Below are 69752 nucleotides of genomic sequence, written 5' to 3' on the forward strand. Positions count from 1 at the left end.
AACTCTATCCAAGTCTCCCACGTAGGTGCAGAAGCCCAAACACTTGGGCCAGCTTTCACTACTTTCCCAGGTGCTTTAGCAGGGAACTGGAATGGAAGCAGAGCAGCCAGAACTCAAACTGGTGTTCCTTCGTGATACTGACATCTTAGGTGGCAGCTTAACCTGCTGTGCCACAACACTGGCTCCAAAAGGTTATTACTCTCATCATATTACTGAGAAGACTTTAAAAAACAAAGACTCCACATTTAAAAATGTTATGTTTTTCCTTAAAGCCACCAGAGAGTTACAGATGCAAAGAAAGCTGAAAGAACCATGGGCTAGTGATGAGCCAGCATTTCCTCAGTAGGTAGAGAACAGCAAGTGGCCTCGCATGACTAGTGGCATTTTCAAGTTTGCAGACTGCAGGCGGAGAAGCCAAAAAAGCCTAAGGAAGTTCTGGAATGAGGAGAAGCCAGCCAAGTTTTAACAGCTGTGTGTGGGTTGACGTGGTGGGTCAGGATCTAGAATAGCCTCAAACACAGTATCAGTTTCCCCATCAGGCTTTGTTTGGCTAAGTGGTCTTAGGGAAAACTGCAAACTGGGCTAGAAAGCAGAGGGAGGTCCTGTAGACTGATGGGCCTGGGTCCTAAGCCTGGGTGGCAGAATGAGCTTAAATCCATAAGCAGGGCAATTTGAAAAGGCAGTGAATTGAAATGCTGTAAAACTGCAACCCAGAAAGAAATCAAAGTGTTAAATGAGTGGAGAGGTACATCATGCACATGGGTTGGAATACTCAGTTATGCATGGGTTGCAGCCTGTCCTGCCACACGCCAGACATGTGTGCATTATTAGTAGAGAGCAACAAGGTCTTCATGTAAAGCACGTTGACAGATGATCTCATAAAAAATTCAGGAAAACTGGGAAAAGAACTTCATTTTACAAAAGATGTTTCGGGGGCCAGTGCTGTGGCGTAGAGGCATCCCATGTGGGTGCTGGTTCTGTTCCAGGCTGCTCCTCTTCCAATTCAGCTCTCTGCTGTGGCCTGGGAAAGCAGCAGAAGATGGCCCAAGGACCCATGTGGGAGACCTGGAGGAAGCTCCTGGCTCCTGGTTTTGGATCGGCCCAGCTCTGGCCGTTGCAGCCATTTGGGGAGTGAACCAACGGAAGGAAGACCTTTTTCTCTGTCTCACCCTCTCACTGTCTGTAACTCTACCTCTCAAATAAATAAAATCTTTTTAAAAAATCTTAAACTCACTGTAACTCTACCTCTCAAATAATCTTTAAAAAAATGCTTCAAAGTCTTCCTAAAACTTAGACAGTAGAGCGTAACAGTTATTTTGTATCTAATTCATACATTTTGTGTAATTGAATATTACTACCATAGAGTTTATTAATCAAAATTGTATAGCATGTGACTCTTGCTTTTCAGGGTGCTCGGTTTTTTTTATTCTTTTGTTGCATGTACCGTATCTTCAGGGGCAACCAGTTAGATACTCAGTATGGTTTTACTGTGCCTTACACATATAGAAACTCTATACAGAATGTCCTTGCTGGGTGGGGTAACCGAGTCTTTATTGCACTGTTAGGTGATGGTACACAGAGCATGTCCCAGGGCACTCACTCCTATGCTTAATTACCCAACCAGAGAGATCTAGAGTATTTATGTTGTACTGTAATGGGGGGGTGGGTCCTGTCTGGACAATTAAGTGTTTGATTTGTTTTCTGAAATGATGGGAACCTATTTTTCTAAACAACATGCTAAATAAACTTTATACATTAAAAAATACTCAGTTGTGATGTCTACTTTCCTCCAATGTGAGCTGATGGCTGCTTGAGTGCAGCATCTTTGACCTTTCTAAGCTGGGCCTCTCCTTGCTCTTGTCCACCACCGAGGCCCAGGCCCCACACAAAGTGGGTGGTTTCCAGCCCCACACTGAATATGACTGCTCCTCGCTTCATAACAGCATGTGGTTACTTTATGCCTAGCCTCAAAGAGAGCTCTGGGACTGTGTTGCCTTTTGTTATTTAAAGAAATGAAAAGACTTCCTATTGATTAAATTGTGTGTTGAACTGTCTCCAACATTTTTCTTACCCTGTCATCAGGAAGATTAATCTAAGAAAGTTTCAGTCCTGTAGGTTAAAATCTCCAGTTTCCTAAATTCAAATTTCTGAAAATGCTAAAGGCTCCTAGACTATTAGAGAACACATAGGACATTTATTATGTGCTCTTGGCTTTAAACTAATCTGAAGGAGGACCATTATTATCCCTCACAGATATTAAACAGAAAAAAAAAAAAAAAAACTCTTCTCAGAACATGGTAGGAATTGGGAGTAGAAGCAGAGAATCTGATCTGAACTTGGATAGATTTTTTTTATTTTATTTTTTTGCCAGGCAGAGTTAGACAGTGAGAGAGAGAGAGAGTTATAGACAGACAGAAAGGTCTTCCTTCCATTGGTTCATTCCCCAAATGGCTGCCATGGCTGGCGCGCTGCGCTGATCCGAAGCCAGGAGCCGGGTACTTCCTCCTGGTCTCCCATGCGGGTGCAGGGACCCAAGCACTTGGGCCATCCTTTGCTGCCCTCCTGGGCCACAGTAGAGAGCTGTGGTGGGAAGAGGAGCAACCGGGACTAGAACCCTGGGTACCAGCGCACAGGAGGAGGATTAGCCAAGAGAGCTACAGCGCCAGCCATAGATTTTTCACATCATGTGTTCACAAGAAGTCTGATTGTTATTCAGCGCACTCTTTGGGTGCGAGGTTTCAGGCCTGGTTTCCTTCTGTGCCCTCCCCGCAGAGTCAACTAGGGAAATTTGTGTGGACCAGCTCCGCGGATTAGAGCGAACATGGTGTCTGGGCTTCCACATGCAAAGACGTACTTCTCAATCATCTTGTTGCATGGTAAGACCTGCTAAAATGTCTGATTTTGTGTGTTCCTATATTATAATATCCTAGTCAAATAAACCACATGTGGCTGGAACGAATTTGACAGCTTCTGAAAGAGATTAAAAGGTCAATCAATTGATCAATTTGAGGATTTAAAAAAGAAGATTGTAAATTCAGGATTTACAATAGCTTTGCCAGTAATTCAGCTACAGTATACAAAAATAGGGAAGAATGAGTCTTTAATGGCCATTTTTTTCTTAGGGATTGCCACCTGGACGTGATCAAAGGCACTTACTCTTTTGTAATCCGACCTAACTGTAGGATAGTTTCTATATAGGATAACGTGGGGCAGATGTTTGGCAAAGCAGTTGAGACACCTGTAACTCATATGGGGTGCCTGGTTTTGAGTGTCAGCTCTGCTCCTGATTCTAGTTTCCTGCTAATCTGTATCTGGGGAGGCAGCAGGCAATGACTCAAGTAGCTGAGTCCCTGCCTCCCACACGGGAGACCAGGATGGAGTTCCCACATCAGGGGAGCGAACCAGTGAATGGGATCTTTTGATCTCTCTTTCTCTCTCTGCCTTTCAAATAAATAATTTTAAATGAATAATGCATCTTCATTTCAAGAAGCCAAGATCTAGATCGTTTAATAATTAGTCTTAGCTTGTCTAATTCTAATGCCTGAGAAAGCCTGAATGGAGACTTATCAAATTTAGTGAGAGCTGCTGCTTCTGCTTCCAAGTCTGATTACACACAAGCTAGATGGTGCCACTAGGGTCTTCAGATTAATACGGTTTGTGACTCTTGGGACCATAGCCATTTCCGGTTAAAATAAGGTCGACGTTCTGCTTTAAACTTCACCCACGAGATCTTTCCCCTGTAACAAGCTGCGGATCACAGACATGCCGGCAGTAGCCTTGACTGGCCCGGGACGGAAGCTCATGTAAGGATAACGAGGAATGGCAGAACATGACATCCCTCCAATGCCATTTTGGCACAAGGATTCCTTGGAGCCAAAGGCACTTGAAAAATCGCAGACTCAAGGAGGGCTGCGTCAAATCCAGCCCCCTACGCCGGCGGCGCGGATCTGTCGGCTCCCAGAGCCCTGCCCCGACACAGCTGAGCTCCTCAGAAGATGCCTGGGGCTCCCTGCGGATCTGGCCTTTCCCGCCTCCCCACCCCCGGTGCAGATCTGGGTACTCCCCTGTACCTGCGCCTCCCCAGCGCGCGCCAAGCAGTCCGGCGCCCCGGCAGGCTGTCTCAGGCCAATCCCGGGGGCGCGGCTGGGAGCAGCCCCTCGCCAGGGCCCCGCCCCTCCACAAACCCTTTGTGATCCCATAGCCCGGGGCCCTCAACACAAGCAGGTGCACACTTTGAGGGAGGGGACTAGCATCGTCTCCTTCGCAACCAGAGTCCCTAGCCCAGCCGCCGAGGCCCCCTAGCCTGGGGAACTCCTGCCTGCTTGGGGGCCGGGGCGCCCTCCCTGTGTGCCTTTAACCCACGGCGGGGTGACTGCAGGGCCTCCACAGAACCAGCGGTCACAGCCGGTCCAGGGAGGCCTCCGAGGCCTCCTCGAAGCCTGGCTGGGGATGGCGCAGCCGCAGCTCCCCGCCTTCGCTCCGCCCCCTCTGGCTCCCCCGAGGCCCGCGAGGGGCGGGGCGCGCGCGGTCGTCATGGCAGCGCCGCCGACGCGGGGGCTGCCAAGGTGAGAGCAGCATGGCGAGCAACCCGGAGGACGTCGCCCCCGGCCCGGCCGGGTCCGCCAATGTCACCCCCACTGCGGACTCTTCAGCTTTGGCCCCGTCGGGCGAAGAGGGTAAGAAGTAGGGTGCCCCTGGGCGCCAGGCCGAGTCCTTGGAGCGGGCTGCGGGCCGGAGGCGGCGCTGTGGAGAGAGCCTCAGCTGTGCCCAGGTTTTGGGGCAGCCCCAAGCGCGGGCTGGGAGGGGGCCCTGGGGCGGGGTGCAGCGCCGGCCATCCTGGTAATCGAAGGAAGGTGTGTCTGTGGCTTTGCTGTCAAGGTCTCGGGGAGGGGGACGCTTCTCTCGGCCCCTTTGCAGGGTAGCCCCTGAGAGCAGGCCCCAGGTGAGCGAGAGAGCTCCGAGAGCGTCCCGCCCTGGCTCCGCTCGACCACTCTGTTTTAAATATCTTTGCGACCGAGAAATCACTGACAAATTAAGCGTAGCCTGAATGTCGGCCCCAGCAGCTGCTCCCCCGCACTCCAACCGCCCCGTTCCAGTTTTGGATGCTTGCTTGGAAGTCTGTGTGTGTTGAGCAGGGCGGGCCTTGGCACGAGGGTTGGGATGCCCCTGTCCCACCTCGGAATGCCTGACTTCAGTTCCAGCTTCCCTCTGAGGGGAAGGATCACCTGGAGGGCAGCAGGTGATGCCTCAAGGAGATGCCTCAATGAGGGCCACCCACGCGGAGGGTCCGGATCAGGCTCCTGGCTTCAGCTTCTCCCAGTCCCAGCTTTTTCGGGCATTTGGGAGTGAACCAGCAGATGGAAGCTCTGTCTCGATGCCTTTCAAATAAGCAAAATAATTTTTAAAAAATAAATGAAGGTGTGTGTTTGTAGGTATGAAACTGTGCTCAGGGCCTTACTTAATCCTTAGTGCACCCGGGAGATGGACATTGCTGTGCCCTGCCTTTCATATATGCAGAAATTTAAGTATTTTACTCCAAGTTACACACTGCAGATTCCTTGGATAGAGCATCCAAGTGTGACTGTCAGCCCTTGGATTTCCCAGAAATTAGCTGTTCTCAGATGGAATAGTTTGGAGGGAACTATCTCCAAAATGAGCCCCTCCCCTTTTAAAAATATTTATTTATTTGGAAGAGTTATACAGAGAGAGAAGGAGAGGCAGAGAGAGAGAGAGAGAGGGAGAGGGCTTCCATCGGTTGGTTCACTCCCCAGATGCCCGCAGTAATGCCCAGAGCTGTGCCGATCCGAAGCCAGGAGCTTCTTCCCGGTCCCCCACGTGGGTGCAGGGGCCCAAGGGACCTGGGCCATCTTCTACTGCTTTCCCAGGCCACAGCAGAGAGCTGGATTGGAAGAGGAGCAGCCAGGACTAGAACTGGCGCCTATATGGAATGCTGGCGCCGCAGGCAAAGGATTTTAACCTACTGTGCCACAACGCTGCCCCCAAAATGAGCCCCTCTTCTTTAGATTTTTAAACACACTGCCAGAAGTGTGACTGAAAAAATTTGGCTTAGCTTCTTGACAGTTTCCTGCCTAGCTGTGTTATTCTCTACTTTTTTGCTTTACAATTTTAAAATGCCTTATTGTTTAAGTGCATGAGCAGGAAGCTGGAGTCAGGAGCTGGATCCCAGCACTGAACCCAGGCACTCTGACGTGGGGCATGGCCATCTCAACCTTTAAGCTAAATTCACACTTCCCGAAACTTGAATACTTAAACTCAATAGCTAGCAAAGCAAGAATATTCTCATAACTTTCTCTACCATATTTCCCTTGCAATCTGTTCCTTTATTTATAAGTCACAAAAATGAGTTGTATGTCAGGGGTGTGTGTGGCCAGCATGGAACCTCCGTGTGTGCGATTCTCAGTCCTTCCCTTCTTTGTATCAGGGAAGGCAGTTAGCCAGAAGGGGCCCAGTGGGAGCTCAGCTGCAGCTTCTGCTTGAGATCTGCTGTGCTTGCTGTGTTTCCTGGCCAGGATGCCAAGGCAGCATTTTCTAGACTGCATTCCAAGTGAGCCATGGTTGCCTCAGTCTGGGAAAGGCAAGGTTCATGTCACTCCTTCACTCCAACCTCAACTATCTGAAGAGCCTGCATATGGGCGTATTTTAAATATCCTGAGATGTGTGGGAGGTAGGGCTCTGCCTAGCTTTGTTTAATTAACACTTCTCAAATTGAAAATAAAACTCATTCTATTTGGAACATCTCTTATCTTTAGAATATTAATTTCTTACACAACCCTTTTTGGGAAATACTGTTCTATTGTATTTGTTAGATACACAAAAATTTCCTTAAGTAGGTAAAGGCTTTCATTATGTACATCCATCCACATGTCAGGTAATATGCTGGCATTGTAAGCTTTCAGAGACTAAGCACATGGGAAAACTGCATTTTGTTGTTATTTTTTTTTTTTTTTGACAGGTAGAGTTACAGACAGTGAGAGAGAGAGACAGAGAGAAAGGTCTTCCTTCCATTGGTTCACTCCCCAAATGGCTGCCATGGCCAGCGCTGTGCTGATCTGAAGCCAGGAGCCAGGTGCTTCTCCTGGTCTCCCATGTGGGTGCAGGGCCCAAGCACTTAGGCCATCCTCCACTGCCTTCCCAGGCCACAGCAGAGAGCTGGACTGGAGGAGGAGCAACTGGAACTAGAACTTGGCGCCCATATGGGATGCTGGCATTAGCCAAGTGAGCCATGGCGCCGGCCCCACATTTTGTTATCTTAAAAAAGAATGTCAAACTATAATGAAAGATTCAAGTTTTGTTTAAAAACACACACATACATATACAAGAACAGAGGAAGTGCTGCAAGGCCTGAGCTGTGGCTGTGGTTGGCAGGGGGAGTACTGACGAGCATGTGTTTTCTTATATGGAAATTTCCAAACTGGAGTAAGCATGTGTGTGAAATGTATTTATAAAACGTTTTTCTTAAAGATATAAGACAAATTTATTTCCTTTCATTTTATTTTTTTTTATTTTTATTTTTTACAGGCAGAGTGGACAGTGAGAGAGAGAGACAGAGAGAAAGGTCTTCCTTTTGCCGCTGGTTCACCCTCCAATGGCCGCCGCGGCCAGCGCACCGCGCTGATCCGATGGCAGGAGCCAGGTGCTTCTCCTGGTCTCCCATGGGGTGCAGGGCCTAAGCACTTGGGCCATCCTCCACTGCACTCCCTGGCCACAGCAGAGAGCTGGCCTGGAAGAGGGCAACCGGGACAGAATCCGGCGCCCCGACCGGGACTAGAACCCGGTGTGCTGGCGCCGCAAGGTGGAGGATTAGCCTAGTGAGCCACGGCGCCGGCCATCCTTTCATTTTAAATACAGTGTTCCTTGTCCTAAATCTTGGTCTGCAGATCTGCTTAGCAAACTCTTTAAATCATATAGTACAGAAATCCACTCAGCAAAAGACATTTCTTTTTATTTATTTATTTGAAAGTCAAAGTTAACAGAGGAGGAGACACTGAGATCTTCCATCCTCTGGTTCACTCCCCCAAATGGCTGAAGCCAGGAGCCAGGATTTTCTAACTGGTCTCTCACACGGATGCAGGAGCCCAAACACTTGGGCCATCTTCCACTGCTTTCCCAGGCCACAGCAGGGAGTTGGATCTGAAGTGGAGCAGCCGAGACTTGAACCTGTGCCCATCAGGGATGCCGGCACCACCATAGGTGCAGGCTTAACTTGCTGTGCCACAGTACTGGCCCTATCAAGACATTTCTAAGATGCAGTTACTTAGAGACCATGGCGCTTTTAAAACATACAAACAAAAACCCACAACAGATTAGTCAGTGAGAGCTCTGAGCATGGATTCTTAAAAAGACATACACGAAAAGATGGAAGGAATGAAAACAACAGTGGCCAGCCTATGCTTCTAAGAAAAGCAACAGAACACGTGGGCCTTGCCAAAGATGCCTTTTAAGTAGTATTTTAAGAGCATTAAGGAAAGGTGTGCGTGTAATAAAGGAGACCTCTGCTCCTTCTTTGCTTTATTGAGAACTGAATGTGGGAAAATCACTTTTAGAAAAAGGAAGTGGAAGATCCCAGGCCCGGGAAGAGCTTCTGTGAGCCAGGCCTCCCTTGGGTGTGAAAAACCAGTTCCGTGCCAAGGCATTGCCAAGCTGGGATGTTCTGGAGGGTGTCCAGGAGGCTTGTGGGAACAGGTGATTTTTCAGATCATTAGACTGTCAGATAAAATTGGCTTTATTTGAAGCTGTTTTGAGAGCCTGAGTTACTCTAGCCCAATAAGGCACAGTGGAAAAGCTGTGGAGCCAGTGATTCTGTGCTCTGCCCCAATTAACTGTGTGATTTTGAACAAAATGTTTCATTTTTCTGGACATCACTTTCCTCAACTGCCTAATCTGCCTCATAACAGAGATGAGTGCTTCTCTTCATGTCGCTTCTCAGTTAGGGTGCTGACCTGAATCCCCTCAGTGGGTGCTTCCATGACCCTCATTCTACAGCTAGCATTTTTATTCCCTTTCCCATTACTTTTTTTTTTTTTTGACAGGCAGAGTGGACAGTGGGGGGGGGGGTAGAAAAAGTCTTCCTTTGCCGTTGGTCCATTGGTTCACCCTCCAATGGCCGCTGCGGCCGGCTCACCGTACTGATCCGATGGCAGGAGCCAGGTGCTTATCCTGGTCTCCCATGGGGTGCAGGGCCCAAGCACTTGGGCCATCCTCCACTGCACTCCCGGGCCATAGCAGAGAGCTGGCCTGGAAGAGGGGCAACCGGGACAGAATCCGGCGCCCCGACTGGGACTAGAACCCAGTGTGCCGGCGCCGCAAGGCGGAGGATTAGCCTAGTGAGCCGTGGCGCCGGCCTCCTTTCCCATTACTTTTATTTCTTTCCTCTTCTTCTATCCTGAAATTCTGTCTTCTTTTCTTCCCTACCCCAATGACACCCATACACTCACATCTTTGAAAGAGGGTTTTTGTTTTGTTTTGTTTTTAAAGCTTCTGGAATAATTTATATGTGATGATAGATCCATTTATTTTTTCAAAAGCTCTGGAGGCTCTTGCCAACCTCCAGGAAGATTATTATAATCTGTGTATGGAGAAACACCGGAAAATTAACCATTTTATATTACGTATACTCCAAGAAGTGGATGAAGAAATTAAAAAGGGGTAAGGAACACCAATGCTTGATTATATCAGTAGTATTCAAGGGTACTCAGTGGTGAAAATCCTGTTCTACTCAGTGATTTTGTAGCCAGTTGAAGGTGCTTGATTCAGATAAGTAGCTGAGTGACACTGTCAGCAAGTTTCAGAGGTGGTATAGGATATTGAGAAGAGCGCTAGACCACAAGTCTCCAAGCCTGGGCTCTGGACTTAACTCTTGTGAGTTGCGTGGGTTTAGGTAAATCACTGAAATTTTCAATGTTACTATCTATAAAGCAGGGATACTTTGTGAGAAATTGTTATGCAGTGTATAATAAAGTGCTTTTGCAAAGTCTGTAGAATGTTCAGTAGCTTTAAGTTACCTGTGTCTATCTATCTAGTTAAGTCCACCACAGACTTGGTTCCGGTAAATGTTATCTACAATGTTACTATTTACACATGATGAAAAAAATCCTTTCCTTTCTTTACTGGATTTATTTATTAAAAGAATTCGTTTTTAATATTAACAGAGTGGAAAAAGGAATCACAGTAAACATTGCTGGTAACAATCGTTTAATACCAGTAGAAAGAGTAACAGGTGAAGATTTTTGGATTCTTTCCAAACTTTTAAAGAATCATCCGTGTATTTCTGGTATGTGTCCTTAAGAATCAATACCTGCTGCTTTTCATTTCCTGAGTTTGGAAGTATTCTTTATAAGGAGTATCAGCTTCTATTCATCTGTATCTCTTAGGTTTGGATGTTAGATACAACCTCCTAAGTGATGTTGGCGCATACTATGCTGCAAAGCTGCTGCAGGTATATTTTCCTACAGAATATCCCTCTTTCTGTTGACAGTGAAACCACTTAGGCTAATGGCACACACAAGATCACTAGTTTTTGCAAAATGTCAAGGGTCCTGACTCTGCTATATTGTTTATTTATTGAAATGATTTTTCTGCTATATTTGTTCCACTGAAAACTCATGTGTCTTATTAAGAGCTGGAACCCAGAGTCCCTGAGTCAGCTGTCAGGCACATGTGCACCATGACTGAACACATAAAGCACAGCCATACTTCCAACTGTTGGGCAAAACTGAACGTAGTCTTTTCTGTCATTTATATTGCAATTATATTTTTGCTTAAATGATGATCTTTTATTTGTTTTAATGGTAGTTGCTTTTCTGGAATTTTAGTTTTTCTGGGTCATAAAGATATCCTTTGGAGTTAACAACATTTTTACTAAAATAAAGTTTGTATGTTTATGTGAGTGTACATGTGTAAATTTAAATTGATTGATTTCCAGTAATCTATGTGTAGTAAGTTTATTTTACCTCTTTATTTTAGAAACAACTTTATCTCATTTACTTAAACCTTATGTTTAATGATATTGGGCCAGATGGGGGAGAACTCATTGCCAAAGCACTACGTGTAAGTACTTATGTACTTCAAGCTAATGCTTTGTGTGGGAATTTTAACTTCTGATACCTTGGGAAAAAAGTGTTAAATGTTAATATGAACTTATTTTAATATTGTAGGAATGTATTTTTTACTGTACATCAGTTTATTGAAGTGTGGACATTACATGAACACCTTTGAACACATTTAAAAAATAAACAGCTTTATTGAGATATAATTTACATATATAAAATATATCCTCTTAGAGTCTTTGATACACTTTTTTTTAAATTATAGTCACAGAGTTGTGCAGCCATCACCACCATCAGTGTTCTTAGGACATTTTCATCAAACCCTCCACCCCCTTGAAAGCAACCCCAAACCCATTATCAAATAGTCTCCCATTTTTCCCCTCCCCTACTCTCTAGCCTCTGGTAGTCACTGATCTACTTTCTGTAGATTTTATATATGAGTAGAATCAAATAATATGTGGCTTTTGTGACTGCTTTAACATATTCAAGGTTCACCCATGTTATAACATACCTGCACTTCATTCCTTTCTGTTGTCAAACAATATTCCATTTTATGGGAACATTGTAGTGTACTCATCCATCAGTTAATGGGCAGCTGGTTTTTGTACTTTTTGGCTGTTAGGAACCATGTATGGATATCTGCACATTTTTGTGTAGACTCACGTTTTCAGTTTTGGAGATTGTATACCTAGGAGTGGAATTGCTGGGTCATGTAATAACTCTGTTACCATTTTGAGGAGCTGTTTCCCTAAGTGGCTACACCTTTTTACAGTTCTCCCAAGTCTGTGATCATGTATCTTGTTTTGCTGAACTTATTTATTAAGCTGTTTGGTTTTTTTTTGTGGATTCCTTAGGAATTTCCATAAAGTACAAGATCATGCCATATACAATCAGAGTTTTACTTCTTTTCCAATTTGGATGTTTGCTTTCTTTCTTGCTTAACTGCATTGGCTAGAACCTCCAAAATAATGTTAAATAGGCAGGGTGAGAGCAAACATCCTTGTCTTTCTGGTCTTACAGGAATCTGAATGCATTTTAATGGTAATTATGTGCACTATTATATGTCCTGTTTATTCATTAAAACAATGAAATGTCTAAAGTTTTCTTGGTGGAAGATATACCATAAAAGCAGACAAAGAGATGGAGTTAAACTTCTGCAAATGTCTGAGAAATATTACTTTAAAGGTGATTTGGGGGGAGAAGTGACTACGTAATGTGTACAGACCCACCTTTAGGGTGAGGAACATGTCCTGGAACCAGCTGCAGATGATGGCTGCACAACATTCTGTGAATGCACCAAACACCACTAGTTTGAACACTTTAAATGATTAATTTTACATAAATTTCACCTGAATACAAAAAAAGTGAAATGGTGTAATTTTCATAGAAGATAAATTTATTGACATTGCATTAGAAGGAAAGTTTACCAAAATCTGCTCTATTTACTGTTTATTGTTTAGGCACTTGTCTCGGGAGCATTCTTTCTACCAAACTAGATTCTTATCTATTACGGGGAAATTGAAGGTTAACTTTAAGAAACATGTCTTACTCCATGAAAAACAGATGAGTCTACAAATAGTAATATGGTTTCCTAACTCATGTAATTTAGAGAATTCTGTAGACTAAAACTTAATTAAGTTTTAATTTTTTCCTTTCAGAAGAATACAACCCTGAAATACCTAAGAATGACTGGAAACAAGATTGAAAATAAAGGTGGAATGTTTTTTGCTACAATGTTGCAAATAAATTCCTCTTTAGAGAAATTAGATCTGGGTGATTGTGATCTGGTGAGTAAATGAGTTATGAGAAACCACCCTGATTGTGGGTCATTCTTCCATGAAACTAACGGAGAGAACTGTTCAGGAGACCAGCTAAATGAGTCTTTAAGAATGATTCATCTTGGGCCGGCGCTGCGGCTCACTAGGCTAATTCTCTGCCTTGCGGCGCCGGCACTCCGGGTTCTAGTCCCGGTCGGGGCGCCGGATTCTGTCCCGGTTGCCCCTCTTCCAGGCCAGCCCTCTGCTGTGGCCAGGGAGTGCAGTGGAGGATGGCCCAGGTGCTTGGGCCCTGCACCCCATGGGAGACCAGGAAAAGCACCTGGCTCCTGGCTCCTGCCATCGGATCAGCGCAGTGCGCCGGCTGCAGCAGCGGCCATTGGAGGGTGAACCAACGGCAAAGGAAGACCTGTCTCTCTCTCACTGTCCACTCTGCCTGTCAAAAAAAAAAAAAAAAAAAAAAAAAGAAGAAGAATGATTCATCTTGCCACTAATGTCCAATGTCAGAGAAAAAGTGTTTTTTCCTCTCCCTCAACATAATAGTACAGACTGTTAATAAAATCAGATTATAGTAATAGTAAATACTATAGAAAACTACCCAGTAATAATAAAAACATTCTAAAACTTGCATTCATAGCTCATTTTAATTTGTATTGGATTTTTTAAAGCAAAAAACTGGGGACTGGCACTGGGATGTAGTGGGTAAAGGCACCGCCTGCTGTGCCAGCATCCCATATGGGTACTGGTTTGAGTCTCGGCTGCTCCACTTCCAATCCAGCCCTCTGCTATGGCCTGGGAAAGCAGTGGAAGATGGCACCCACATGGGAGACCCAGAAGAAGCTCCTGGCTCCTGGTTTCAGATCAGTGCAGCTCCAGCCTTGGTGGCCATCTGAGGGAGTGAACCAGCGGATGGAAGTCAGTCTGTCTCTCTCTCTCTCTCTCTCTGCCTCAGCCTCTCTGTAACTCTGCTTTTCAAATAAAATAAATAAATCTTTAAAAACAACAACAACAACAAAAAACAAACAAACAAAAAAAGAAAGTGGTGCTGTGGTGCAGCAGGTTAATGGCCTGGCCTGAAGCACCGGCATCCCATATGGGCGCTGGTTCTATTCCCGGCTGCTCCTCTTCCCATCCAGCTCTCTGCTACGGCCTGGGAAAGCAGAAGAAGAAGGTCCAAGTCCTTGGGCCCCTGCACCCACGTGGGAGACCTGGAAGAAGCTCCTGGCTTTGAATCAGCACAGCTCCAGCCATTGTGGCCATTTAGGGAGTGAACCAGAGGATGGAAGACCTCTCTCTCTCTTGCCCTCTCCCTCTCCTTCTCTCTCTGTGTAACTCTGACTTTCAAATAAATAAATTAAAAAAAAAAGAAAGTACTCTTTTTTAACTAAATAGTACCTCATTAGTATAATATAAATTCTTTAAAAAAAAAAAAGATTGATTGATTGATTTGAAAGAGTTAGAGAAGAGAGACAGAGAGAGACCTTCCATCTTCTGGTTTACTATCTAGATGGCTGCCAACTGGGCCAACCTGGAGCCCAGAGCTTCATCTGGGTCTCCCACATGTGTGACAGGGACCCAAACACTTTGGCTATCTTCCACTGCTTTCCCAGGCCATAAGCAGGGAGTTGGATCAGAAGTGGAGCAGCTGGGACTTGACCCAGTGGTGGCTTTACTCGCTATGCCACAACATGGGGCCCCCAATTTTTTTTTTTTTTAACTTTGTTTATTTGAAAGGCAGAATGGCAGAGGGAGGGACTGACAGGGATAAAGAATGATTTTTCCATCAGCTGATTTGCCACCCAAATGGTCCCAACAGCAAGCAGTAGCTTAACCTACTGCACCACAATACCAGTCCTTATAAGTTCTTTTATTTATGAAAATAGCTTATAGATACTTATTATTTATATTAATAGCATTAAAAACTTAAAATTAGGATGCTAAAAGCTGCTATGAGCCGCCTTCTGGCCTGATAGAGAAATGTGTGCTTTGTATGTCTTCAGACTTCACTTTGTCAAACACGCTTTCAAAAATTAAGGCCCACTCTTTTTTTTTTTTTTTTTTTTTTTTTTTTGTGAGAGAGAGAGAGGTGTTCCATCCAATGGTTCACTCCCCAGATGGCTGCAACGGCTAAAGCTGTGCCAATCTGAAGCCAGGAGCCAGGAGCTTCTTCCGGGTCTCCCACAGGGGTGCAGGGGCCCAAGGACTTGGGCCATCTTCTACTGCTTTCCCAGAGCTGGACAGGAAGTGGAGCAGCCGAGTCTTGAACCGGCACCCATATGGGATGCCAATGCTTCAGGCAAGGTGTCAGCTCACTGCGCCACAGCGCCAGCCCCAAGGCCCACTCTTAGGAACCTGGTACATAGCTTAAGAGTAATGCAAAATTCACTGGGATATGAAAATAGTAAGATGGGCCAGGCAGCTCTTTGGGGTTGTTGGTTTAAGGTAGTAGATGCTACCTGTATGGTTCTGGGAAAGCATTAATTCAATATTCATTTTGGATACATGTCAGCCATTCTGTTAGGTACTAAGACTACCAAAGCGATTTAGATATGGCTCTGATGTGTAAAAAGCCCCTATATTTTAAGATTTATTTATTTATTTATTCATTTGAAAGGTAGAGCAACAGGGGGAGGGGTTGGGAGAAGGGGAAATCTTCTATCTGCTGGTTCACTTCCCAAATGACAGGCAGGTCTGGGCAGGCTGAAGCCAGGCTGGAACTCCATCCTGTTCTTCCACATAGGTGGCAGGGGCCCAAAGGGCCATCTTCCAGTGCTTTCCTAGACATGTTAGGGAGGTAGACCGGAAGCAGAGCAGCTGGGACCCAGACTATCACTCCAATGTGGCATCGAAAGTAGCATCTTAACCTGTGCCACAATACTGGCCCCCCAGATTATATTTAGCTGGTAAAATATCTATCTATGGTGCAACAGGTTAAGCTGCCACATACAATACCGGCATCCCCTACTGGAAGGTCTTTTCAAGTCACAGCTGCTCTGCTTCTGATCCAGCTCTCTGCTAATGTGCCAGGGAGGTGGCAAGTGATGGCCCAAGTTCATGGGCCCTGCCACCCACGTGGGAGACCTACTGTAGTTCCTGGCTCCTAGCTTCAATCTGGCCTAACTCTGGGCCATTTGTAGCCATTTGAGGAGTGAACCAGCAAATAGAAGACTGGTATCTCTCTCTCTGCCTTTCAAATAAATAGATGAGAGAGAGAGAAAGAGAGAGACAGAGAGAGGGGAGGGGAGGGGAGGGGAGGGAAGAAAGAGAGATGGGAAGAAGGAGAGAAGGGAAGAAACCGAGAAAAACGCAACCATGACTGAGTTCTTTGAGAAGAGAAGAGATGGTGACAGGATGGTCAGTTAAAACCTGGGAAGGTGCTGCAGTAATAAGGTGTAGGAATAACCACCATGGAGAGGGTCTGTGGCAGAACACTGCAGGCAGGGGAGCTAGCGTAAGACACAAAGACAGTGATTCCTTAAGTAGGGTATGAGTAGCACTGCCTGTATGGGCGACGAAGTAATTTTGATATTCATGTTTATAGATGTTTCTATTTATTTCAAGGGATGATTTTCTTTTATGGCAGGACACAATATTACAGTGGAACAGTGAGCTTTGTGGCAAAGTATTAATAGGAAAGTAGTACTGAGAAATTTTGCATATTCAGATATGGCAGCAGTCAGGAGGGAGGAATAATGAAATATGAAGTATGACAGACTTTCATAACGAGAAAGTCAGCCTGGCATTGTGGTGCAGTGGGTTAAGCCATGGCCTGCAACACCGGCATCCCATATGAGCACCAGTTCAAGTTCCTGCTGTCCCACTTCTCATCCTGCTCCTTGCTAATGTGCCTGGAAAAGCAGAAGGTGGCCTGGGTGTTCGGCCCCTGCACCCACGTGGAACAGCCAGATGGAGCTCCTGGCTGCTGGCTTCAGTGTACCCCAGCCCCAGCTGTTGTGGCTAATTGCGGCGTGAACCAGAGGACTGAAGATCTCTCTTCTCTCCGTGTGTGTCTTCCTCTCTAACTCTGCCTTTCAAACAAATAACACCCAAGGGAAGGAGGATTAGGCCCTTCCAGTCGGGTAGAGAGAGGGAGGTCAGTGGGAGCTGTGACAAAATCTGATTAGTAACATGTTCCCACCAGAGTGTGAGGAAGAAAATGAAAGGCTTGCTCAGGGATGTGCACTGCCTAAGTATCCTAGCCCCAGCCAGAATCCATGTGTGTGTCTGCACATGGAGGTCTGCATCCCTGGGCATCGGATAGAACTTTGAGGCTTGGGAGCAGACTTGGGGCAAGCAGACCTGGGGCAAGCGCCCAGAAACTGAACAGCGAGACATCAGGGAACCACCCATGCAGGCTGGAGATAGATTTTAGGGCAGAGAAAAAAGAATTTAGTAACACTTCATTTCTGAATTTGATCAACCTACAATACGTAGAGCAGGAAATACATAAACCTTTTTAAAAAAAAACAATTTTGACTTATCAGAACTTCAGATCTTGAAATATTTATGTAGGAGAATTAATTTATGAAGTTTGTCAGTTTCCTTAATGAATTTACCTGTTTTCAGGGAATGCAAAGTGTGATAGCATTTGCTACTGTACTAACTCAAAACCAAGCAATTAAGGGAATGAACCTCAACCGACCCATACTGTATGGTGAACAGGTATGTGTACAAAGTGATGGTAGGTAATAAAAGCAGCATAATGATCAATAAAACTAAGGTACTATTGTGATTTATGTTCAATATTCATTATATTTTTGGAATTGTTTACTTATAAAGTACTAATTACAAACAGAAACTTATTTAAAGGAAAATTATACTAATGTTTATAAGATATTTATAACTAAATATGCTTTTAGATGTAGCTCATGTGTCACCTTTCTTCTGAGGAAGTAAACTTGTGAGGTCAAAAGTACTTAAAAGGAAAGCATAAATGATCAAGTGGCAGTTTTTTACTGTTATGGTGATGTGACTTAGCCATTACTAAATCTGTAACGAAACGGTGGTCTGGTGAATTGGGATTTGGTCATATCTCTAGGTAAGCTCTTGGCTGGAGACAGAAAGATAAACAAAAAACATGGTTCCCACTTTCAAGGCTTCTCCCTGTTTAACATTCTCCCTGTTTAACATTACTCTCATCAGTAAAAAGCTAGGGAATAGGAATTAATTTAATTATTGTTTTAAACAAAAATAGAGATATCACTCCTAAGAGAAAAGGTAAATATTTAAAGCACTTTGTGTAGCCCAAAAAAATAAGCATTCGAGTTCAGGTTCAAATGTTCATTTAAGTTCAGTGTTCAAATGAACTTTAAACTTGTTTTTAAAGAGAATTAACCGTGTTTTAAAAAACTTTTTAAACTGATTTGAGAGGCAGAGAGATGGGGTTGGGGATGGGACAGAGTACCCATAAAATGGAATATTGTTTGGCAGTAAAAAGGAATGCAGTGCAGGTATGTTACAACATGGGTGAACCTTGAATACGTTAAAGCAGTCACAAAAAGCCACTTTGATTCTACTTATAAGCAAGTCTACAGAAAGGAGATCAGTGGCTGCTGAGGCTGGGGAGTAGGGGGAGGGGAAAAATGGGAGAGTATTTGATAATGGGTGTGGGGCTGCTTTTGGGGTGGGGGGAGTGATGGAAGTGTCCTAAGAACATTGGCCAGTCCCGCGGCTCACTAGGCTAATCCTTCGCCTGCTGCGCCGGTAACCCGGGTTCTAGTCCCGGTTGTTCCTCTTCCAGTCCAGCTCTCTGCTGTGGCCCGGGAAGGCAGTGGAGGATGGCGCAGGTCCTTGGGCCCTGCACCCGCATGGAAGACAACCTGGAAGCACCTGGCTCCTGGCTTCAGATTGGCATAGGGCGCTGGCCATAGCAGCAACTTGGGGGGTGAACCAATGGAAGGAAGACCTTTCTGTCTCTAACTCTGCCTGTCCAAAAAAAAAAAAAAAAAAAAAAAAAAAAAAAAAAAAAAAAATCCTAAGAACACTGATGGTGGTGGTGATTGCAGAGCTCTGTGAATTAAGTACTTGTACTTCCCTGCTCTGCTGTTCCTATATAAAAGCCTGTAAAATTATTCCATTTAAGGGTTTTACTGTTAATTACATGAAGGACAAATAACAAAATAAGAAGCAGTAAGATGTTGGATCTCAAATTTGATTGTTCATGGGGAGTTTGGAAAAATGTCATTGTCAAGTGCCACTCTGAACAAATTAAATCAGTGAATGGGGCTAAAATGCTTTACTATGTCTCCCTTCATAAGGGTGACCCCTCTCTTTCAAGATTCTTAGCCTAAAATGCAAATGCAAAAATATCTTGGGTATGTCATCTGTGCCCAGGTACCAGGTAGAGTAGCATTGCACCCTCTAAGTGGTCAGTTTGCATTTCAAAGCCCTAAATTAGAAATCATCCCTTTTTTTCAATGTCAAAGCAACACTCCCAACAAATCAGATTTAGAGTTACAGAATACTGAACTATAAAAAATAAATTTCAGTTTGCTACAGAATGCTTGTTTTGTGCCAGGTCTTTTTCTTTTTTTAAGATTTTATTTATTTAATTTGCAAGGTAGATTTACAGACAGAGAGGGAGAGACAGAGAGAAAGGTCCATCCACTGGTTCACTCCCCAAATGGCCACAATGGTTGCAGCTGGGCCGATCCAAAGCCAGGAGCCAGCTTCTTCTGGGTCTCCCACGCGGGTGCAGGGGCCCAAGCACTTGGGCCATTTTCCACTGCTTTCCCAGGGCATCAGCAGGGAGCTGGACTGGATGTGGAGCAGCCAGGACACGAACGGGCACCCATAGGGGATGCCAGCATCACAGGCAGAGGCTTAGTCTACTGAGCCACAGCACAGGCCCCACTAGGTGTTTTTTATATGTATTATTTTAGGGACAGCATAATTTCACTTTACAGAAAAAGAAATAGACTCAGCTGGGTAACAATTTGCCTGTTTGTAAAGTAAAAGGTAAAGTTAGCACCTGGACAGTTTTGGTTATTATAAACTTACCTTTTGTGCTATTGCTAAGTGGTTTCATTTAGCTTTTCAGATTTTTCTGAGTACTTGTACCTAACAAAGAACATACAGTTTTCCATGTTCATCATCAACATTTCCAGTGACTATAAAGCTTATTAGAAGGGCAGGTGCTTGGCACAGTGGTTAAGATGCTGCGTGGAATGCTCACAACTCATATTGGGGTGCCTTTTTTTTTTTTTAAGAATTATTTTATTTATTTGAAAGTCAGTTTCAGAGAAAGGTAGAGTCAGAGAGAGAGGTCTTCGATTCTGCTGGTTCACTCCCCAAATGACCGCAACAGTCAGAGTTGAGCTAATCTGAAGCCAGGAGCCAGGAGCTTCTTCCAGGTCTCCCAAGTGAGTGCAGGGGCCAAGGACTTGAGCTATCTATCTTCCGGTTTCCCAGGCCATAGCAGAGAGCTGGATCTGAAGAGGAGCAGCAGGGACTCGAACCGGCGCACATGCTCTGCAGGCTGGGGCTTTAACCCACTGTGCCACAGCACTGGTCCCTTTTAACTTCTGATTCAGCTTGCTGATAATGTGCCTGGGAAAGCAGTGGAAGATGGCACAAGTACTTGGGCCCATGCACCCACATGAGACACCCAGATGGAATTCCAGGCTCTTGGATTTGGAAATGCCCAGCCCCAGCTGTTGTAGCCATTTGGGGATTGAACCAGCAGATGGGAGGTACCCCCCACCCCCTCTCTTCCTTGCCCTCCTCCCTCTCCCTTTCCTTTTTTCTCTTTTCCTCTCTCTGCAATCTTGCCTTTCTAATAAGTAAATAAATACTTAAAAAATAATTTAAATAACAGCATATGTTTGGAATATACATGTACTGCTTCAAAATTATATTTTAGAAACTAGATTATATCTATTTTTAGGAAGAGTCCACCATTCACCTAAGCCACATGTTGAAAGAAAATCACTTCCTTGTTGAACTACATTTGTGTAAGCATGATATAAAAAATAGTGGTTTACAACAGTTATGTGACGCACTGTATCTTAACAGTAGCCTACGGTACCTTGATGTCAGCTGGTAAGTGATAAATTACATATGAATTATTTAAGTCATGGGAGTAATCTGTGTAAAGATCCCATAGTACATGGTATACTTCATTAGACATTATTTCTAACTAGAAAATGCAGGCACTGTTACCAACCTTTTATTTTTTAAGCTTTAATACTTATTGTTTATACTAACATCCTATATCTAAATAACTTGAATGAGCAGTTTACATATGTAAACCAGGATGAAAGTAGAATTTTATGGTTAAATTCCATTAACTTGTCTTAGAAACTGAGTAAAATAAAATAGAAAGTACTGTTTATTAATGATTTGAGGTATCACTGTGAATGCAAGAATAATACTTTGTGTTTTCTAATATAACTTTTTTTCTTTCCTAGCAATAAAATAACTCATGATGGGATGGTGTATTTGGCTGATGTACTGAAATGCAATACTACTCTGGAAGTAATAGATCTTTCTTTTAACAGAATAGAAAATGCAGGAGCAAACTATCTCAGTGAAACTCTAACTTCATACAACAGAAGTCTTAAAGCGTTAGTATGATTTTATATTTAATCAAGACAACAGAAAAAGTTAAATTTTTAGAATACTAATCTCAAAGCCCCTAACTCTGAAGATTATGATGTTGTGGTACAATGGGTTAAGCATCCCAATATAAGCACTGGTTCAAGTCCCAGCCACTCCACTTCTGATCCAGTTCTCTGCTAATACACCAGGGACCTGGTCATTGTGGCCATTTGGAGAGTGAACCAGATCTCTGTCTTCTGCTTTCTCTCTTAAAAAAAAATAAATTGAATTCAATTGGATTAATTTATTCAATTGAATAAATATTCAAAAAAGGATGATGAAATATGAAAGCGTAGTTTCTAAACTTCATTGTATAAAGTTTCAGTAAACATTTCAATTTCTGCTTTTCCTAAGTAACATTTTTTAATCATAATCCTGCTTATGACTGCTTATATTGTCTTTAATTTAAAAAAAAATCATAAACTTTCAATATGATAGGCTTAAAAGTGAGTGTGAAAAGAAAATACATCCAATTAGAAAAATACATCTCTTAGATTTTAGGAATTACATGGCCAATATTTTGATGATAACATTAAAACATACTGAAGGGGTGTGTGTTTGGCGTAGTGGCTAAGATGCTGCTTGCATCCCATGACTTAGTGCCTAGGTTCAAGTCCGGGCTCTTGGTTTTGGTTCCAGCCTTCTACTGCACACTGGGAGGTGGCAGGTAATGGCTCAAATACTTAGATTCCTGCCACCCAAGTGGGAGAACCGGATTGAATTCTGAGCTTCTGGCTTTACTATTCAAGTCCTGGCTGTAATGGACATTTGGGGAGTGAACCAACAAATGAAAGATCTCCCTCTGTCTCTCTTTCAGATAAATAAAAATATTTTTAAAATATGGAATAATGGATTTCTTTGTGGAATTGTGTTTCCAGGGTTATTTTGTTTTCCTACAGGTTGTCAGTAGTCAGCAACAACATAGAGGGAGAAGGTCTTGTTGCACTTTCAAAATCAATGAAAACAAACCCCACATTCTCTAATATCTACATTTGGGGAAACAAATTTGATGAGGCTACATGTGTGGTAAGTTTTTATCTCTACTGATGACTTTTTCTAGGATCATCTGTGTAACATCTGACTCAGACATTATTTACAGGTGCCTTGGAAAATATTACAAAGTCTTATGAGGCACTGCTCATTTGATAATTTTACACTTAAGTCCTAAAAGTTAACTAGTAGGAAGTTTTGTGGTTGAAATAATAAAAGATGTTAAGTATCATCTTACAGTTCTAACTCCTCCAAATCAAGTTTAAAAAAACTGATTTGATGTGCAAAATTTCCAATCTACTTGCTAATAACTGTACCAAGATGTAGAATTGAAGAAATTATAGTACAAGCTGTCAAAATATTTGGTATATTATAGAAATACAAATTTTGACTTTTATTTTTTCTTCATTTTTTTTCCACACGAAAATTGTTAGGTTGGTGCTTGGCCTAGAGGTTAAGATACAGTTAAGACACACCTATTCTACTTCAGAATGCCTGGAATGAACTCCCATTGGTGGAGCTCTGATGCAGAGCCTGGAAGGCAGCAGTAGTGGTTCAGGCGGTTGGGTTCCTGCCATCCATGTGGGAGACCTTGATTGAGTTCCTCAATCCTGATTTTGGCCTCACCCACCTCTGGCTGAGGCAGGCACTTGGGGAGAAAACTTTTGGATTGGCGTTCTTTCTTTGCCTCCCTCTCAAGTAAGAAGAAAATTGTTACTATGCTTTTTTAAAAATTTTATTTGACAGGTAGAGTTATAGACAGTGAGGGAGACAGAGAAAGGTCTTCCTTCCGTTGGTTTACTCTCCAAATGGCTACCACGGCCGGCGCTGCACCGATCCGAAGCCAGGAGCCAGGTGCTTCCTCCTGGTCTGCCAGGTGGGTGCAGGGGCCCAAGCACTTGGGCCATCCTCCACTGCCCTCCAGGGCCAGAGCAGAGAGCTGGACCGGAAGAGGAGCAACCGGGACAGAATCCGGCACCCATATGGGATGCCAGCACCACAGGCAGGGGATTAACCAAGTGAGCCACGGCGCCGCCCCCTATGCTTTTGTTTTGAAATGAGTATTGAAGAACTATCTCAGTGAAATTTTTACTTCACACAATAGGAGTCTTAAAGTATTACTATGGATTTATATGTAATCAAAATAACAAAAACTTGTAAAATTCTCAAAATTTGCAAAAGGACCAAATAAAATCCCACTATTAAAATTAATAAAATGTATACACTTAATAGGGTGTTTGGCACAAAAGTTAACACCTGGGATACCTGCATCCATGTTAGAGTGTGGATTGAGTCCCAGCTCCTCTGCTTCAATCCAGCTACCCAATAATGCACACCTGGGGAGGCAGCAGATGACGGTTCAAGTTCCTGAGTCCCTGTGCCTTGTGGGAAACCTGGAATGAATTCTGGGGTCCTGGCTTCTGCCTGGCTCAGCTCTGGCTGTTGTGGGCATATAGGCGGTTGAACCAGTGGATGGAAGGCATATGTCTGCCTTTCAAACAAATGCACATAAATAAATACCAGGATCTCAAAAAAACCTCTAGTTTTAGAATAACATCTATATCCTTTTAGTTCTACACTAGAAGCTATGTAAGTTGAGTCTGGAACAAACTAAACACAAGCAAATTTTTAAATGTTTTAGTCTAAATTTCTGAGCCCCTCTCCATAATGGCAGTTCTACTGACAAACCAGTTCAACACATGTGTATTACACCCTTACGTAGATATCAAGGATCCCTAAGAGATGTACAAAGAATATTCTATAAGGAGAACAATAGGCCAGCATTCTTACAGAGGTGGGGGACATCTTGTCTGTGGGCCAAATAAGGCTCATTAAATCATTTGGCCAGGTTAATTTTTAAGTTGCTAATTTTGTGTGGTCCCTGATTTATATTTAGGGGCCCTTGGAAGAAAAAAAGATTCCCCACCCCTGAAATTAGAGTTATTATTAACCCGAATGTCAATTAGTAGGGCCAGCACAGTGGGTTAAGCTGCAGCCTGCAACACAGGAATCCCACGTGGATACTGGTTCAAGTCCCAGCTGCTCTATTTCTAATCCAGCTCCAGCTAATGTGACTGGGAAAGCAGCAGAAGATGGCCCAAGTGCCTGGTCCCCTGCATCCATGTGGGAGACCTGGAAAAAGCTCCTGGCTCTCAGCTTTGGTGTGGCCGTGGCCCAACCCCAGCCATTGTGGCCGTCTCGGGAATGAACCAGCAGATGGAAGCTTGGTCTCTCTCTCCATGTAGCTCTAACTTTCAAATAGATAAATACATCTTTAAATGTCAATTGGCTTCAGAAGGGTGGGGGTGGTGTGTTCATGAACTCCATTACAGTTGTATACCCAAATCCAGAATTTCTTTTACTTTCTAAGGGATAGGTCCCTAACTAACAGGTTTTTGAAAGCAAATAAAACAATCTCTCTTGCCATTTAAAGAATACCTGTAGGGGCCGGCCCCGCAGCTCACTAGGCTAATCCTCCGCCTTGCGGTGCCGGCACACCGGGTTCTAGTCCCAGTTGGGGCGCCAGATTCTGTCCCGGTTGCCCCTCTTCCAGGCCAGCTCTCTGCTGTGGCCAGGGAGTGCAGTGGAGGATGGCCCAGGTGCTTGGGCCCTGCACCCCATGGGAGACCAGGAGAAGTACCTGGCTCCTGCCATCGGATCAGCGCGGTGCGCCAGCCGCAGTGCACTGGCTGCGGTGGCCGTTGGAGAGTGAACCAACGGCAAAAGGAAGACCTTTCTCTCTGTCTCTCTCACTGTCCACTCTGCCTGTCAAAAAAACAAACAAAAACAAACAAAAAAAGCAAAGAATACCTGTAGGATCTGAAAATTTTGACGAAGGGAGCTTTGTTACACAGAGCTGACAGTATAATTAACTGTAGGAGTTACAAAATGACAAAAATGTTTCATCCATTAAAACTTAGAAGTAGGTTTTATAACCGAGTTTCATTGTGTTAATTAAATGAATAAAAATCTAATACCTGCAAAATATTAAAATTCATGTTATTCAAAATATTTTTAAAGACTTATTTTTATTTATTTGGAAGGCAGTTACATAGAGGGAGAGACAGAGGGAGATCTTCTATCCCCTAGTTCACTCCCCGGATGGCCGCAATGGCTGGGGCTGGGACAGGCCAAGGTCCTGGAATTTCTTCCAAAGTGGAGCAGCTGGGCCTTGACCCTGAGCCCTTGTGGGATGCTAGCATCACAGGCGGGGGCTTTACCTACTCTGCTACAACACCAGCCCTAGAATATTGTCTACAAATTAACATAGCTAATTTGAAAATCAAACTTAATTTGCATTATGTAAATGTTTACAATTTAATACATATTAATCACAGATTTTCTTTTCTTAAAAACCTTAGGCATATTCAGATTTAATTAAAATGAGCTATCTAAAACCAGACAATACAGATGTGGAGCCGTTTGTGGTAGATGGACGTGTGTATCTTGCAGAACTCTCCAATGGCCTTAAAAAACACTATTATTGGACACCAACTTACGGAGAAGCTTATGGCCATTCGTCTAATGCAGGTTTTGCTCTTGTTCCAGTAGGTCAACATCTATGAAAAAAGAGCTCTGAAATAGTTTTCTACATTTCTCTAATTGCTTTTGGAATATGGCCCATTACATGTATTTTCTTTCATAAATTAGAAAAGTTACTTTTGACAAATGTATAAAGGTATGACTTTATTAAACTGCATTGTGAAAAAACCTGTAATTTTCTACAAGAAATATGATAGCCTGAAATTTTAACTTTGAAGAAATAAGCCTAGGAACCCATTTAATTCCTTTTACAATGGAAAATACAACCAAGTAGTGAAATAGCATTTAAGTAAAGGTAATTACAGTTATCTTTTTTGAAAATTTGTTTTGTTTTTTGAAAGGCAAAGTGACACAAAGGGACAGAGATCTTCCAAATGCCTGCAACAGTCAGGGCTGGGCCAGGCCAAAGCCAGGAGCCTGAAATTCAGACTGGGTCTCTCATATGGGTGGTAGGGACCCAAGTACTTCTAGATCTCAATGTGGTTGATAAATAATGAGTGAAAATGTAGAATTTAAAGAGTACACATTTAGGCCGGTGCCGCGGCTCACTAGGCTAATCCTCCGCCTTGCGGCGCTGGCACACCGGGTTCTAGTCCCGGTCAGGGCGCCGGATCCTGTCCTGGTTGCCCCTCTTCCAGGCCAGCTCTCTGCTGTGGCCAGGGAGTGCAGTGGAGGATGGCCCAAGTGCTTGGGCCCTGCACCCCATGGGAGACCAGGAAAAGCACCTGGCTCCTGCCATCGGATCAGTGCGGTGCGCCGGCCGCGGTGCGCCGGCCGTGGCGGCCATTGGAGGGTGAACCAACGGCAAAAGGAAGACCTTTCTCTCTGTCTCTCTCTCTCACTGTCCACTCTGCCTGTCAAAAAAAAAAAAAAAAAAAAAAGAGTACACATTTAAATACAGTTTCTTTTTGGGTGATATTTCTAGCCAAGTTCAAGGGACTCAAATCTCCATTAAAAAATGGGAAGGTACATTGAAGAATTTCATTCATTTTATCTGCTTTCCAAAAGGCGGAACGCCAAGAAGTGTTACCGTATGTGCCCAGTAGACTGCTGCAGCAGGTCTCAGGTAGAGTGGCCTGAAGATTGTTATTTCCCAACCATGTTTCTGGTATGCATCAAGTGTTGTAACTATTAGTTCAGGAGATTTTTAGAAATTAGTACGTTGTCTATTTTACATACTCATTTGCATATTTTCTGTAGGCTAAAACATACAGAAATGATAAACAACTGTGGCAATGGACTGACAGAAATTTGGCGAAAAAAATTTTCCAAAATTTGTCTATCAAAATCATCCTGTGAAATTAAGCATAAAACAAGTACCATTAAAAAATATCAAAAATAATTTATATATAACCTAGAATTTCCTTTAAAAAAAGTCTAAAATCTAGCAATACATTAGGAATAATCTAATACAAATACAAAATTATATTCATTTAGAAAATATTTTGTTTTTCAGAAAGAAATCCAGCATTTTAAAGATGTTCAAAAAGCTTTATAATACTTAAATAATTTAAGAATAGACCTTTCCCAAAACATTGATTATAACAAATATATCTAAAGATGGACTTGACCAAAATGATTATGATTGTCAGAGTGACACTGGATACATACAACCTAAGTAAATGCATATTATGATAACAGCACATAGCAGTATGAGATGATAAGGGATACTTAGTTTGCAAGCTCCCTTTACATTGTCATTCTGGAAGAGCAGATGATACTGATCAACTCAAGCCATGTCAATTTAAAATAGTTACTTAGCCAAGCCAATGTGATGATAAAAAGCACTATCAATCAACCTTAGCCACTCTAGTACGATCAAATAATACTAAAAATAACAAATTTGAAGGTTAATCTATGCAAAGACAAAATGCAAATTATTTTATTAGAGGAACCTTGCCAACTATTGCCCTTATAGAATTATGACATCTTTCTTTTGTTCATTAGCTGCTTGGATTAATGAAGATACAAATTAAACACAACTTTTTCATTTTAGTAGCTTCTTAAACAGGCCATGCCTTCTAATTTTAATTTTTAAATTTTCTTTAATTGTCACATTCCAATGAATTCCTATCAAATTTAAGCCAGAGTAGATTAGCTGAACATTTTATAACTTTTTAAGTTACATTAACTTTTAATACATTACTTAGAACACATGCATAGATTTCTTAAATAACCAAATATTGGGTTTCTAGTATACAAAAGCAGTATTTCAAACTCTCTTCAATTAAGTCAGTCCCACTGGTGGCAATTTAAACTGAAAATGCTTTGTGTGTTGTGCAATAGTGAAGAGCTCCATAAGAAATAAGTGTTTTCATTATACTCTCTAATTAGCTTCTATGACTTGGACCCCAAATCAAGAAAATTACAATTGAAACCAATACCAGTAAAAAACACATTAACTTTATTACAAGTGTAGTTTAAAACCAGGAAACAAATAAGCCACAACTAATGCATGGCAGAAATAAGAAATAATGTCATCGTGGTGTTTGATCAACACTGTATGACTGACTTTGTGGAACTGAAAATTTAATGTCCAAAGATCAGGCTGTGAAATAAATTAGTATGTGGAAAATAGGATGGGGAAGGGTGGTAGCGAATATTTCTACATTCACTTCAAAGGAAAAGGACCACAGTGAAACTATGACAACCAACAACAGAAAGTTGTGGTTTAACTTACAAAATTTAAAAGCCCAAAGTTTATAGAAAAAAAGTTTTATAAACTGACTTTCTGATAACCCAAAATGTTTACTTATAACTGAAGTTAATTTCTTAACTGTTTATGGAATATAATGTATCAAATTTAGAAGCCAGGTGATTTCTAGTATGCATAAAGTTTATGTCTAGAAACTTTTTAGAATATTTATTTTAAAAAGTGCATAATAGGCATAAAAGAGCTTATCAAAATATTTTCAAAACTCACCATATTTTCACTTCCAGTAATCTAGAAGCTATTAAAACATAAGTTCAATCAAATTCTGAAACTTTTGACAAAAACATCAAGTATCTATTTAAAATTTTGAAAGCACAGTCTCAAATAACTCAAACCAAAAGTACTGACCGTTGGTTTTCTTCAGAATACTAATTTTAAATGAAGGAAAATATATTTACAGTTTTCTAGCTTTTAAGAAACATTTGTTTCATTAGAAAAATTACCTCTAAAGGAATATATTAATAGAGAAATAGCACAATTCTTATTTAGTACCTAAATTTCATAGGCAGAAATACGAACTTTTTTAGTTTATATATTGGTCAATGGAGTTCACAAACAGCAACACTCTTGGGCTTCTACTCTTATGGATTTTGCCTACATTTTTTGGGGTAAGGAAATAAAAAAACCCACAAGTCAAACTAAATCATGTAAACCAACAAATTCTCCTTCAGTAAATGAAGGGTAATTCTAAAATGCAACATAAAAAAAGGAATTAAGGCAATTAAAATTAAAACTTATCCACCCAAAATAGTACTACTCTAGTATAATTCATTCTGTAAAAAGCTGAATGTATAAGACATAAAAGCCAAAAATCAAAAATAAGCATTGCAGTTATGATGCAGAATCAGGTTTGCTTTTACTCCAGTGAATGAAAAATAATGGTGACAACTTGAATGAATGGAAATCTAATATGAATATATGCACCTTACCAGAGATGTTTGATTTACCAAAGACATCTTAGCAATTCCATATTCCTCACAAAGTCAGTATAACTGCTGTAAAAAAATCAATTGTGGTTCTGAATACCCATTCACAGTTGACCTCAACAATGTATCTGCTGTAGGAGACTGGTTATCTGTGACAGGTAGAAGCATGTGGTGATCTTCAGTGCCAAGTGGAAGAGACAAGGGTAAAGTCATATCAGAAGGTTTTACGTCCAGAGTTTCTGACAAGGGACTTTTTTGTATGGAATCTTGTTCACTCAAAGTATGATCCTCTACATTGGAATCTAGAGTTTTATCTGCACCTGAAATGGAAAGGGGAAAAAAAGTATGCTATCTTTACATACAAAACTCCTGAGATAATCTACTTAGCATTCCTAGGATTTACATTTGAACCTATATACCTTTACTTAAGCTGTTTCTCTTTTGCTCATCCCTCATCATCTAAAACTCATTCTGGCTCTCAAGGCTAAGTTCAAGCACCACCTCTATTATAAACATACAGTTAATAATTCTGGACCAGGGTGAGCTGTTTCTTATTTACTTTATCACACATTTGTTAAGTTTCATAAACTTCTGGCATCTCTCTTACTGCTATTTAATATTCTACTCAAGGATACTCTGAATCCTAAAATCCTCAACTAGACTATAAATTCCTTGAAGGTAAATTACTGTTAGAGAAGTTATACTTCTCTAACACCTTCAAAGTATGGAACACTGATATGCCATAATAAATACTCTATATCATCACTGGAGGTTTTAATGAGTTCATACTGTTCTGAGTAGCTGAACATTTTATAACTTTTTAAGTTATATTAACTTTTAATACATTACTTAGAACACATGCATACATTTCTTAAATAACCAAATACTGGGTTTCTAGTATACAAAAGCAGTTTTTCAAACTCTCTTCAATTAAGTCAGTCCCACTGGTGGCAATTTAAACTGAAAAGATGTACTGTCTTCAGATTTTCGAGTAGCTTAACATGCTGCTATGTGCTGCCATGGATTCAGTTTCACTATCCTCATTAAACAGACAAAACAGAATTTACTTCCATAAAATTATAATTCTCCATATTCTTCTACTCTTCAGTTCAACCAGTCAAGAATACAGCCCGTGCTTTCTTGTCCCAGTGACTCTTCACAATGTTCTCCACCTAGAAGGAACCCTCCTTTCCCTATCTCCATCCTTTGAACTCTTCTCCACTCTTTAAGTTCCCCAAAATTAAGTCCTTTCCAGTGCTCACCTCAGAAAAGCTTACTATCTTCCTCAGCATTTTTGTGTTTATTATGTCCTAGATTATCTCTTATAGTTATTAATTTAGATGTTTGGTTTCTATACCTGGTAGTAAGCTCTTTGAGGACCAAAACTATGCCTTGTTTAATTTCATGCTCTCTGCATATTTGTGTACTTTATAAGTATTTAATAAGTGGTCTTGAATGAACAATTCACTGCAGTTTTCAGATGCTTCCAACCTAATCCTTTTGATGTCATGTTTGCTCTAAGAGATGTAATATCATATCATATTTTTCCCCCCCACAGGCAGAGTTAGTGAAAGAGAGAGACAGAGAGAAAGGTCTTCCTTCTGTTGGTTCACTTCCCAGATGGCTGCTCCGGCCGGCGCGCTGTGCCAGTCCGAAGCCAGGAGCCAGGTACTTCCTCCTGGTCTCCCATGCAGGTGCAGGGCCCAAGCACTTGGGCCATCCTTCACTGCCTTCCTGGGCCACAGCAGAGAGCTGGACTGGAAGAGGAGCAACCGGGATAGAACCCGGCGCCCCAACCGGGATTAGAACCCGGAGTGCTGGCGCCGCAGGTAGAGGATTAGCCAAGTGAGCCGTGGCGCTGGCCAATCATATCATCTTTATACACTGAAAAAGCCTACTGTTATTTATCATCATGACAAATAAAATGGTAAGCACTGGGAAACTTTTTCAAGGATTCATTTTAAGCAACAGACTTAAAATTTTATAGCCTGGCTTTTCATTTTTATGTATTATAAAATTTTGGGTTGCCTATTTTCCTACTTTCTCTCAAACATTTCAGGACTAGTGTTTGTGATACCCTTTTATCCTGAGTTATTCAGACTCTAGAATGGAAGCAGTGATATCCAGCTTGCTCACATGTTCCTTCATTCTTGAAACTATTCTTAAGTTTTTAAAGGAGGAAATTTTTTTTATTAGAAGCTCAATATAAAAAGAAATCCAGAGAACATTTCTGCTTTACTCATGTATATATATCTAAAATTGTTAAAATGTACATCTCAACATTTTAATGAATAGCACCAATATAACAGCAACAAATTTTAAAAATCACATTTACCAGAATGGACTTTTGTTTTGTGCTTCTTTAAATTTTTGATATCTGTATAAGAATTTCCACATAATTCGCAGATAAACGGTCTTTCTCCTGGGGGAAAAAAAGTTTAAAACCTTAATATTTTAAAAGCTGCTAGTTAAGACAAAAATATAATGTTCCAGAATATAAGGTAAAAACTATTGTACTTTTTATATTTGGTTTTAAATGATTATTTTAATCATTTGGTTACAATAAAATGACATGAAAAATCCTATACACATAGGCACTCTTACAGAAAATGAAGCCCTATTTCAGGAAAAATCAGTTTCTTCATTAAAAGAAATTGTTTCCAACAACAACAACTATAACAAATTTATTCTTTTATTTCTATCAGATACTTAGTGAATTGCACTGGATGGCATTCACTATAAATATCTGATGGAAATATTTATGCCATATTCTGGCAAATATATAGAGGAAGAAGCAAAACGCCTAATTATAGTTTCCGCTTTCAGGTACCTTGAAATTAGAAGATTCTTTAAAAAATATTGGCAGTATGCTACAATCATATAACTGTTTTAAAATAAGGAACTGTTCATTTAAGAAGCACGAAAATACAAATAGAAGTTTCCAACAAACTTATTAAATCTCTACTAGGTATTCATTAATCTAGGTAAGAATTGTGAGGAGGGATTTTGAAACAGAGCAGTATACTTTAAGTAACATTTTCCTTTAAAATTTGTTTATAATTAGTATTTTCTTCATATTACTTACAAACTACTTCTTAGAACATGTCTTAAAATTTATTCCTAAAACTTGTATACTAAACATTGTTTAATAAGAAAATCTGATCTTAGTATTATCTATCCCTTTTCATTTGTTGGAATATCTTTGCAATTTAGTTCGAAGCATTTAAAAACTATTAATTATCTGGCACATTTCCTGGGAAAACTGTATGATTCTTGACCAAATTTAACATTCCCAATAACTAAAAAAAAAAAAAAAAAAAAAAACAAAAACCTAAAATACGTAAATAAAAAGTTGATATTTATACATTAAATATTGTTATAGGTAGAGTATGACTAGACACCATGAAGTCCATAATGGTTTAAAAGTCAATGTTTACATAAAAAGAAATTAAGAGAGAACAAAAAATAATACGTTCTCCCTAAACACAGACCTGTATGGGATCGAAAGTGTTTGTTGAGCTCTCCTGAGGAAATAAAACTTTTCCCACAAATACCACATATGTATGGTTTTTCACCTAGATGGAAAATAAAAGCGAAGTGGTGTACTATACCAATAAAATATTTAGCAATTACAAATAATCTAAAGTAAGCTGTTCTAAAATATGATTTATAAAACTTCTATTATATTTTATAGATTTTAGTGACCCAATTTCAAATGAATATTAATAGTTATCTTATACTGTTCATATAACCTGATACTTTTCACATATTAAAATTTTATTACTTCAAATATAATTTCTAGTAGAGGTGAACTGAGTAATGAGTTAAGTTTTTATATGATTAAGACATGTAAATCATTACTCTTTTTCATTTATTATCTATTATATTATCAAAGGAGAATGAGTATTTAGAGATGATTCTATTAAAAAATGTAACCTACAAAAAATGAAAATCTCTGACCAATACAAATTTGCTTCAAAACTAATACTTTGCATATGATCTCAGAAAGTCTGTGAAGGAAACCTCCTAAGAACTTGTAAAATAAATGTTCTATCCAAACCCACTCCCTATCCCTAACATCATTCCACAATTTCATCCAAAGGAAATGAACCTTGAAGACGCTGAGGTCTTCTAAAGTCATAAAACATATCTCAATTCAAGTTCACACATAATCAAAATTTTCTACTCATTTTAATCTGTATCAATTACAAGGTCAAAAATTTTACCCACCCTGTATTTTTCTAGAAAATGTTAGCTTTTATATCTAATTTATAAATATGTGAAAATCATAGATATGGCTTTGAGAAGTGCAAACACAGATAGCTAAATATAAAGTCTGTAATCTCGGTAAAGGCCCAATTCCCCTTTTTCCTTTATTCCTTATGTTTAGCAGTTTCTTTTTGTCAAACTCTTACCTGTGTGTTTTCGAGAATGAGTGATAAGAGAACTGGAGACAGCAAATGCCTTCCCACAGGTGTCACACACGTAAGGCTTTTCACCAGTATGCCTACGGACGTGATAGGTCAGTGTGCTGGCTTGAGCAAATCTCTGTCCACACCTATCACAGACATAGGGCTTCTCTCCACTATGCTTCCTATTAATAAATAAAGTTATACTCTGGTGAGTAAAAAAATTTGGAGGTTAATTTATATAGCAAACATTCTTCACAAAGATTTTTATTTCATCTCATCTTGAAAGGCCAACACTGTAAAATTAACAGTTTTCTCAATGTACACTGCCAAAAATAACAAATACCAAAATATCAGTTCTGGTTCTAAGATGTATTAAAAAAAAAAATCTCAGGGTCGGCACCATGGCTCACTTGGTTAATCCTCTGCCTGCGGCGTCAGCATCCCATATGGGCACCGGGTTCTAGTCCCGGCTGCCCCTCTTCCAGTCTAGCTCTCTGCTGTGGCCCGGAAGGGCAGTGGAGGATGGCCCAAATGCTTGGGCCCCTGCACCTGCATGGAAGACCAGCACCTGGCTCCTGGCTTCGGATCGGCACAGCGCCAGCCGCGGCGGCCATTTGGGGAGTGAACCAATGGAAGGAAGACCTTTCTTCTCTGTCTCTCTCACTGTCTGTAACTGTACTTATCAAATAATAAAAAAAAAAATCTGTCATAAACTTTATGTGTTTGTCATGGACCACTAATATTCAGGCAATTATTTTCATTAGTTCATTAGTTCACTCTCACTTGTCAGGTCTCCACGAACCACTGGCACACCTTCACCCATCATTACTTCCTGCTAATATCCTTGTCTCCTATTTCACTGAGAAAAATTTCATCAAAAGAAAATTTCTACCATCACAACTCTGCTTATAAGGATCTGCACCTATATGGTTTGCCTTCCCTCAGGTTAACTTGATCAAGAGGATGAAAATTCATCTAAATCCAATAGTTTGATTTGTATAGTACTTCAGATATTACTCAATATTACTCCTACAATTTTCCCCACTCGACATCATCTTTCCCCACTCCACTGAATCATAGCCTACAAACATTGATAGCTCCTATCTTTTAAGAAAATAACAAAGAATATCCCTGACAGCACTTGCTCTTCCATTTCTCTACTTTACCAAAAATTTGCGTTCTCAATGTTCCACTTCCATTGCTTCTCTACTTGTCTCTGCTAAAAATGCTTTTGTCAAAAGAGTACTCACCTCCCATTTTGTTAAATCCAAACCAATTCGAGCCTTCACCTCCTTTCACCATCAGAATTTTACACAAATGATCTAATCACTCCCATCTGGAACAATTTCCTTTACTTGGATTCCAGGGCAGCCCACTTAACTACATTTCCTCCTATTTTGGCTGCCCTTTGCTAGTCACCTCTGCTGGTTGTTGCTCATCTCCCAAAAAATCTTAAGATTATAAGGCTTCAGGACTCAGTCTTTTTATCTATTTCTATTCATTTTCTTGGAGACTTATTTAGTGTTACAGCTTTATTATTATTATTATTATTATTATTATTTAAAGGTCTTCCATCTGCTGGTTCACTCCCCAAATGGCCGCAATGGCTGGAGCTGTGCCGATCCAAAGCCAGGAGCTTCTGGGTGTCCCATGCCAGCGCAGGGGCCCAAGCACTTGGGCCATATTCCACTGCTTTCCCAGGCCAAAGCAGGAAGCTGGATCGGAAGTGGAGCAGCCAGGAAACGAAATGCTGCCCATATGGGATGCTGGAACCACAGGTGAAGACTCAGCCTAGTATGCCACCATGCCAGCCTGTGTTATAGCTTTAAATACTACCATGTGCTGGTGACTGCTAAATTTATATCTTCAAACCAAACCCCTCAACTCCAGACTCAGATAACCAATCTCTTATTGCACACATCTCAGAAGTTTAATATTCATCTCAAATTTAGCACGTACTCTCTCTCAAACTTCTTTTATAACCTTCTCCATCTTACTTAATGTCAACTTTATCTTTTCAGGTACTCAGGCCCAAACCTCAGTATCATCTTTGACTCTTCTTTCAGACCTCATATCCGAGCTGTTGGTATTTTTTTATTGTGTTAGGTGTTTTTTTTTTTTTTTTTGACAGGCAGAGTGGACAGTGAGAGAGAGAGAGACAGAGAGAAAGGTCTTCTTTTTTGCCGTTGGTTCGCCCTCCAATGGCCGCCGCGCTGCGGCTGGTGCACCATGCTGATCCGATGGCAGGAGCCAGGTGCTTCTCCTGGTCTTCCATGTGGGTGCAGGGCCCAAGGACTTGGGCCATCCTCCACTGCACTCCTGGGCCACAGCAGAGAGCTGGCCTGGAAGAGGGGCAACCGGGACAGAATCTGGCGCCCCAACCGGGACTAGAACCCGGTGTGCCAGCGCCGCTAGGTGGAGGATTAACCTATTGAGCTGCGGCACTGGCCTTGTGTTAGTTCTACCTTTAAAATATATTCAGAGCCTGCTACTTATTTATTTATTTATTTATTTATTTATTTATTTATTTTTTGACGGGCAGAGTTAGACAGTGAGAGAGAGAGAGAAAGATCTTCCTTTTTCCACTGGTTCACCCCCCAAATGGCCGCTACGGCCGGCGCGCTGCGCTGATCTGAAGCCAGGAGCCAGGTGCTTCTTCCTGGTCTCCCATGCGGGTGCAGGGCCCAAGTACTTGGGCCGTCCTCCACTGCCTTCCCGGGCCACAGCAGAGAGCTGGAATAGAAGAGGAGCAACCAGGACAGAATCCGGCACCCCAACCGGGACTAGAACCTGGGGTTTAGTCAAGTGAGCTGCGGCGCCGGCCGAGCCTGCCACTTATATCCATCCTCCACTGCTACCACTCTTTCCTGAACTGTCATCACTCTCACCTGGGTATTATCAATAGATTCCTAACTGGTCTCCTTGCTTCCATTCCTGCAATCCTGTGATCTATTCCTAATATAGCAGCCAGAGCGATACTCTGAAAATGCGAGCAGGACTGTATCACATAATTCTCAGTCTCAAGATGAAAAGCTTTATAATGGCCTACAAACTAATTACCAGAGGACCACACTATCACTGTATTCCTAGTAGCTTCCTCCTTATATTCCTTTCCAACCATGACTTCTTGTTGTGAATGTGCTAAGAATACTGTGTAGTAGAATCACAATTAGAACTCTACAGTCCTGAATTTGAATACAGTAGTCTATTCATAGAACAATGGTGATTATTAACAAGAATAAAAGATGAAAACAGTTCATTTTTTACCTTGCATGAATCTTGAGATTGCTAGAAGTTGCAAATTGTAAATTGCATACATCACATTTATAGGGTTTTTCCTCACCATGATGCATGCGACTATGGAAGACTAACTGGCATTTCTGAGCAAATCCTTTATCACACAGTTCACATTTGTATGGCTTCTCACCTAAAGGAACAAGTAAATAAAACTTACATTTAGAAGGAAATATTCTGTTTTAGGTGCATAAGCTATATAAACTTGCAAAAGTTTCATCAACAATACTAGCTTTGGTAGTCAGAAAATGTTAATTGCTAAAAGTAAAAGCAAATAGGATCTTTTTTTTCAGACTACTGAAAATACTGGTAGAATTAAATTAGTTTCTCGATTCATAATACTGAAAGGTGATCAATTAGAAAATACGTATTACATCCTAAATGGTACATATCTAAGAGTACCAATGGTGCTCATCCTTCACCACCACAAAGAGGACATGCAAAATAAAGTAAATGTTGAAGTTAGGAAGCATGCAAGGAGATGTTAGCACTATCTAAAAACTGCCCTGAATTGTTAATTGTATTTTCTCTTTATCTGTCTTAATAGTTTTTTGTCTGTCAAATCTTAGTAAACTAGAACTAAGTTTATGCTTATTTTGAGTGAAAGTGGTAGTAGCAGTTGATGTGTTAGGACTTAAAATACCAGTTTCAATAAAACCACCATTAAAATACTTATTTATACCTACAAATATATTTTTAACAGTCTAACATTGCTAAAATACTTTTATGAATAGAATATGCCAAATTTCTATAGTCAATAATTGTACTATAAGAAAATATTATAATTACAGTAGGAAACAATTTTCTCTCCCCACAAAACAGTCTTACCTGTATGCGTTCTTACATGTGTTTTCAGCTGGTTACACTGCGTAAATGCCTTTCCACACAAGTGGCACACGTAAGGTTTGACTCCTTTATGTATTCTCATGTGCCTTCTCAAGCTGCTGGCTTCTGAAAACACCTTCCCACAGGTATTACACATTGGCTTGGCCTTGGAGTACCTCTCATCCAGCTCCTCCCTAGAGTTCTCCAGCTCATAAGGACTCTTGACACTGGCTATATTAGACAGAGAATGTTCTCTCAGGGCACAGTTTGGCTGTGACTTTCCACGTTTCCGTTTCACTGTAACAGTCTGCACAGTATCTTGTGCTGGAAAGGTATTTTCCACAACTGATGTCAACTCAAGTTCTGAATTATCATTTCTTTGTGCAACTTGTTCTACTACAGATGTAGACAATTTATTTGCATCTAGGAATAATTCAACAGATGCATTCTCTAAAATGTCACTGGGATATTGCACGGTTTTATTCGGCCCTGTTTTCTGAGAGTTGAAAGTCTTCTTCTTCTTTTTAGTTTGAGATGACTTCTTTGCTAATGCCCCTTGTTTAGGATTTGCCTGAACTAAATCTGTAGAGACTTCTGATTTCTCTCGATTGCTATAATCTCGTAGAGTAAGAAGACAAGTCTGTTGGTTCAATTCAATGTTCCCAGTAATACTAGATATCTCTGTAGAAGAGGGATTAGCAATAAAAGCAAAATCTTCCATCTTTATTTTACATTTAGTGACCACCTCTTCCACTTTGAGATAGTCAGCAGCCTGATGAATCTCTTTAACATTCCAACTGTAAGGAAACAATGCGGCTAAATGACAATATTCTCATCAGAGTAAAACTTTTTGAAATAGAGCTGCACACACAGCTCAGTGCCTTTAAGACTTAATGGAGCAGATCACTGGAAAGGGCATAACTAAGAACAACCAATTTACAAAATTCATTCATTCAAAATACTGTTTAAGCAAGTCTCCAACGTTACAGAACTTAAAAAGCTGAAAAATAATGGCTATTTATACCTGCCAGTGCAACACTAGAGAGAACCAAAATGTTACATTTTTCTGGCTGTTTTTTAGAAAAGCCTAAAACCAAGAAATAGATGTTGGTTCCTCATCACCTCCTCCCATTCATTATGAGGCCTCTTCAGAGAGCAACCAACTTTTCTGGGTTGGCAACAGGAAGCCTAATAAAATTTGCTTCCTACTACTCTCCCTGCTCTTCAAACTTTATTGTGCATAAGAATCAACTGGCATCCTGTTAAGATTTAGATTCAGCAGGTCGATGATGGGGCCTGAGATTGTACATTTCCACTGTACTCCCTGGTGCTGCTGATGCTGATGGTCCACAGAGCATAATTGGAGGAACAGATTTTAGAATGTGTGAAGCAACTTTGAGCAATTCTCCCACCTTTTTGGTGATACTCAACCCAAGTTAGCTAGAGAGTGTGTCACAGCAGAATGATTCAGAAAGCTTAAGTCATCTTGTTCAACATTATCTACCATATGTGATACTAAAAGGGATATTAAATAACAATCCCTGCCCTCCAGAAGTTTACAATACAGCGAAAGTTCATTTGATTAATCTAGTACTGGCTGGGACATTACCAACTCAATTAAATTAATCAGGATAAATCAACATTTCTAGAAACTTCAATTTTCTTAGCTGTAAAATTAGCTGAGTTGGTATTAACACCAATTACTTTTTTTTTCTTTAGTTAGCTTAGATTAAGTAGACTTATAGGCTAATTTTGAAACCTAGCCACTTGTTTTGAGAATATTTTATCCTTTGGGGAAATAAATCCCAAGTTCCTAAACATATTACAAGTAACTTTTGGTATATAATCTGAATCCGCTGGATTTAAAAAAAATTATTGGGGCCAGCACTATGGAGTAGCAAGTAAAGCCGCTGCCTGCAGTGCTGGCATCCCATATGGGTGCCAGTTCAAGTCTTGGCTGCTCCACTTCCAACCCAGTTCTCTGCTATGGCCTGGGAAAGCAGACCCTGCACCCACTTAGGAGATATGGAAGAAGCCCCTGGCTCCTGGCTTCGGATCAGCACACCTCTGGCCCTTGCGGCCAACTGGGGAGTGAACCAGTGAATGGAAGACTTCTCTCTCTGCCTCTTGTCTCTCTGTGTAACTCTAACTTTGAAATAAATAAATTAATCTTTTAAAAAAATTACTTATTTTTTATGATCTTTGGCTATATTTAATAAAAAGCAAAGAATCTTTGTAATCAAGATAATGTCTCCTTGCAAATAGCACAGATGCCCCAAATGTTATCTTGTTTACAAAATGATCTCTTCAAAAACATTAAGTATTTTTATTGATTTTGTTACACAATCTAAAGAGTACAGTAAAAATGAGAGACTTACTAGAACATAATTTTACTTTACCACTTACTATATTTAATGATTTTTTGGTCTCAAATTGTGATTGTGCTTAGTATTCCATAATGGGTATTAAGGTCCGCTAGCCTTTAAGACCAGCACAAACCAGCATTAAGCTGCACACTAATTGTTCAATACTAAAACAGTAATTTATACCAGCTATTTAATGGACATCCTGTAATTTCAGTCAAGAGAAACAATCAGCAATAGTTTACTTAAATAACTGATCTGCTTTTATTTATCAGCATTAAGTTATCATGCTTCCAAACTTATTTTTGTCATTTGAACAGCCATTGAAGGTCATTTAATTACATACTGCTAAGTATGTGGCTAAAATGCTTGACAAAATTAGTTCATGTTAACACTCAGGACATGCTCATGAATCTGTAATAATCCCCATTTCATATACAAATGAAAAATCAGAGGTCCAAAAAGTTAAGTAACTTGTCCAAGATCAGAGTATTGCAATCAAGATTTAACCAAGCTAATCTGGTCCGTGAGCCCACTTAATTATCTATTATTCTGCCTGATTTCTTAATCACTAAGTTGTATATTTTGGTATGAGTCTTCTCACATTTCTGGCTGGGCTCAAACAATTAGCTCCCCAGGGAAGACAGGGCCAGGAAAGAAGGCTTAACCAGAGATCTGGCTCTTTTTCACACTGAATCTTTGCAAGGGCTCAAAGAATGGTGCTCTGCAGTGTCTTCAAATCAATGTAAGATTCCCCTCTTCCTGTCCCAACAGAATTAACTAAAAAAGGGAAACCATTACATTTAAAGTCAACCAAAATTCACTGGTTTTGTAGCTATTTTCTATCAGTATCTTAAATTCTTAGAGGCACCTGCTCCTTTATTTATTTTTAATGATTTACTTACTTATTTGAGAGGGGGAGACAGAGATCTTCTATCAATTGATTCACCCACCAAATTAGTGCAACAGCCACCAGTTTTCCCACATGGGTGCAGAGGCCCAAACTTTCCTAGGCACATTAGCAGGGAGCTGGATTGGAAATGTAACAGCTGGGTCTTAAACCAGAACCCATATGGAATACTAGCACTGAAGGTGTCAGCCTAACCCATGGCACCACAACACCAGCCCTACTGTTCTGCTGCTTTAATGTTTATAATAAAACTGTGTCCTTTTCAAAAGGATAGCACTGATAAGCTAAAATGTGCATGTGTCTACCTATAGAGATCACCTGAGAAAGAATGAATGTATTTCAAATATTAATTGTAGTTATCAGAGGGTGGCAGAATTTCAAGAGTTTTCTTTCTTTTTTTTGTTTCTAATATTTCTTCAAGAAATGTGAAATTTTAAGGGGAGATGAGAGTAGAGAACATAAAGGAAGGAGACTAATAGTTATTAGAGGTTGGCCTCTGCACAGCTATACAAGGTATCATCTCATTTTTGCAACTGAGGCCCAGAGAGGCTGCATCTTGCACTAGCTGACATTCTAAAGCCTACAGATTTTTGTCAGAGGATTATCAAAGCTACTCCTGGTTAAACTTTTTTTAAGAAATGGAGAAAAGCAGATGGGATAGTTTGATCCGTGTTTGTTACTTTTATCTCCAACAATCAGCAAACGCATTGCTACTAATCTAATTATCTAGTTCATTTATGTAGGGGAGGCGCAAAGTGACTGTACTACCAGAATCCTCAGAATCTATTTTTTGTTAACAAAGTGACAGCAGTAAGCATCTTAAAGAAGCATCGGCACTAGTAGGTTAACAGATAAGAGTTGCTGCCATTTATGCTCCAAAGAAGGTATCTTCCAGAACTAGATTAGGACTAAGTCCTGAACACTGTAACCCGGCAGGCAAGGGGAGCACTGAAGGTCTGAGCACAGAGGTTGGCTCTTCCTTCTTTCTCCATCTATGCTTTACTTCTCCCTGTTTAAGAGGGAGAGGATCGTAAGGGAGAGAGACTGGAGACCAGGAGAATATAAAGGCCAAAATGCAAAGGGCAACTGTCATTCACTAAGAATTCATTTTGTCTGATACTCAAGTTTACATAACTGAAACCACAGGCTTTGTTTCAGTGATGTGTCAGAATCTTACTGTTTAAAACGCCATTTTTGTACTTATCAAATATCTGCTCATCTCAAATCAGTGATACTGACATCTTCATTAAAACAAACACCATGGAGGGGCCTGCACTGTGGTATAAGGGGTGGAACCAAGGATTGTGGCACCAGCATCCCATATGGACACCAGTTTGAGATCTGGCTGCTCTGCTTCCGACCCAGCTCCCTGCTAAATGCACCTGGGAAAGCAGTGGAAGATGGCCCAAGTCCTTGGACCCTGCACTCAGGTGGGAGACCTGTGGCTACGGAGCCATTTCGGTCATTTGGGGAGTGAACCAGCGGATGAAGATCTCGCTCTAGCTCTGGCTTTCAAATAAATAAAATCTTGACACACACACATACACGCTCAGTGTGCATAAATATCTGAAGACTGAGTTCAGAGACTGAAAAAAAAATACAAATCACTTTAGCTCTAAAGACTACTGACTAGTATAACTGGAAATAAAATGTGTACTTTACCTGTCAAGATTTAAAGTTCCTGTGTATATAAACTCCAGGAGTTTCTGAAATCCATCAGCCTTCACCTGACTCTGGTCAAGAAAGACATTGTTTTCAGATGTGCTTCTGTAGATTGCACCAAAATACTCGCTAAAAGACGCTAGCACGTTCCTATGAGCCTTAAACTGGAATTCCCCAATCACTATGGTGCAGTCACAAAGGAAACCTGCCTCCCGCTGTTTGTTCAGTCTCTCTAAAAGGTGCTCACAGTGGTGCGAATACTGCATTTTGGTATCAGAATGGACTTTTACTCTTGATCTAAAAGACAGAAACAAACAGTGAATCAGCAACCGTAAGTTTTACTCAAACATTCACACAAGCAATTGGTAGGAGTGAAAAAGGACAGGGGCCATACCATGAACCAGAATAAAGTTAGTTCTCCATTTATCCCCCCTGAAAATCCTTCTCAAACATACACGGTAAGAATGAGGCCACTATCAGCGCCTTTCCGTCTCTATATCATCTGAGACACTAATGCAATCTTTTGGACACACAATAAGTGGCGATGAATGAAAACAATTTCAGAAGCTGACAAGGGCTGCAAATTTTCACTTTTTCACTAGCTGAACCCTCAATAGACAAGCATGTTAAGTCACTTAGAAATGATTCCCTGGGACAGCACGGGGACGAACATGGCATGAGTTTCAAAAATCTGCTCTCAAATCGCCCAAACCCTTTCGCCGGCCGCGGTATCTCCGAAACGAGAGGCGGCCACTGGGCGAATGCGCCGGGCCACGGGTTGTCAAAGGCTCTGTCACTGGCTCCGAGGCGGCCACACCCCCTCCCCTCCCTCTCGCTCCTCATCGAGCGTCATCGGAGAGTGACAACCAAAGAGACAGCCTTGGCGGCTTCGGCTGCCCTGCCCTGTCCTCCGCCCAGCTCCCACTCCCGCGAGTTCACACGGCAGAGGTTGTGGCCAAGGCCACCACCGGGGCTGCTTCGCCCAAGCCTTCCCACCTTCGCCCCGGCCCGTGCTCGAACCACAAGGAGCCGCCCCCACAATGGCCCTGCATTTGGGGTGGGCGGGAATGGTGGGCTTGGGGGTGAAGTCGGAACTCACCGCTAGCAACCCAAGCGGGAACACAGTTTCCTCACTCTCTCTCCGCCATCTTGGGAGGACGTCACCGCGCCACGCTCCGCCTCTCCCTTCTTCCTCCACGTCGGCGTCACATCCGGGTGTGTCGTCCGGCAACGGCGCAGGAGGTTCTGGGGCGGTAGAGGGCCGACGCCAGCCGGGGCCAGCGGGCTGGCCCCGCGACCCCACTCCCCGGCATGCCAGGGCTGCCTCGAAACAGCAGGCGTCATGGACCCGACAGCTGAGGGTTATCTCACAGCTCGTCTTTCTGGTTCTGAGCGTTCTGGCCGGCCAACAGTCGGCACCTCGCGCTCGGCCGGGCTCCTGGACGGAAGCCGGGGAGCGCCGCGCCCCGGGCCGCGCTCCCACAGCCAAGCTGCGCACTGCATGCTGGGGCTTGTAGTTGCTCGCCGTCTCCCATCGTCACCCCCTTTCCTCGGGCCCCCCCAGTGGGAACAGCTGCTTTGTGTACTCGGGCTGACGGTCCTGGGGGCTCGTCTGATCGGAGACGGATCACCCCTTTCCCCTCTGCGTACCCGGAAGGTCTTTGGATCCCCTGGGTTTTGTTTGCATCAGCCAACGAGAGATGAGTTTCCAGGATACCCTTACCTGGTGTCAGAAGTCCGAGATGCGCGAAACCCAAAGCAGAGGGGCACACGGGCATGCGCAACATTAGAGGGAGGTGGGTTTTACACCGGAAAAGGTTTGCCGGCGTCTGGAACTGGAGAAATTTTAATGCAATTATTTACATCTTATTCAGATTTTGTAACAGTGAGGAAAAAGGCACCGCTTGGGCCGGTAATATGCGGAAGTATCAGAAACAAGTCTTGCAAAGGTGGATTTTCCCCTCGTATCTGTGGACATCGTAAATATCAGAAAACCAAGGGATGATTGGCTAAAAAGTCTTTTGTCGTGGCCGAAAGAGACTATTGAAAAAAAAATGGGATTCAATTTGTCTCTTTTGAGACAACCCCCACCCCCTTGCTTTCTATAAATTCCTCTCTTCCTGGTAAGAAACATTTTAAAATAAAATGCACATCCGTTGTGTTCATAAGGAAAAACTGGAGTTGCACCCTTTCTTGTTTTTATCTTTCCGAGTATAATTTTGAGAGCTCCCTTTGTCGTCAGAACCCTTTCCGACAATTTTAATTCAGAAATACTTGTGGACCTAGCTATCAAGCAGGACAGCTAGGATAGAGAATAAAACATGGTCTCCTGGCGTTTAGGGGAAAAGGTGATCTAGAAGGCAAAGCTGTGGAAAATCTAGTGGCATACTACAAAGAATATGTAGTAGGAGACTGGCTCACAGTTTTCATACTGTTTGAGCTGCCCTTCTGCGCGCTTCTTTCAGCGATAGACTCTGAGTCGAACTCATGTTTTTAAAATCCGGGTCCTTCTTCCATATGGCAAGATTTCAGTGAAAACATTTGAAAGTTCAAATTCTCAGCAATCAAGAAAGGGAAAAAAGGTAAGGGGAAAGAAAACGTTATTGTTTCCGCCCGGTTTCGAACCGGGGACCTTTCGCGTGTTAGGCGAACGTGATAACCACTACACTACGGAAACTGCCCTGTTCCATGGCGCTCAGGAAGTCCTTGATATACTTTCAGCACATGTACGTAGGCTGTTTCAACATGCAGAATCAGTTGTAATTTTTAACAGGATGCAAAGAAACACCGCGAAACGTGAAAACAACCGCATGTCCAACCGAACTGTTTCCAAAGTGTGAATCTGCGTACGAAATCCCCGTGTGCTGCGGTAGACACCAGGCACCTGCTGACTTCGTTCCCTTGAGCACTCTTTCTTCCCGAGACCGAAGCGTTTCCATTATGGGTCCTTCCCCTGCGAGGCGCTTCCCAGTCCCGAGGGCGAGCTGCGGGCAGCGTCCAGCGCCGCCGCTCGGATTCGGCCCTTCACCGAGGGACGCCTGAATGACTCGGGCATTTCCTCCTCGCGCTTCCGAAGAGGTTCCAGTTTGCGCGCCTGTTTGAAAACCCGCCAAAGGGTGTGCAAAATCAGAGGCTTTGGGACAAGCAGTGTGGTTTTTTTTTTTTTTTTCCTTTCTTCTCCTGAGCTTCCCGCGACCTAAAAGGATCTCACTTGTCTGCAAAGGGGGAGGGAGACTCGTCCTTGGGATTAAAGCTCAAGGCTAGGGAATGAGAATGAGTTTTCGGATGACAGCGGGGAATTTAATGCAACGTGAGAGGTCTACCATTTGACTTGCGTACATTTCGGTTACGAATGAAAGGAAAGATGTTCCCCGCTTCCCCGCACACTGTCTAATCTCATTCCTTCTCGGTTCTCCAGGCTCCCCGCAGGCCCCGGGACGTTCGGACACCTGTGAAGCAGAATTCAATGGCTGAGGGAAATGAAACTGTTTTCGCGGCTCTGCGGGGTGTGCGGGAGGTGCACTCGTGAAGAGTGAGATTCGTTTCCTGGGAAGGAAAGTGGGATTTTCCTGATCACGATATTCCCGCACTGGGGGGCTGGGGTGGCTGCACTGGGCGCTCCCGACCCAGGGCCTGCGCTCGGGCCCAGGCTGCCTCAGGCCGTGAAGGGCCTCTGTGACGCGGCATTCCAGGCCGAGGGACCCCCGAGCCCGCAGACTGAGCGGCCTGGCGGCCGGGGCGGCGGCGGCATGAACTATGAGCACCTTCCCGTGGTGATCGACAATGGCTCGGGGGTGATCAAGGCGGGTATGGCCGGGAGCCGCGAGCCCCAGTTTGTCTACCCCAACATTGTGGGCCGCGCCAAGGGCCAGAACTGGGCGGTCGAGGGCGCGCAAGAGCTGTGCGTGGGCGACCAGGCGCAGGACCGGAGAAGCTCGCTGTCCATCAGGTACTGCCTCCCGGTGGCCGGCGACCGGGCGCAGGGGTGCCGGGCGGGCGGAGGCCGGGAGGCGGCCACCGCCAGAGCGCCCCGTCTCGGGGGCCGCAGGGAGGGCCTGCCAAGGCGCGGCCACCCAGCCCCGGCGGGTCCGGGACATCCGACGACCCAAAGGTACTCGCTCACTGTACTACAGAGAAGTGTCCAAACGTGGACACGAAGACTGACGGATGTTAGCTAATTCCTGGTAGCTGCTGACATTTGGGGTTTTACTCTTTAATTAAATGAGATAAAGAAAGTATACTGTAATGTAGGAAGTTCCCAGTTTTACAAGAAAAAGGCAAAGGGACAACATTGTAGCCCAGGGGATTAAGCCGATTAGAGTCCCAGCTGTATCACTTCGATCCAGCTCCCTGCTAATGGGCCTGGGAAAGCAGCAAAAGATGGCCCAGGTGCCCAGGCGCTTGCAACCCACGTGGGAGACCCAATGGAGCTCCAGGCTCCTGGCTTCCACTTTAGCCTGGTCCAGCTCTGGCTGTTATGGCCATTTGCGAAGTGACCCAGTAGATGAAGATTTCTCTCTCTCTCTCAATCTCTCTCTTTCTGCCTTTCAAACTTACAATTTTAAAAACAACAAAGAGAGAAACTGGTAAGCAAGAAATAACGGTACAAGAAGGTAGTATCTGTGCTCATTTTTGCACCACTATCTTCTCTGAGGGGCTGTGGCAGGTGCTGTTCATGAAGGGACATTGCGAATAAACACAGGGACTAGGAACAGAAACTGGAAAAGCGAACGCTGCCTTGGTCTTGTCACTCTCCCCACAGCTACCCGGTGGAGCGCGGTCTCATCACTTCCTGGGGGGACATGGAGATCATGTGGAAGCACATCTACGACGCCAACCTGAAGCTCAAACCCTGCGAGGGCCCAGTCCTGATCACGGAGCCGGCTCTGAACCCCTTGGCCAGCCGACAGCGCATCGCCGAGGTGTTTTTTGAGCACCTAGATGTGCCTGCCTTCTACATGTCCATCCAGGCTGTGCTGGCTCTCTTTGCTGCTGGCTTCACTACTGGCTTTGTGCTGAATTCAGGCGCCGGGGCTACCCAGTGTGTGCCCATCTTTGAGGGCTACTGTCTGCCTCATGGTGTCCAGCAGCTGGATCTGGCAGGCCTCGACCTCACCAGCTACCTCATGATGCTCTTGAAAGACCATGGGATCATGCTGCTCAGTGCTGCAGACAGAAAGGTGGTCGCAGACATTAAGGAGACCACCTGTTATGTAGCAATGAACTATGAAGAGGAAATGGCCAAGAAACCTGAGAGTATAGAGAAAGTTTACCAACTCCCCGATGGGAAGATGATCAAGCTTCATGAGCAGCTCTTTCGTTGTCCAGAGGCCCTCTTCTGTCCAAGTTTCATGAACGTGGATGGCCCTGGCATTGATAAGATGTGCTTCAGCAGCATAATGAAATGCGATACAGAGCTGAGAAATTCCTTCTTCTCCAATATTATCCTTTCTGGGGGATCAACCTCTTTCCCTGGCTTAGACAAGCGGCTGGTTAAGGATATAGCAAAGGTGGCACCCGCCAACACGCCAGTACAGGTTACAGCTCCCCCAGAAAGGAAAATATCAGTGTGGATGGGAGGTTCTATTCTTGCATCCCTGTCTGCCTTCCAGGACATGTGGATCACTGCTGCAGAATTTAAAGAAGTGGGGCCCAACATAGTACACCAAAGATGCTTCTGAAATGCAGATAAAATGGTTAGAAAAAAATGTTTTTTGTATATGTGACAGAAAACTTTCGCTATTATGTTTCTGGGAGAACAGAAAATATTTCAGTGATTGGGATGCCCATGTCTTTGTTGCATTTCTATAAATAGGGTAAATAATAATGGTGAGATACTCAAACAACACATGTTGAGTAGAACAAAGTTAAATGCTATGCATTTATTTATTTACTTGCAAGACAGACACACAAAGAGGGTGAGACAGAGACAGAGCTCTTCCATCTGCTAGCTCCATCTCTAATTGCCTTTAACAGCCAGGCCCAGGAGCTTCATTCTAGTCTCCTACCTTGGTAGCAGGGCCCAAGGACTTAGATCATCTTCTGATGCCTCCCAGGTGCGTTAGCCAAAGGCTGAATCCAAAGTGCAGAGTAGGCGGTACTGGAAGAGCACTCCAATATGAGATGTGGGCATCCCAGGCAGCTACTTAACCCATTGTACCACAATGCCTGCCCCTTGAAACACTATTCTTGACCTCGAAGAGCTTATATTTCCTTAAAAGAGAGGGCAATTGAGGTACAATGTGCTGTGTGTCCAATGAGTGCTGTAAGATGAAAGTTTTTTGAAGAAGGGAAGTAAAGGAGGTTGCTGTGCTGCTACGGGTGGCATTAGGGTGGGTGGGGAAAAAGAAGGCAGATATCCAGGCAAGCACAATGAGATGAGAAAGGAACCTGTGATGAAAATGGACAAAGTGTATTCAAGGCATGCTGAATAGACTTATTATGTTACAATGAAGAGCGCGTATGCAATGGTGTGAGTTATGAGTAGGGAAGCAATTGAAAAAAAGATTTATTTATTGGAAAGCCAGAGTTAGAGAGAGAGAGAGAGAGAGAGAACTAACTTCCATCTGCTGGCTCACTCCCCAAATGGCCACAACAGGTGTGGCTGGGCCGGGCCCAAACCAGTAGCCAGGAACTCCATCCAGGTCTCCCATGTGGGTGGCAGGGGTCCAAAGACCACTGCCTTCCCAGGCACATTGACAAGGAGCTGGATCAGCAGCAGAGTAGCAGGGAGCTGCTTATATGGGATTCCGACATCAAGGGTGGCTTAACCTACTGCACTATTATGCCAGCCCCACGAAGGCAAATTAAGGCCAGGGACTGAAAGGCTTTATGTGCTAAATGTCCTATAGCCAAAGGGGATCAATTAAAGATTTAGAAGCAGTAGACACAGGAATGTTAAGGTAAATGTGGAAGTGATTTGGAGAATAAATTGGAAAGAGCCTTGATGATTTCGTAGTTAGGAAATTGTTAGAAATAAAGTAGCCAAGTCTTGTGCTCCAGACTATCAGCAATAGGAAAAAGAAGAAATTATGAAAAACTGACAAGACTCCATGACGTGAAAGGGAAAGTTGGGACTGAGATGTTCTGGATAGCTAGAGAATGGTGGTATTACTGATATAACTCAAAGTATTTAGTGTTTGCTCTATGCAAGGTACTGTGCTAAGCGCAATGGGTGCTAAATCAGGAGTAAGATCTAATCATAAGAAACTGTCAGTCTAGTAGAAGAGATGAAGATCATACCTAAATGCCAGTGACACAAGGTAGAAAGTGGTTTAGTGACCTAAAAAATATAAAATACTCTGTAGATCTGTAAGAGGGTCTAGTACCATCTGAAGATCAAGTTAAAGATTTTTCTAGTAGATTTAGCTTTAGGTCTTTGTTTAAAGGACAGCTAGAATTTATTTTTTTTAAAGATTATTTATTTGAAGTCAGAGTTACACAGAGAGAGAGAGGTCTTCCATCTGATGGTTCACTCACAACAGCCAGAGCCGCCGATCGATCCAAAGCCAGGAGCCAGGAGCCTCTTCTTGGTCTCCCACGTGGGTACAGGGGCCCAAGGAGTTGGGCTGTCTTCTACTGCTTTCCCAGGCCATAGCAGAGAACTGGATAGGAAGTGGAGCAGCCGGGTCTCGAACTGAGGCCCACATGGGATGCTGGCGCTTCAGGCCAGCGCGTTAACCCACTGCGCCGGCCCCAGGCCAGCTAGAATTTAAACCCAAAGAAGTGCCTTTCCCTTTGTATTTAGGGACAATGATTTGTATGACTTAAGCAAGTTGTTTAAACATTTTGAAGACAAATCTCTTCAGTAAAATGGGGTTTCCCAATCTTGTCTGTCTCACAGGGTCACTGTGAAGGTGAGATAATGTACTTACAGGCACTTTCAAAATGCAGTATGTTGCCTTTGAGAATTAGAGAATTTACAGTTCTGGTCCACTTCCTCCATGGCATCCAGGTATGCCTTTGTGTTGTCCAGTGGTGCAGTCAGGAGGTATAGAAATATACAGAACCGACCAGAGAACTGCAGAGCCAGGGCGCCAAGACAATAGGCATGTACAAGTAGTAGGAAGAAACTGGGTTTGGCATGATTAAAACCTTTGTGAAGAAGTGCCCTTCATTCCTTGATTGTAAACAAGACTAGATTGGGTAACTTGTAGGAAACAAGGGCGGTGGAAACAGCTGATGCTAGTAGCATCCCTATATTAACAAGCATTGCAGAGGATGATCCTAACCCCTCTGTTTAAAGCAATTTAAAGAAAATATAGCTCATCATAGCATTTTATACATCAGTACCCCAGAGAGTGAGGCAAGAAAGGTGTTATTCCCATTTTAGAAGTTTACATATTGCGACTTGAAATGGTTAAGAGATAAAAGTTTAAAGTGATACTGAAGTACCTTGCTCGGCTAGCCGGGCACATGGCCTCTTGGGCAGTGAATTGATTAACTAGCTGGCAATATTCTTATAGATTCACTAATAGTTCTTTCCCCTGCAGTAACTCGAGATAGGGGGAATAAAACGTGAACATTCAGTTATAGTTCCCTCGCTTTAAAAATGGTTGCAAACTAACCCTCCCCCCTCTTAAAAAAGATATTTATTTATTTATTTCAAAGAATTACACAAAGAGAACAAAAGGCACAGAGAGAGAGAGAGAGGGAGGTCTTCCATGTGCTGGTATACTACCCAATTGGCCGCATAGGCCGCAGCTGTGCCTGTTGGAAGCCAGGGGCTTCCAGTTTCCTCCAGTTCTCCCAGGCGGGTGCAGGGCCCAGGCACTTGCTTGGACCACCTTTCACCGCTTTCCCAGGCCATAGCAGGGAGCTGGATCAGAAGTAGGTCAGCTGGGACTCTAACCGCACAGCACCTATTTATTTCATTTTTATCTGAAAGAGTTAGAGAGAGAGGTAGGGACAGAGAGAGGTGTTCTGTTTGCTGGTTCACTACCCCAGAGGGCCGCACCGGCAGGAGCTGCGCAGATCCGAAGCCTGGAGCTTCTTCCAAGTCTCCCACTTGGGTGCAGGGGCCCAAGGACCGTGGTCATCCTCTACTGCCTTCCAGGGCCACAGCAGGAAGCGGGACTGGAAGAGGAGCAGTCAGGACTAGAACCGGCGCCCAAATGCCAGCGCTGCAGGCCAGGGATTTAACGTTACCCCCTCCCCCCTTTTAACTTCTCACTTTTACTTCTCTGAGATCAAGAACCAATGGAGACAACCTCCCGCAGTTCACCCAATCCAACAGAGGTTAAACGTTTAAGATCAGCCGAACAGTTATAAGCCACTTACAGTGTAAAACGTTTAAGATCGGCCGACCGGTTATATGTAAAACCACTTACTCTGGACCTAAAAAAAAAAAAAAACCATTTCTGGCGTATTCTTTTTAGTCTTAATGACTACAGTCATTCAGACTTTAAAGCAAAGGCAATGATTGCAAAGCCTTTCTTTCCTAAGAAAAGGGAGATTCCGTCCTTAATATTAAAACTAAGAATGAAGTAGTAACATAATAAAGTCCATCCTCTGCTTAAGAAGCTTAAGAAGCGAGAGTTCAGAGAAGGGGACGGGCGCCCATTGGGCCGGGCGGGCACCTGGTTTCATCAGGGCTGCCTGGGAATCTATTTTTACAAAGTCCTCCAACCAGTGTGGCAAGTAAAACTTGGAACCGCTGTTCTGTGTGGTCATCTCTAAACATTTTCCTACGAACTCCGTTTTCCTATGAACTCCATTTTCTTTGACGACAGTCAAGGCGCACCCGCCTCCGGTCCGTAAAGCGGCTCCACGCAGCTTCGCCTCTGGAACAGCCGGAAGATCAGATCTAGACGCCGGCTCGACGCGGGGGCGGGGCCGCGCTCGGCCTCGTGGCCGGATACGGAGCTTTGGAAAACCTCGCGATAGCCGGGGACGCTCGGCCTCGGCCAATCCGCGCGCGCAGCGCCGCTCCCTTTATAAGACGACTCCGGCCGGCGCGCGGCGGGCTGAGGAGGGTGGGCTCGGGAGGGGCCCGGTCATTTCTCATCTAACCCTAACTGAGCAGGGCGTAGGCGCCGCGCTTTTGTTTCCCCGCGCGCTGTTTTTCTCGCTGACTTTCAGCGCGTGGGAAAAGCCTTGGCCTACCGCCGTCCACCGTTCATTTCGCAGTAAACAAAAAATGTCAGCCGCTGGCCGGTTCGCCCTTCCCGGGGACCTGCGGTGGCTCGCCCGCCCGGCCCCCGTGCCCCGCCTGAGGCCGCGGTCGGCCCGGGGCTTCTCCGGAGGTGCCCAATGCCGCCGCGAAGAGTTAGGCTCTGTCAGCCGCGGGTCCCTCGGGGGCCAAGGGCGAGGCGCAGGCCGTCTGGCCGCAGGGAGAGGAACGGAGCGGGTCCCCCAGCGTGGTGCGCTTCCCTGAGCTGTGGGACTTGCACCCGGGACTCGGCTCAAACACGCTACCTGCCGAGGCGCGCTGCAGTGTGCCTTCCCTCGTTATCGAGGGTGTGTTTGTGGACCCCAAACGTGGCCGATGGGGCCGTGGTGCGTGCACATGGGAGCCGGGACGCACTTGCAAGGTTGGCCAGATGAGTGGGCAGTGAGCCAAGGTTGCCAGCTACAGGTTGCTGAGTATGTCTCACTCTCCCGCTTTTTGTTAGTAAAGTCTAGTTCGTGCTCTGCAGATTTCGAGTTGTTTTTACGTCTTAAGGTAAATCTCACCGAGTTCCTTATTCCGGTATGGAAGAGCAGTGATTTGTGTGTATGAGACCTTTAAATAGTTCCTATTTAACTAGAGGAGCTAGTAGCTCTGTCAACGGAAATTGTGTTCCTCAACAGCTGCTGCTGGGGCCAGCGTTATGCCACTGCTGTGTAAGCCTCCATTTAGCGATGCCGGCATCCGGTAATGGTGCCCAGTGGAATCCCGGCTGCTCCACTTGCGATCCTGCTCCTTGCTGGTGGGCGTGGGGATGCAGTGGAAGATGGCGCCAAGTGCTCTGCCCCTTGCACGCTGAGGGAGAGCTAGATGAAGTTCCAGGCCCTTGGCTTCGCATTAGCCATTTGAGGAGTGAACCAGCAGATGGAAGATCCGCTATACCTCCCCCCAACTCTGCCTCTCAAGTAAATATAGTTGCGCGTTTTCGTCTTTCCATCTCCCAGTGAAGTGTTAAGTGATGAATGACAAGGATGTATGCCCTCTTACGTGATCTCAGCCTTTCCCGTGTTTTTTTTTTTTTAATAAAGATTTATTTATTTATTTGAAAGGCAGAGTTTCGCAGAGGCAGAGAGAGAGTCTTCCGCTGGTTCACTCCCCAAATGGCCACAATGGCCGGCGCTGCGCCCTTCCAAAGCCGGGAGACCGGAGCTTCTTCCTGGTCTCCCATGTCGGTGCAGGGGCCCAAGGACGTGGGCCATAGCAGAGAGCCGGATCGGAAGTGGAGCAGCCGGGACTTGAACCGGCACCCACATGGGATGCTGGCACTGCAGGCAGTGGCCTTTTACCTGCTATGCTGCAGCGCTGGCCTCCCTTTTTTTAATCTCTTAAATTTTTATTGTTATTTATTTGAAAGGCAGACTGAGGTGTTCCATCCTCTGACTCACACTCCAGATGTCTGCACCAGCTGGAACTCGGCCAGGCCAATGGCAGGAGCCTCAACTCAATTTGGGTGTTCCACATGGGTGGCAGGGACCCAAGTACTTGAGCCATCACCTGCTGCATCCCAGGCATCCATTAGCAGGAAGGGAAGATGGGGCTCTATCTCAGGCATGCTTATGTGGGATGCTGGTTTTCCAAGCAGTTAGACCTCTGCTCTAACCATGAATCAGGTTTCCCTTAAGGGAACAAATTGATGCTCACAGCTGACAGGCCACCATTCTGCTCATTCATCCTGAAAATGCAACTCCAAGGATATGTGAGGATTCATCCCAATTCAGTGCTTTCACTTTCTTAAGACTGCCTTTCCAGGGGCAGATTCTTGGAGAGAGCAAGGGACCTTCAGTAAAGGCCAACCATCAGGGAGGGTCTCAGTCCTAATCCTGAGGTGAGTCAGGAGGGTCAAGTAAGTAAATATAAGTATTTTCAACATTTGAAAGGCAGATCTTCCATCTACTGGTTCTTTCTCCAAATGCCTGCAACAAGACTGAGCTAGGCAGAAGTCAGAAATCCATAACTCTATCCTGGTATCCCATGTAGATGCCAGGGACTAAGGTGCTTGACCCATCATCTGCTGCCTCCCAAGGTACATCAGGGAGCTGGATAGGAAGTGGAGGAGCAGGTACTTAAGTCAGACTCACAAATAAAAGATTGGGCCAGTCTCTAGAGGTGGCTTACTGCACCAAATGCCTGCTCTCAATGTCAGTAAATTCATGAACCTGTATGTGTATAGCATCTCAGCCAGTTAGGCACACAAAAATATTTCTAAGCGTTATTAAGAAGTGTGGGAAAAAAAAAAAAAAAACACCAGAACCCATAGTTGCTAGTAATGTTCATTATAAAGGAAAAAGTTTTTCCCTGTCGTCATTGTTTGCGGAAAAGAACCCAATGTAATTAAGGATAGATTGAAGTTCTAGTTCTGATTTTGCTACTGAGTTCTACACTGAGAGTAATTCGGCTTCACTAGACTCTGTTTAGAAAGGGATATCTAAATACTACTGTTTGGAGACTACAAGTGTGCTTTCACGTCTTTTGTTCCTGCTCCATCTAGTGGTGCTTTTGCTCCTCCACATTTGCAAAATTGGTGGTGATTGTGGGACCCTGAAGCAAGCATACCCATGGAATAGTTTTCTCACTTTGTGAAAGACACTAATGACTTAAGACGTTGATTTGGAAAGTTCCCAGTTGTCCAACTCTTATATTTGAAGTCCTTCTGACTAACGTCTGATTCCAAAGGACATTTCTTCTTAGTATTACAAACATTTAAGTTGTTTTTTTTTTTTTTTTTTTTTTTTTTTTTTTTTTTCTTTTTGGCCAAGTTATTCTCTTCTTTTAAGTTACATGGTTCTGGAGTAAGAAGAGTCCAATGAGGCCATACAATGAGATAATCTATGTGAAAACATAAAAATTTGTGGATAATACATTATGGCAGATTTGATTTCTTATTACCACAAGATTTAAATGGCTCTAATAGATGAAGAAACTGGTGCTTGGAAGGGTTTAAATGATTTAGTTCAAGTTAATTTTTTTACAGAGTTGGGCAAGAAAGGCCTCCCAAATTTCAGTTCTATTCTAGGCTGTTTTGGTTAGTCTGGGAAAAATGGCTAGAATTAGCTCTCCCCATCATTTGCTAGTTTAAAATAACATCCATAATGTTAGCCTGTGACCTTGTTTCCACCCTGTATCTGCTTTTCTCCCCAATATTTTTTTTTTAAATTAAAGATTGACTTATTTGAAAGGCAGATGTAGGGAGAGGCAGAGAAGGATCTTACATCCGCTCCCCAGATGGCAGCCACAGTCAGAGCTGGGCCAGGTTGAAGCCAGGAGCTTCATCTGTATCTCTCACATGGGAGGCAGGGACCTAAACACTTGGGCTGTTTTCTGCTGTTTCCCAGGTGCACTGAGGAGTTGAATCGGAAGTGGAGCACCTGGGACTCCTGCTTAACCTGCTGTACCACAGTGCTGGCTTCCTGGTATTCTCTGACATGACTTTGTCTTGTTTTACAAGCTCAGCTGATTTTTTAAAAAGCTGGCACTTTAGGGGCCGATGCTGTGGTTCAGTAGGTTAATCCTCCGACTGTGGCGCCAGCATCCCATATCCGTGCCAGTTCTATTCCTGGCTGCTGCTCTTTCGATCCAGCTCTCTGTTATGGCCTGGGAAAGCAGTAGAAGATGGCCTGAGCACTTGGGCCCCTGCACTCACGTGGAGGAAGCTCCTGGCTCCTGGCTTTGGATCAGCTCAGCTCCAGGCGTTTCAGCCATTTGGGGAGTGAACCAGTGGATGAAAGACCTTTCTCTTTGTCTCTCCCTCTCACTGTCTGTAAATCTACCTCTCAAATAAATAAAAAATGAAAAAATCTTTTTTTTTAAAAAGTTGGCACTTTATTGTTAAATCAACAACGGGAGTCACTGGGTACAGGCTCCCCACGTAGGATCTCTGTCGTTAATGTGTTCTACTATGAAACTTAAAAACAACACTACTAGTCGAACAATACCCTATACCTTGTGCGGTTGTGTGAGTGCAGCCTGTTGAAATCCTTGCTTAGTATATACTAAGTTGATCTTCAGTATATGAAGGTAATTGAAAATGAAACTCGATGAAGGGCAGGATGGGAGAGGGAGTGGGAGAGGGGAGGGCCACAAGAGAGAGGTGTTGGGGGGAAGCCACAACAATACAAAAGTTGCACTTTGTAAAATCACATTTATTAAATAAAAAAAAACTATATAACAAAAAAAGAACTTAATACTTTATCCTTTTAGTATTTTTTATGTTCTACTTAAAACTATTGGTTGAACTCTGTAATTAATACACAATTACTCTTAGCTGTTTAATTAATGCTATACTAGTACTCAAATAGTATTTTACACTTTGTGTTTCTGTGTGGGTGCAAACTGTTGAAATCTTTACTTAATATATGCTAAATTGATCTTCTGTATATAAAGATAATTGAAAATTAATCTTGATGTGAATGGAAGGGGAGAGGGAGTGGGAGAGGGGAGTGTTGTGGGTGGGAGGGAAGTTATGGGGGGGCAAGCTATTGTAATCCATAAGCTGTACTTTGGAAATTTATGTTCATTAAATAAAATAAAATATAAAAAAAAGTTGGCACTTTAAGAAAATACTTATTTAATTGAAAGAGTGACAGAGGGGGAAACAGAAAAATAGTGCAAGAGAGATTTTTTTTTTTGGACAGAGTGGACAGTGAGAGAGAGAGAGAGAAAGGTCTTCCTTTGCCATTGGTTCACCCTCCAATGGCTGGCACGACCGGTGCACTGCGTCCGGCACACCGCACTGATCCGATGGCAGGAGCCAGGTACTTCTCCTGGTCTCCCATGGGGTGCAGGGCCCAAGCACTTGGGCCATCCTCCACTGCACTCCCTGGCCACAGCAGAGAGCTGGGCTGGAAGAGGGGCAACTGGGACAGAATCCGGCGCTCCGACCGGGACTAGAACCCCGTGTGCTGGCGCCACAAGGCGGAGGATTAGCCTAGTGAGCCGCGGCGCTGGCCTTCATCCAGGTCTTGTATATGGGTAGCAGGGACTCAAGTACCTGGGCTATCCTCTGCTGCCTTCCCAGTCACATTAGCAGGAAGCAGGATCAGAAGTAGTGTGGCTGAGACTTGGACCAGCACTCCAGTATGGATTTGTGGGCTGCCCAAGTGGCAGCTAAACTTGCTGTGCCACATTGCCCACTCCTTCTGCTGATTCTTGTTATTTGCAGTAGTTCTTCGCTGTGGACACTGGCTTAGTGAATACTGAACCACTGTTCCTAGAAGAAACACAGGATTAGGTTCCTGAGGGTGTCCGATCACAGTATTTTTGTCAGCTGATCAATACAGAATTTTGTTCCCTGTGTGTGTTGGTTTAAAGACGCCTTATTTAATACATGTTGTCGATTCATTAGCATTGAACTCCTGTCTGATAACACTGTAACTCATTTAAAGTACTTTTTTTTTTTTCTATAGAGCACATCACAGCCTTCTTGTGCTTAAGAACACTAAACAGCGCTTAAGCATAAGGCTGGGGAGCCATTTTAAACAGCAAAGTCACCAACAAAAAGCACAAAAAATGTGAAAAATATGGAGCTGGGACAATCCAAAGCTAGGAGCCAGGAGCTTCCTCTGGGTCTCCTACGTGGGTGCAGGTGCTGAAGCACTTGGACCACCTTCCACTGCTTTCCCAGGCACATTAGCAGAGAGCTGGATCAGAAGAGGAGCAGTCAGTACATGAACCGGAACCCATATGGGATGCCAGTGCCAGAGGCAGAGGTTTAAACTATGCCACAGCGCTGGCCCCTTGATTGTGCCTTAAGGCCTGTGTGACATCTGTACCTGAGAGAGGGTGCAAGTGGTTACATGGCTGATTAAGTACTTGAGGATTTTTTTTAAAAAGATTTATTTATTTATTTGAAAGGCAGAGTTGCAGAGAGGCAAAGGCAGGGAGAGAGAGAGAGAGAAGTCTTCCATCCACTGGTTTACTCCCCAAATGGCCACAACAGCCAGAGCTGAGCCGATCTGAAGCCAGGGATGACTTCTGGGTCTCCCATGAGGGTGCAGGGGCCCAAGCACTTGGGTCATAGCAGAGAGCTGGATTGGAAGTGGAGCAGCCAGGATAGAAACCAGCGCCCATATGGGATGCTGATGCTTTAGGTGATGGTTTTCCCACTACAGCATCAGTCCCTTGGGACTTATTTTAACCCCCCTAGGCCATACTGCTGCCCGGTTTATAAATTTAAGTACCTGCAATAATTATTTAATGTGAAGGAAACAAAGGAGTGAATCACACCAGGTATGGGAAAATAGGAACTATGGAGGTTGTAGGGGAAGAACAAGGGTCTGTTAAAAGGGGCAGCAGCATTGTAGGAATAGAGCCCTAAAATTGCCAATATTGGAAGGAAAGACAAGCATTTAGAATTTTACGCCAATACCACTGATGTTAAAGTGTTGGTAGTTAATTTGAAATGAAACTTAAATATTGTGTGCATGCATAAGATAAAAAATTGGGCTGGCTTTTCTTCCTGAGTTCTGAGAAAAGGCATCTTAACTCTTTGGGATTTCCCATGTGGTAGGAGTGCCTTATGTTGTGGTCTCCGTGGTCTCCATGTAACGGTTTATGCTAATGACATGAGCCAGCAAAGGGACTGTCATGTCAGAAAAGACTAACCCTGTAATTAGAGGGTTGGCACTTTGGACCCCACTCTTAGCAGCCTAACTTCCCAGGAGGCAGATGGGCTAGAGACTTTGTCACATGACCGATGATCCAAACAACGTGCCTGCATTGAAGCTGCAATACAAACTCTGAGCACGAGAAACTTCGCTAAACTTTCCTGGTCAGTGATACTCCCTGTATTGTTATGTGTGGTTTCTGAAGCCATCCAATCACAGCCTGTTAGCAGACGCACCTGCCCTATCGTCCTACCCTGAGAAACTGCCCATAGCCACATCCTCTACTGTTTTATACCCCATTAGCTCTGGTCAGGCCCTCAAACGGCCCACAGCCTGTGTGCGGTCATGCCATTCTTGATTACCATTGTTCCTCATTCCTACCCCCATCTGAGCAAGCATTCCTGTGGCCTCGCATTTTGAGCACTGGTTAGTCAACGACGGATAAGATCCCCTGGGGGACAACTTAAGAGGCACAGCTGCGTACGGAGACCACAAGGAAACGGGGTCAACAATTGTATGGTCAAGAATCATGTCTCCTGTTGCTCAAAAATAAATGAAAAGGGGGAAATGTGGTGGAATGAGAAGGCCATGTCAAGATGGCCACTGGCAATGGAGCCTGCCTGGCAACAGGCTGTGATTGGTTAGGGCATAGACTGCCCCTTGACTGGATTGGCTGCCTTGGCTATTTAAGCTACTGTTCCAACTGAAATAAGTGAGTCTGCAGGCTGCTCCCCTCTGGCCTGCTTTCAACCGACTCCTGGGGTCTGTGACTCCGCACCTCTTATCCCCACCACGCTCCTCCTCTCAGACCGAATCTACAGCAACAGTCATGTATCAGCATGCTGGCAGCATGATGTTCTTGAGAACATTAGGAGAGGATCAATGGAAGCTGCACGTCTAGAACCCTCCCAAACCTCACCCCATGGTCTCTTTGGCTGGCTCTGATTTGAATCCTTTTGCCATAATGAAACTGTAATTGTAAGTGCAGCACTTTGCTGAGTTTTGTAAGTCATTCCAGTGATTTAGGCCTTGGAGGATAGTGGGGACCTGGAATTTGTAGCCAGCTGGTTAGAAGTGAGGGTGGAATGTGGACCCCTGAATTTACAGCTGGTGTCTGCAATAAGGGCAGTCTTATGAAGGACTTTGCCCTAAGCCTGTGAAGTTTGGTTGAGTTGTTGATATATGAAGTCATTGCAATTGGCCAATCAGAACACTTTTTGAGGTAAAATCTGATGCATTGTAGACTAGTAATCTGTGACCTTTGGCACAGGACAATTCAATAATACCAGAAGTCAGGAATGCCTTCTCTACAAGTGTGGAGGTATAGGTCTCCCTACCAGTTTAGGGCCTACCCAAGGTAAATGTATTTGAGAGAAGGCTATGTGTTGCTATCTTTCATAGGCCTTTGTAGGATATCATTAGTGACTAAAGTTTCAGAATTAAACTTTAATATTCTGAAAATAGTAGTGCTACTCCTTCTGCAGCAGGAAAGTGGCTACAGTTTATGTTGGGTATACAGGTAAAGGAATAGGTGGAGAATTATGGCAGTGTTAATAGTTTGTGAGATTTTTATATAACACTATGAGCTTAATACACACGCAGTAAGAATATGGGCCTAAATGATATTTGACTGTCTTGTATTTTTTTTTTTAAGATTTTATTTATTTGAAACACAGTTAGAGAGAGAGGTAGAGACAGAGAGAGAGGTCTTCCATCCGCTGGTTCACTCCCCAGATGGCTGCAATGGCCAGAGCTATGTTGATCTGAAGCCAGGAGCCAGGAGCTTCTTCCAGGTTTCCCACGCGGGTGCAGGGGCCCAAGGACCTGGGCCATCTTCTACTGCTGTCCCAGGTCATAGCAGAGAGCTGGATTGAAAAAGGAGCATCTGGGACTTGAACCAGCCCATATGGGATGCTGACGCTTCAGGCCAGGGCTTTAACCTGCTGTGCCACCGTGCCAGACCCAACTGTCTTGTATTTTGTTTTTTTGAGGCCTGTAGGGTATTAGTTTGGTGATATTTATATGTGTTCCATGACTGCCTATATTAAAAATGTTAAAGGCATGATTTTAATTATTAAAAGCAATTTAAGAAAAATATCAAGAAAAAATGCAGCAATGAATAGATAGAAGCATATAATTTCTCATGATTAATTTTTGAGAATACTACAATACATTTATACATATAATTTGCAGAGCAGTGGTCTATTCATCTCACAATCTTTTTGAAAAATGTGAGTGTATTGCTAAACTGAACCAAGTGACTTATTTTCAACCTTGGGGGGAAAAAACTCAATTAGAGCTACAATTGAAGTATAATGGCACCAAGGAGTTCAACTTGACCTCATATGCCAGATGGTAATCATCTTTCAAGTGTACAAACAAGGAAGCATAGTTATCAAAGAATGAGAAATACATTTGTTCAGAGACCATTTGCTGCTTTAACAAGAGGTGAAAGCTTGCCAGAACTGGATAAACACTTAGCCCAGGTGCTATTCACAGGCTTCCCATGTTCAAAGACTCAGGGGGAGGCAGTTTCAAAATATCTTTGAAGTTGTAGGTATTCATCATCATATGCACTAATGCTTACCTCCTAGAGCCCCCTCCAAGCAATTGATCTGACTTATTTTCATGACATCCTTGTGAGATAAGGCAACCACCATTATCTCTCCCTTTTGCAAAGACAGAAGCTAAAACACTGGGAGGTAAAATCACTTGAGGAAGGTCAGTAGTAGGCAAAATCATTTAAACACACTATATTAAAGTTTTTCTTTAATACACTATATTAAGTTGAATACACTATATTAAAGCTTTAATCACAGAAAGCTAAATGTAGTCCTATTTTAGTGTAATTACAGAAAACTAAAAGAAGAATTTTAAGCTAAGAATCTCATACTTTTTAATCTCTTTTTAAGTTGAGGAATAATTAATGGTCTTCCCTTGTTTTCCTTGGTAAGGAACAACTGTTTAAAAGAATTTTTTACAATAACTACAATCTTTTTGTTTTATTTTTAAAGATTTACTTCTTTATTTAAAAAGTAGAGTTAGAGGGAGGGAGACAGAGAGAAAGAGAGATCTTCCATCAGCTGGGTCTCTGCCCAAATGGCCACAGTAGTCAGAGCTGGGCCAGGCCGAAGCTAAGAGCTTCATTTGGATCTCCATGTGGGTGCACTGGTTCAAGTACTTGGGCCATCTTCTGCTGCTTTCCCAGGTGCATTAGCAGGGAGCTGGATCAGAAGTGGAGCAGCCAGGAGATGAACTGGTACCCGAAGGGGATGGTGGTATCACAGGCTTCGGCTTAACCTGCTACTCCACAATGCCAGCCTGACTAGAATCCTTTTACACTGGAATGAGTGAAATATGTGCAAAGCTGTGATATTTACTTAAGAAACACATGCTAAATGCCTGCTCTGCAGTATGTTGTATTGTTCAGGATGCTGAGATTTCTAAGATGACAAAGCATATTCTCCATCCTTAAAAGTCTTCCTAGGGAGAGATTATAGAAACAGATTGTGTGGTCCAGTTTCATTTTTTTTTTTTTTTACAGAGTTATTTATTTTTTTTGAAAGAGGTTTTGAAAGAGTTACACAGAGAGTCATGTTTTTTTAAACTTAACTGCAGTCTTCATTTTATCCTTAAATCTATTCTTCCTCACTTTCCCCTGTGTGAATGCTATTGCCATATGCCCAACTGCTCAAACCAGTAATTTGGGCACCATCCCTGATGTCTCGCTCTCTCCTCCCCCTCTGGTATATCTTGAAAACGTATCCCGAAGCCTTCCATATAATTCATCTCCCTTCCCATTATCCTTATCCAGTTCACCATCTTCTGCAGAGACCTTCTGACTCCCTACTGCTTATCTTGCCTCCTGCCCACTACCAGTTCATTCTTCACAATCAGGCATGGGTAATCTTTTTAAAAGTCAAACTGAGCCAGGTTTCTTCTTGGCATATCTCTTGTGCTGAGAATAAAATCCAAAACTCTTATCAAGGCTTTGCATGATCTGCAACCTCATGTTAACCCTTTTTTCTTCTTGTGTCCTGCTCTAGCCATGCTGGCCGCCTCCTTGCAATCCCCATGCCTTGGCAACTCCTTTTCATCTCAAGTTCACTGCTTACTTTATGCTCACAGACACCTTCCCACTCTTCAGCCTCAAGTTAAATACCATCTCCTCAGAATCCTCCTGGGGCCTGCATTGTGGCCCAGCAGGTTAAGTTGGCACTTGTGACACCAGCATCCATGTTGAAGCACTGGTTGGAGAACCTACTCTTGGGTGCTGGTTCTGGTCCCGGCTGCTCCACTTTCAATCCAACACCCTCTAATATGCCTAAGAAGGCATTATAAGATGACCCAAGTACTCAGACCCCTGCTACTCATGATGAAGACCCAGATAGAGTTCTGAGCTCTGGGTTCCTGGCTTCCGCCTGGCCCAGCCCTAGCTGTTGTGGTCATTTGAGGGAGTGAACCTGTGAATGGAAGATCTCTCCCTCTCCTCTTGTCACTCTGTTCTTCAATAAATAAATAAATATATTTTTTGTTTTAAAAAAAATCTCTCTGACTCCCTTTTAAAGCAGATTCCTCCTCTGCTTATGATGTTTTCTTAGTTACCTTCATAACAAGTTTTCCTAATTTGAAATAAATTATTTGCTTGTGATCCATGTTCTTCACTGGGCTATGAGCTTGGGGACAGAGAACATGTTATTTAGCTCAATGACAGATCACTGGAGCCTAGCACATAATAGGTGCTCAATAATTGTTTTTTCTTTCTTAAATATTTATTTTACTTGAAAGGTGGATTGAGTTACAGAAAGGGTGAGGCAGAAGCAGAGAGAGAGAGAGAGAAAATCTTCCATCCGCTGATTCACTCCCCAAATGGCCACCACAACAGCGGGAGCTGAGCTGACCCAAAGCCAGGAGCCAGGAGCTTCTTCCAGGTCTCCCATGCCAGTGCAGGGACCCAAGCACTTGGGCCATCTTCTACTGCTTTCCCAGGCCATAGCAGAGAGCTGGATCAGAAGTGGAGTAGTTCAGACTTGAACCAATGCCTATATGGGATTCCAGCTAAGTAGGAGGAGGCTTAGTCCTTTACGTCACAGCACTGGCCCAATAATTGATTTCTTGTTCAGAGAAAGAATGAATGCTTTCGAGGTAGGGAACTGACTAGCTAATTAGAACTGCTCTTTTGCTAGCACAGAGGCAAACTGCTAAGACAGCTACAATTAATAGTGTTTTCTCATTTTTTTTCAGTAATAAAATGAATGTAACAGTATCACAGAAAAAAGTGAGAAGTGGGAAATAATCACATTTCTGTAAAATTCAAGTTATTGTTTGGTGTATTTCCAGTCTCTTTACATGTTCGATTATATCTTTTTTTTTTTTTTTTTTTTTGACAGGCAGAGTTAGAGAGAGAGACAGAGAGAAAGGTCTTCCTTTTTCTGTTGGTTCACCCCCCAAATGGCTGCTACAGCTGGTGTCCTGCGCTGATCTGAAGCCAGGAGCCGGGTGCTTCCTCCTGGTCTCCCATGGGGTGCAGGGCCCAAGCACTTGGGCCATCCTCCACTGCCTTCCCAGGCCACAGCAGAGAGCTAGACTGGAAGAGGAGCAACCGGGACAGAATCCGGCACCCCAACCGGGACTAGAACCCGGGGTTCCAGCTCCGCAGGCAGAGGAGCCAAGTGAGCCACGGCGCCAGCCTGATTATATCTTATATGTACATTTTACACAATTACATTTCAAATTCTGCTTTTTTCACTTAGTTAAATCCTAAGTTTTATTCTGTGGTTATGACAGAGTCTTCAAAACCATCAGTTAGTACTGTTGCAGATGTCCCATTGGATGCTGTATCATGATGTAAAACTTCACTTACTAATGAATATTAAACTTATTTTCAGTTTTTTTCCTGCTATTGTTAGCAGTTACATTCCATATTTTAGATTAGCCCTTGATGTAATTACAGAGTACGTAATTAACACCAGGGGCAGTATTTTATTTCAAGAATTGTCATATTCATATAGTACCTCTGGGTGATCTATTTATTTTACTCTCTCTTCTGCAATTTACCAAAAAATGAATTTTCTTGATTACTGCATACTCTCTTCTCCAGAGCACAAGATCTGGCTACAACCCTGGAGTAGCTGTGCTGATTAAATCATTCAGTCTTTTCCAGAGTCCTTAAACTCCTAAGTGAAGAACACGTTATTCCTGTCTTATCTTTCCTTATTCCCTTTCCTACCTTGCTTTCATTGCCAACCATTTTGACAAAGCAGAAGGTAAAGATAGATGAGAGAGAGAGAGAGAGAGAGAGAGAGAGAATATGGCTACAACATTGAGTCTGTTTTTCACTTTTTTTAAAAATTTGTGATTCCGAGTCATAGAGATCAAGGGTATCAATGCAGAAGCTGGATGTGGATATGACAGTGCCTCCCTTGCCTCACACATTCCTCCTGCCCTCATTTGCAACCTTGCATTATATGTGGAATGGATTGACCCATGCCTATATCCAGGGATGGATCCAAACGCCTCTCCCAAACCTTCAGGATCAGCTCTGGGGTGGCCCAAACAGAACAAAGTGCCGAAATGGTTGAGTGAAGTAAGGGTCTTTCCCCTTGAATGTTAATGAAGAGGTAACCAGTGTTGTTTAGCCACTTGCAACTAAGAGGGAAGCCAGTTTGAAGGCCGAGGCAACAAAGAAAGGCAGAGCCCAGAAAACCAGAGAAAAAGACAGGTGGAGCTCTACTTCTGGACTTTTCAAATATGTGAACTAAGAGATCACTTTGATCATTTAAGCCAACTGGAGTCAGAGTTTTTGTAGCTTCCATTCAAAAGTACCTTAATTGATGGAGGAAGATTGGCAAGACTGCAATATGATTGCAATCTTGCCAGTAATTGTATTGTGGCACTGTCCAAGAAGAAAATGTTCTCTGCAACACAGGAGGCCTGCCTCAGCAGTTTCTGGGAGCTGCTCTTCTCTCACACCTCTTTCCTGGCTGCAGTGACAGGTGGCATTTCTGTTTTTAAAGTTAGGACATGCAACTTTCAGATGTCCTATTTACAAGGAAAATTTCTCTTAGTTGAGATGTTTTGTAACTACCAGGTACCATGGACACGGCCTTTGATTATTTATAACATCAAATAACAAAGGTATACAGGCTGTAACTGTGGGACAGAATCAATCTTGACAATAGCCTTGTGCTGTTCAGGGTTGCAGAACCATGGAGTGTGCTTGGAGTGTTTATCCCTAAAGGTGAAGACTCTTTTCTTTTTGAGTGTGTGTGTCCAGTGAGTAGCTTTTCATGACACATGATAATGAAGATTCATGATTCTGCTCATCTCCATTTCTCACTCCCATTTTGTGCTAGTTCTTACCTATTTGGTTGGCTGGTTGTTAAAGACAGAGTCATATAAATGATGTTTTAGCTGACATGAGAATATCTGTTTAGCTTATTTTTGTCTTAATTTTTGAAAAAACTATTTAAAAAGTTGTTATTTGATGGTTGTCACTATCATTCTTATTATGGAATAAATCTTCCTTTGCTATTTATTGTAGGAACCTAACTATAGCAAATATATAACATTGCTGAGGATAATCTTTTTGAAAGTTTGATTTCCACATCAACAGATTTTTTTAAACTTTTATTTAATAAATATAAATTTCCAAAGTACAGCTTATGGATTACAATGGCTTTTCCCCCCCATAACTTCCCTCCCACCTGCAACCCTTCCCTCTCCCACTCCCTCTCCCATTCCATTCACATCAAGATTAATTTTCAATTATCTTTATATACAGAAGATCAATTTAGTATATGTTAAGTAAAGATTTCAACAGTTTGCACCCACACAGAAACACAAAGTGTAAAGCACTGTTTGAGTACTAGTTATAGCATTAATTCACAATGTACAACACATTAAGGACAGAGATCCTACATGAGGAGTAAGTGCACAGTGACTCCTGTTTTTGACTTAACAAATTGACACTCTTGTTTATGGCGTCAGTAATCACCCTAGGCTCTTGTCATGAGTTGCCAAGGCCATGGAAGCCTTTTGAGTTTGCCAACTCTGATCATATTTAGACAAGGTCAAAGTCAAAGTGGAAGTTCTCTCCTCCCTTCAGAGGAAGGTACCTCCTTCTTTGATGGCCTGTTCTTTCCACTGGGATCTCACTCCCAGAGATCTTTCGTTTAGGTGTTTTTTTTTGGTTTTTTTTTTTTTTTTTTTGCCAGAGTGTCTTGGCTTTCCATGCCTAAAATACTGTCATGGGCTCTTCAGCCAGATCTGAATGCCTTAAGGGCTGATTCTGAGGCCAGAGTGCTGTTTAGGACATCTGCCATTCTATAAGTCTGCTGTGTATCCCGCTTCTCATGTTGGATCATTCTCTCCCTTTTTTATTCTATCAGTTAGTATTAGCAGACATTAGTCTTATTTATGTGATCCCTTTGACTCTTAGTCCTATCATTATGATCAATTGTGAACTGAAACTGATCACTTGGACTAGTGAGAGGGCATTGCTACATGCCACCTTACATCAACAGATTTTGATCTGCCCCTCTCTCAGACAGAACGATGTACTTTAACCAGAAGGTTTTTTTTTTTTTAAACTCTTCATTAGTGTTTTTTTCTCTGTTGATGCAAGATAGGGAATTAAAACAGGGTCATACAGAAAGCAGGAATCAAAGGAGAAGAATAGAGGGAATGCTTTGGATTCACTAGTTCTCTGTTATTTCCTTGTCTCCTGTAATTTACTGGCCTACTTCTGATCTTATTTAATTGTTTGGTATTTGCCTCAGAAATTCAGATGCTGACATTTCATTAAGGCCCAGGATTCAGCTGTAGTATTCTTAATCTCATGCTTTTTTAACCAGTATTTTCCAAAGGTGTTTCACAGGATGATTGTTTATTGTTAACTTTTAAAAAATATATTTATTTATTTGAAAGGCAGAGTTACAGAGAGGCAGAGAGAGAGAGAGAGAGAGAGAGAGAGGTCTTCTACCCACTGGTTCACTCCCCAGATGGCCACAATAGCCAGAGCTTGGCTGATCCAAAGCCAGGAGCCAGGAGCTTATTCTGGGTCTCCTACATGGGGGCAAGGACCCAAGGACTTAGGGCACCTTCTACTGCTTTCCCAGGCCGCAGCAGAGAGCTGGATTGGAAGTGGAGCAGCCGGGGTCTAACCGGCACCCGTATGGGATGCTGGCATAGCAGGCAGCGGCTTTTATGTCACAGCGCCGGCCCCCTCCCTTTTGTTCCTTAGTGCATTTATCTACTTTATTGAGCATCATCTATGTGTCAGCATTGTGCTGTGGAGTGCACTGCGCACTACAGTGACCATACTTCAGGAACTCAGTGTGGCAATAAACTAGAGAAGACATGTAGTGACAGATAGTGAGTAGATATAAACAGCGGTTACAGAATGTGAGAAAGATCATCAGGTGATGTGCAGGAGCAGCCGGTGGAGGAACTCTTTGGTAGTGACTGGAGGAGGGGAGAAATGGGTTATGTTTTGTAGATCTATGCCAGAGATTTTACAGAAAGGACATCAGAGTATAGGGGGAGAGTGGGAAGGGTGAACTGGGCATGGATGCCAGCTTTCTGGCGTGAGTAAACTGCATGGATCTATGTGGAATTTAACAATATAAGAACAGATTTTTTTTTTAAAGATTTTTTTGTTTATTGGAAAGGGAGTTAGAGAGAAAGAGGAGCAGAAAGAGATCTTCCACCCACTGGTTCACTCTCCAAATGGCTGCAACAGCTAGTGCTTGGCCAAGCTGAAGGAGCCAGGGGCTTCATCCAGATCTCCCCTATGGGTGGCAGGGACCCAAACACCTGGACCAACTGCTGCTGCCTTCCCAGGCCATTAGCAGGAAGCCAGATTGGAGATAGAGCAGGTGGGACTTGAATCAGTGTCCATATGG

At 43.0% G+C, this 69752-nt stretch overlaps 3 protein-coding genes, 1 long non-coding RNA gene and 1 other non-coding gene across 17 annotated transcripts; 2 read left to right on the forward strand and 3 right to left on the reverse strand.

Moving 5' to 3' along the window:
- The first annotated feature begins 4206 nt into the window (after window positions 1–4206).
- LRRC34 (leucine rich repeat containing 34) lies at window positions 4207–36140 on the forward strand. 8 transcript variants are annotated; one of them, XM_008266460.5, is made up of 11 exons: window positions 4207–4676; window positions 9546–9666; window positions 10170–10291; window positions 10392–10456; window positions 10984–11067; window positions 12725–12853; window positions 17408–17503; window positions 20727–20881; window positions 21250–21405; window positions 22339–22465; window positions 25792–26592. In XM_008266460.5, exons 1-11 carry the CDS (start codon window positions 4577–4579, stop codon window positions 25993–25995), a joined length of 1359 nt encoding a protein of 452 aa, XP_008264682.3. In that variant the 5' UTR covers window positions 4207–4576; the 3' UTR covers window positions 25996–26592. The 8 variants fall into 8 exon arrangements, 7 of the variants coding, with proteins under 7 accessions (XP_008264682.3, XP_089187091.1, XP_051674735.3 ...); XM_089330965.1 differs by lacking the exon at window positions 25792–26592 and adding an exon at window positions 36045–36140 and having other exon boundaries at window positions 4480–4676; window positions 22318–22465; XM_051818775.3 differs by having other exon boundaries at window positions 4484–4676; window positions 22318–22465; window positions 25792–26377.
- MYNN (myoneurin) lies at window positions 28354–44910 on the reverse strand. 4 transcript variants are annotated; one of them, XM_089330963.1, is made up of 8 exons: window positions 44801–44910; window positions 43078–43374; window positions 38146–38939; window positions 37291–37450; window positions 34027–34205; window positions 33103–33186; window positions 31947–32033; window positions 28354–29931 (listed from the first exon to the last, which is right to left on the reverse strand). In XM_089330963.1, the coding sequence occupies exons 2-8, from the start codon at window positions 43341–43343 to the stop codon at window positions 29669–29671; spliced, it is 1833 nt and encodes a 610-aa protein (XP_089187089.1). In that variant the 5' UTR covers window positions 43344–43374; window positions 44801–44910; the 3' UTR covers window positions 28354–29668. The 4 variants fall into 4 exon arrangements, with proteins under 4 accessions (XP_089187089.1, XP_089187090.1, XP_008264687.3 ...); XM_089330964.1 differs by lacking the exon at window positions 44801–44910 and adding an exon at window positions 44177–44239 and having other exon boundaries at window positions 38146–38373; XM_008266465.5 differs by lacking the exon at window positions 44801–44910 and adding an exon at window positions 44177–44239.
- Window positions 44911–45681: 771 nt separating this feature from the next.
- On the reverse strand, window positions 45682–45754 carry TRNAV-AAC (transfer RNA valine (anticodon AAC)). Its single transcript has one exon. It is a non-coding gene; the product is annotated as a tRNA-Val (tRNA).
- A 302-nt stretch (window positions 45755–46056) lies between these two features.
- On the forward strand, window positions 46057–48943 carry ACTRT3 (actin related protein T3). Of its 2 annotated transcripts, XM_070072540.2 has the most exons (3): window positions 46057–46193; window positions 46496–47026; window positions 47840–48943. In XM_070072540.2, exons 2-3 carry the CDS (start codon window positions 46827–46829, stop codon window positions 48756–48758), a joined length of 1119 nt encoding a protein of 372 aa, XP_069928641.1. In that variant the 5' UTR covers window positions 46057–46193; window positions 46496–46826; the 3' UTR covers window positions 48759–48943. The 2 variants fall into 2 exon arrangements, with proteins under 2 accessions (XP_069928641.1, XP_002716430.1); XM_002716384.6 differs by having other exon boundaries at window positions 46104–47026.
- A 1533-nt stretch (window positions 48944–50476) lies between these two features.
- LOC138849341 (uncharacterized) lies at window positions 50477–52871 on the reverse strand. Of its 2 annotated transcripts, XR_016232577.1 has the most exons (4): window positions 52656–52870; window positions 52357–52413; window positions 52034–52152; window positions 50477–50681 (listed from the first exon to the last, which is right to left on the reverse strand). It is a non-coding gene; the product is annotated as an uncharacterized LOC138849341 (long non-coding RNA). The 2 variants fall into 2 exon arrangements; XR_011388066.2 differs by lacking the exon at window positions 50477–50681 and having other exon boundaries at window positions 51659–52152; window positions 52656–52871.
- Between the last annotated feature and the right edge of the window lie 16881 nt (window positions 52872–69752).

This window comes from Oryctolagus cuniculus, chromosome 4, assembly GCF_051225735.1.
Source record: "Oryctolagus cuniculus isolate XC-2025 breed Fujian yellow rabbit chromosome 4, ASM5122573v1, whole genome shotgun sequence".
Classification (NCBI taxonomy): domain Eukaryota; kingdom Metazoa; phylum Chordata; class Mammalia; order Lagomorpha; family Leporidae; genus Oryctolagus; species Oryctolagus cuniculus.

What these genes read in the sequence shown, in the direction of transcription:
- MYNN (XM_089330963.1), bottom strand. Translation starts at nt 43,343, where the DNA reads ATGCAGTATTCGCACCACTGTGAGCACCTTTTAGAGAGACTGAACAAA. An exon ending in AATCTCAAGATTCATGCAAG is followed by an intron (nt 34,206 to 37,290) that starts GTAAAAAATGAA and finishes ATTTATTAATAG; the next exon opens with GAAGCATAGTGGAGAGAAGC. An exon ending in ACACTTTCGATCCCATACAG is followed by an intron (nt 32,034 to 33,102) that starts GTCTGTGTTTAG and finishes TTTTTCCCCCAG; the next exon opens with GAGAAAGACCGTTTATCTGC.
- ACTRT3 (XM_070072540.2), top strand. Translation starts at nt 46,827, where the DNA reads ATGAACTATGAGCACCTTCCCGTGGTGATCGACAATGGCTCGGGGGTG. An exon ending in AGAAGCTCGCTGTCCATCAG is followed by an intron (nt 47,027 to 47,839) that starts GTACTGCCTCCC and finishes CTCTCCCCACAG; the next exon opens with CTACCCGGTGGAGCGCGGTC.
- LRRC34 (XM_051818775.3), top strand. Translation starts at nt 4,577, where the DNA reads ATGGCGAGCAACCCGGAGGACGTCGCCCCCGGCCCGGCCGGGTCCGCC. An exon ending in ATCTGGGTGATTGTGATCTG is followed by an intron (nt 12,854 to 17,407) that starts GTGAGTAAATGA and finishes ACCTGTTTTCAG; the next exon opens with GGAATGCAAAGTGTGATAGC. An exon ending in TACAACAGAAGTCTTAAAGC is followed by an intron (nt 21,406 to 22,317) that starts GTTAGTATGATT and finishes TTGTGTTTCCAG; the next exon opens with GGTTATTTTGTTTTCCTACA.